The 70354-nt window shown below is 32.7% G+C and overlaps 10 protein-coding genes across 12 annotated transcripts; 4 read left to right on the plus strand and 6 right to left on the minus strand.

Moving 5' to 3' along the window:
- The first annotated feature begins 5397 nt into the window (after positions 1-5397).
- On the plus strand, positions 5398-10933 carry LOC106776348 (protein phosphatase 2C 29-like). The gene is made up of 4 exons (XM_014663776.2): positions 5398-7476; positions 8049-8162; positions 8759-9023; positions 10304-10933. The coding sequence occupies exons 1-4, from the start codon at positions 5689-5691 to the stop codon at positions 10426-10428; spliced, it is 2292 nt and encodes a 763-aa protein (XP_014519262.1). The 5' UTR covers positions 5398-5688; the 3' UTR covers positions 10429-10933.
- Positions 10934-12286: 1353 nt separating this feature from the next.
- On the minus strand, positions 12287-14405 carry LOC106776392 (protein ABCI7, chloroplastic). The gene is made up of 3 exons (XM_014663839.2): positions 13532-14405; positions 13172-13431; positions 12287-12841 (listed from the first exon to the last, which is right to left on the minus strand). The coding sequence occupies exons 1-3, from the start codon at positions 14351-14353 to the stop codon at positions 12532-12534; spliced, it is 1392 nt and encodes a 463-aa protein (XP_014519325.1). The 5' UTR covers positions 14354-14405; the 3' UTR covers positions 12287-12531.
- A 1049-nt stretch (positions 14406-15454) lies between these two features.
- Positions 15455-18631, minus strand: LOC106777713 (aluminum-activated malate transporter 12). The gene is made up of 6 exons (XM_014665426.2): positions 18127-18631; positions 17848-17988; positions 17366-17638; positions 16556-16677; positions 16314-16457; positions 15455-16210 (listed from the first exon to the last, which is right to left on the minus strand). Exons 1-6 carry the CDS (start codon positions 18434-18436, stop codon positions 15596-15598), a joined length of 1605 nt encoding a protein of 534 aa, XP_014520912.1. The 5' UTR covers positions 18437-18631; the 3' UTR covers positions 15455-15595.
- A 1606-nt stretch (positions 18632-20237) lies between these two features.
- LOC106777712 (MND1-interacting protein 1) lies at positions 20238-23869 on the minus strand. Of its 2 annotated transcripts, none has more exons than XM_014665425.2 (3): positions 23702-23869; positions 22085-23594; positions 20238-21088 (listed from the first exon to the last, which is right to left on the minus strand). In XM_014665425.2, exons 1-3 carry the CDS (start codon positions 23737-23739, stop codon positions 20585-20587), a joined length of 2052 nt encoding a protein of 683 aa, XP_014520911.1. In that variant the 5' UTR covers positions 23740-23869; the 3' UTR covers positions 20238-20584. The 2 variants fall into 2 exon arrangements, with proteins under 2 accessions (XP_014520911.1, XP_014520910.1); XM_014665424.2 differs by having other exon boundaries at positions 22085-23615.
- An 872-nt stretch (positions 23870-24741) lies between these two features.
- LOC106777714 (protein LOL1) lies at positions 24742-26830 on the plus strand. Of its 2 annotated transcripts, none has more exons than XM_022787499.1 (6): positions 24742-25131; positions 25225-25337; positions 25731-25844; positions 25970-26077; positions 26193-26302; positions 26463-26830. In XM_022787499.1, exons 2-6 carry the CDS (start codon positions 25262-25264, stop codon positions 26499-26501), a joined length of 447 nt encoding a protein of 148 aa, XP_022643220.1. In that variant the 5' UTR covers positions 24742-25131; positions 25225-25261; the 3' UTR covers positions 26502-26830. The 2 variants fall into 2 exon arrangements, with proteins under 2 accessions (XP_022643220.1, XP_014520915.1); XM_014665429.2 differs by having other exon boundaries at positions 24743-25131; positions 26457-26830.
- Positions 26831-28925: 2095 nt separating this feature from the next.
- On the minus strand, positions 28926-31351 carry LOC106776539. Its single transcript, XM_014664019.2, has 2 exons — positions 30931-31351; positions 28926-29293 (listed from the first exon to the last, which is right to left on the minus strand). The coding sequence occupies exons 1-2, from the start codon at positions 31159-31161 to the stop codon at positions 29063-29065; spliced, it is 462 nt and encodes a 153-aa protein (XP_014519505.1). The 5' UTR covers positions 31162-31351; the 3' UTR covers positions 28926-29062.
- A 397-nt stretch (positions 31352-31748) lies between these two features.
- LOC106777962 (AP-2 complex subunit mu) lies at positions 31749-37917 on the minus strand. The gene is made up of 13 exons (XM_014665806.2): positions 37603-37917; positions 37080-37257; positions 36756-36846; positions 35583-35677; positions 35121-35210; positions 34998-35046; positions 34786-34924; positions 34414-34530; positions 33467-33557; positions 33239-33381; positions 32841-32955; positions 32361-32405; positions 31749-32252 (listed from the first exon to the last, which is right to left on the minus strand). The coding sequence occupies exons 1-13, from the start codon at positions 37683-37685 to the stop codon at positions 32172-32174; spliced, it is 1317 nt and encodes a 438-aa protein (XP_014521292.1). The 5' UTR covers positions 37686-37917; the 3' UTR covers positions 31749-32171.
- A 4859-nt stretch (positions 37918-42776) lies between these two features.
- LOC106777064 (AT-hook motif nuclear-localized protein 8) lies at positions 42777-46449 on the plus strand. Its single transcript, XM_014664573.2, has 5 exons — positions 42777-43170; positions 43249-43301; positions 43389-43532; positions 45403-45561; positions 45727-46449. The coding sequence occupies exons 1-5, from the start codon at positions 42777-42779 to the stop codon at positions 46009-46011; spliced, it is 1035 nt and encodes a 344-aa protein (XP_014520059.1). The 3' UTR covers positions 46012-46449.
- A 5475-nt stretch (positions 46450-51924) lies between these two features.
- LOC106777316 lies at positions 51925-52626 on the plus strand. The gene has a single exon (XM_014664888.2). It carries the CDS (start codon positions 52016-52018, stop codon positions 52403-52405), a length of 390 nt encoding a protein of 129 aa, XP_014520374.1. The 5' UTR covers positions 51925-52015; the 3' UTR covers positions 52406-52626.
- A 5002-nt stretch (positions 52627-57628) lies between these two features.
- LOC106777249 (AT-hook motif nuclear-localized protein 23-like) lies at positions 57629-59200 on the minus strand. The gene has a single exon (XM_014664812.2). It carries the CDS (start codon positions 58756-58758, stop codon positions 57946-57948), a length of 813 nt encoding a protein of 270 aa, XP_014520298.1. The 5' UTR covers positions 58759-59200; the 3' UTR covers positions 57629-57945.
- Between the last annotated feature and the right edge of the window lie 11154 nt (positions 59201-70354).

Here is a 70354-nt window from a genome sequence, read left to right on the forward strand (position 1 = left end):
TATGCTCTTATAATATTCCATATTCAAATTTTCTACCCAGTTTTTCTTCATAAATTAAGTAAAAAAAATGTAATTGTCAACTGAAAATTGGTTATTTATAAATTTTAGTGACGAGTAGAAAATCTTTAAAATTTGTCCCATCAAAATTTTTAAAATTCAATATGGATAATTGTTAACAAATCTTGATCAGTGCTAAATATTACAATTTATTTTCCTTCTCACTCTATTGTTATCACCGTTGTTATTATTGTTCTGTTTTCTCTGTTTATGTTATTATCACATTTCTGATTCTCATTATCATCTTTCTCATTGTCATTGTTAATAGTGTTGCTTTTATTTTTCTTTTCTTCTTCTTTTTATCTATTTTCAATTAATTCATATTTCATAACAAAATTCATATTCATTTTATAAGTATCGATCGATCTTACTCGTCATATTAATTAATTAAATGAATTAATGAGAAGACTAGAAAATGTTACAGATTGCTTCTCAGATGTGCCCAAAGTCATAAAAATTGTCAAAGTAAAGTGACATTCATTTTTTATTATTTTTGTATTCATGAATAAATTATAATAGATTTATTTTATATATAATTTAGATCTAGATAATAAGTAGAATATGTTCAATTAGTTATGATATTATTTTAAAAATTACTTAAATTACTTTTTTTATTGATATAGGAGATTATAATAATATTTTGTATATTACACACAAAACCCGACAAGGATGACGTCAAAGTCGAAAATGGTGGACCTAAGTTTCAGCAACTCTGTCAAAGGTCGTTGACCAACTGATACATGTCCTGGACCCATGTCTCCAAATAAATCACCATGTTCACATTTTTTTAATTTCTGCACTTTAAATGCTTAGAAATGATATAAATTTATTAAAAAGTGATATATAATAAGATAATTATATTATTTTTAAACACTAAAAAATAATTTTAAATATTGGTGTCAAAAATATTTTCATATTAAAAATTATTACTCTCACAATAATTTCTTAAAACTTATGTATAAATCTAAGAAGAGAATTTATTAAATCATTTAATTGGTATGAACTATTTTATTGGCTAAAGAAGAATCACGCTCAGAGTAGTTGACATCATTGTCCACGAGTTCTTAAATCCATTGAAAATTCTCACAAACAATGAGAAACTATACGAATTTTGTAACGTGTCAATCGCTAACATCCTCAACCATTCTAAGTTGAGACCCAGATGTACATGAAAGATTAGAAATCTCACACGACAAAATAATTAAAATATAAATATAATATACATAGTGTGGTTACTGTAGCAAATGAGGATCAAGAATTTTCAACGAACGTGACATATGATATCATATTCGGTATCACGTTGACATATATGGTTTCTCATACATTTTAAAATTAATTATTATATTTATATAAGAAAGTCTTATAATATAAAAGATGGTAAAAGTATAAGTTTTAGAGGTAAACAGAGGGATTATGGATTTTATTTTAGCATAAGAAAAATAATAAAAATAATAAAAATAAAAAAAGGTAAAAAAGTTCATAACAGTGGCGTGACTTTGAATCATGCTTCTCGTCGTTTAGCTTCATGCGTCCCTCCAACCAACAAACTCTTTGACTTGCAGAGATGAGAAAGAGACAGATCTTGATATTATATGACAACATGTTTATTTAGGACTGTGTAAAATATGTTTTTGATATTTATATGTGTTAATTTGTACATAAATTTTACAATTGTTTTTTTTTTCATATTTTAAAAGATATTATCCAGGAAATTAAATTTAATAAATTTAAAAAAAAAATATTTAAGTGGGTGTGACATAAATGGGTGAATCTTACACTTTTTGTGTGAATCTTGGTTAGAAAAGCATAATGTAAAGTAGTAAAATGAGGGCACTGGGACTTTGATTGAGACTTTGGAAGGTAGATTCTGGAATTCAAACTTCAAAGTACTCATTCTGTCATGCATACTTACTAACTGCTCCCAATAACATTTCACATGCTACTAAACTTTATTAATATATGCTGTGTGAGATTCCTGTGCATATTACTATAATGTAATTAAGGTATTTTGTTAAATATAAAACTGCTCTACACTGAAAATTAATTAAATATTCATTCAAATTCAAATAATAAATAAAAAATACTGTTATTTTATCTTATACAATATGTACTAATATACAATGCAATACTCTCATTTTATATATAAGTTTCAGTAGTTGTGTTTCAGTTTAATTATATTTTAAATTTTAAAATTATATTACTTGGTTACTTATAGTTGAAATTAAATTACTCGTGTCTACTATAATCTGGCATACTGTTGCTTTTCTAATTATGTTTTTCTTGAAGACTTTTAAAACATATAACAATAAGAACTAAATAATAATGAAATAATTTCATAATCGGGAAATAAAATAGTACAATAAAGTAAGCTTTAAAAAAATATAATACATTCAAGTTTCTTTGTTGAGTAAATAGTATGCATATTAATAGTATGAAGAAATTATATATTGTTATTTAGTTATAAATTATGAAAGTTTATTATTTTCATAATAATTTTTTAAAAATTAAACTGAGAATATAATTTGCATGGTTTAAGGGTGTAAGATGACATGAATTATCCTAAACAATAATTGATAATAATCATTACTTAATATTTAGATTATTTTCTTAATGAAAAAAGTTGAAGTAAAAGTAATTACATCTCGTATAAAAGAATTACCTAAGATTGATTAATGTGAAAATTATCTGTTTTAAATTGACAGTGTAGGATTGAATTTAAAACAATTTTTCTTTGTCATTTACTTTTTCAATATTTTTCTTTCTATTTGAATAATTTGTTTTCGATAGTAAGTTTAGATTAATCAAGGTAATAATAAATGTATAATAAAAAGTCTCAACATTTTTATTTTTGTATTTATAGTTCTCTTCATAAATTTTTGATTGAGATTAATTTAATCACCATCTAAATTCGTTCATTAAACTGTTTAGATTAATCAGATTATTAGTAGATTTTGATTGTAACTAATTGATCATCTATATATTTTAAAACTGTTTATTACAATCAGTACTTATCTGTCCATATATATAATATATTATGAATATTTAAATCATGAAATAAATATTTAAACCTAAACGGAAAAATTATATGAAATCATATTAATACCGATTTGGGAGTGGACCTTTGTTGTATTGTAACAAGCCTGGACCCCAAAAGTTTTACACATTATTCATTAAAATATAATAATATACTTATATTATTTTAAAATATGAGTATTAAAAAATTTAGCTTTTTTAAAGACAAAACTTAAACTACTACTAAATTTGACAACATGGTATCATTGATTATAACTTTTTTACTTGCTCATTAAGTCGTTAATATCATATTTAAGAAAAAACTAGTTTAAAATTTCAACTTCACTCTTTTACTGTGAATGTTTTTAATCATCCAAATTTGAATAATTTATCAATAAATTTGAGTTACGTAATTTTTTTTATAAGAATAGGAAGTACATTTTAGTTGAATAGATTTTTATTTTTGTAATGATTTATCAAAACAACATTACAAAATAAAACAATGAAAGATAAATTTCTTACACATAATATATTATTTTGGTTCTCATAAAATTAATCTTTTGCACTCTGAACAAAATCAAGCAAATCAAAAAATAAATCAGAGACACAAATCAAGAAATATGTCAGAAGACATGAAGGAAGTAACACAAACTCAGCACATGAAAAACAAAAACTAACAAAGACAAAAATAGAACTACACAATTCTCAAGGAATCTTGACAGAGAAAAGAAGTAGATAACATCCAACACAGAACAGAATCAGATAAAACAGATACTCATGAAGTCATCAAAACAATTTCAAACATGACAAAATGATCAGTCAGCTCAAGAAGTGAATCAAAAGTAACAAAACCTCACAGATGCATTATCGGTGTTTCTCTCAAGTGTCCAGGAGATCCATTAAGGTCTTAGTAAAACTTTTATTAAATTAACTTTGTTAAATTTTTATATTTTTTAAGTACTTATTTTGTATAAAATATATCAACATATAATGGTTTTAACTCACAATAACTATTATAAAAATTTGTTTTCTTGTATAAATATATGTGAAACAAATAAATAGTTAGGATTGCTAATACATTAATTCAATAAATTTAATTATATTAGAGTTTTATCGTTGTGAATTATGAAAAGTTTAGTAGGTATTATTATATTTTCATTTGACTAAGTTAATTTTAAATGATTCGAGATTTATTTTAATAAACGGTGATGGGTGATAAGAAAAATAATCATCATAACTAATGTTTAAATATTTTATCTTCTCAATATAAATTTATTATGAATAGGGTAAATAGTTAGTAACATAATATATAAATCAATTGAACAATTATCATGACTTAATTATATACACATATATAGTAATATTATAATTAATATTTAAATTAAATTTCTATGGAAAAAGTTATTGTAAATTGAATAAATAGTGAGTTACATAATTCAAAAAGTCATTAAATTTGGTTACATCTAACAATTTATTGATGTGAATTAACGTAAAGTTTAACTTTAGGTATGTTTCTTTGATCTGATAAGATCATTCATTTAAATATGATAAAAAATTGATTGTTGAGTTTGACGGTTTTATTTGAGTATGTGAAGATGGACCATCTGTCCTATTATACTGAATGTTATAAAATAATAAAATGTTCAAATTTCAATATACGTTTCTAATTTGAAGATAAATATGCATGAAAAATAATTAATGGACCACAGTTTATTTTTGTTTTTAATTATAAAAAAGTCGATTAAAAAACCAACCGCTATCACATGAATTGTCTAAATTATGGCTTAACTTATGTAAGTTTCTATTAAAAATTATTTTAGAAATTTAGACGTGATGTTATTTTAATTTTTTTTTTTGATTTAAAGAAGTGAACAAAGAACATGAACATTTACTACTGCTATTATATGAAGCTTTAAAAATGCCTTTTGTTTTTCTTCTTTTTCTTTATACAATATTGCACACTTTATTCTGCTCTGACACTTGTAAAAAATGTCAAAGGACAGATACTTGTTTTAAAATAAAGTTTCATACCGTCTTCTTAAACCGCGTACGTCCGCTGAATAAAACAGAAAATAATTTTATCATAAAAAAATAATTAAGAAAATAAAAATAAGATTTAAAATATTGTAAAAAGGAGTTACTTAAAAGTGAATGGTGAGATGAAAAATAATTAAAGTGTAATTAAAGTGTGATTAATGTTTGAATTAAGTTTAATGAAAGTATGATTAATAACAGAAATAGCAATAAATAAGGTATAAAAGAATTGATGAAGGGTGAGCTGTGGAAGAGGCGTTTGAAAGAAATAGAAAAGAAAAATGGAAGAAAAAGAGTAATTGAAGAGATGCCAGCTCATATAACCGTCAAACTCGGACAGTGCCAACAAAGGGCACAGAAGACAACAAAAATTTTGATTTGAAAAAAAGAAAACGGAAAAATGATAGAATATTATTTAAGTTAAGTGAGTGAGTTTGTATTGTATGGTGGTTCTGAGTATAGTTGTTGTTGTTGTTGTATTATGTGTGTTGGTTTTTGAATATATTTAATAGTGTTGTGGAGAGAAGGTGAATTAGTAGAGTGAGTTGAAGTTGGGTGGGGTTTGGTTGGGGGAACTCAAATGTGATGGGAAGCAATGGACTCTGCAATCTCTTTTCATGCTTCAAGGCATCTTCCAATCATGGCCATGGTGGTCATGGTGGCCATGGTGGCCATGGCCATAACCATAACCAGAGCCAGTTGGTTTTTGCGGAGACAGAGCCATTGGACGAAACCCTAGGCCACTCTTTCTGCTACGTCAGATCCTCCGCGCGCTTTCTCTCTCCCTCTCATTCCGATCGCATCCTCTCACCCTCCAACTCTCTCCGCTTCTCCCCTTCTCATCGCTCCGATTTTCCCGAAACGGCATTCAAGGCCATTTCCGGAGCCTCGGTCAGCGCCAACAGCTCCGTGCCCAAAACCGTGCTCCAGTCCCAGGATGACGACACCAACGTCAATGGCTTCAGAGGAACGGCTTCCTTCAGCGCTCTCCCTCTGCAGCCCGCTCCCAGAGGAGGAGAAACTGCTCCCTCTGAGAGAGAGCGGAGGGCGTTCTTTCTCTCGGGGCCAATTGAGAGCGGCGCGCTCTCGGGACCCCTCGACGACGCCGTTTCTAGCTCTGGGGGAGTGCCCTTCTCTGCTCCGCTCGGTGGTGGAGTGTATGTGAAGAAGAAGCGGAAGAAGAGCATTGCCGGGTTGAGAAAGGCCTTCCAGCGGAGTCTCTCCGAGAAGAAGCGGCCTTGGGTGGTGCCTGTGGGGCGGAAGGGGAAGACGGAAGCGACGAGTGAGACGGAGAACGAGAGCAATGTGCAGTGGGCGCTGGGAAAAGCGGGGGAGGATCGTGTGCATGTCGTTGTATCGGAAGAACAGGGTTGGTTGTTCGTAGGGATATACGACGGTTTCAATGGCCCTGATGCGCCAGAGTTTCTCATGGGTAATCTTTACCGTGCCCTTCACAAGGAGCTCCAGGGTTTGTTTTGGGAACTTGAAGAACCGCAGTCGCAGGTGCAGGGAACTAACCCTGCACCTGAGCTGGAGGATAATGAAGCTGAACCCCGGAATGAGGTGGAGGTGGAGGTGGAGGAAGACTCCAGTTCTCTCCGAGGATCGGTTAAGAGAGTGACGTTTCAAGCGGAGGGGACTGAGAGTAGGAGGAGAAGGCTGTGGGAGTTTTTGGCTGAGGAGGATGATGCGGAGAACGGGCTCGATCTTTCCGGGTCTGATAGGTTTGCGTTTTCGGTTGATGATGCGCTCAGTGCTAGCAAGGAGGGCTCGGGAGGTAGTAGACGGTGGTTAATTTTGTCTAAGTTGAAGCATGGGTTGTCGAGGCATAAAGAGGGTCACGGGAGGAGGTTGTTGCCGTGGAGCTTGGGCGTGGGGGAGGAGAAGGAGAAGGTTGAAGTGGAAAATCCAACGACGGCAGAGGAGGAGGAGGAGGAGGAGAAGGGTCACGGTGGGAGGAAGCGAAAAGAGGGGCCAGTGGATCATGAGTTGGTTTTGGGAGCGTTGTCTAGGGCGCTTGAGATGACTGAGCTTGCATATTTGGATATGACGGATAAGCTAATTGATACCAATCCGGAGCTTGCTCTGATGGGGTCGTGTCTGTTGGCTGTGTTGATGAGGGATGAGGATGTTTATGTTATGAACGTGGGGGATAGCCGCGCCATTGTGGCACATTATGAGTGTGAGGAGGTTCACGCTACTAGTAAGGAAACGGGAAATGGTGGAGGCATTGGGTCAAGCGGGGAGTGCATAGTGGAGGAGTCTTCGGCTCCAGACGAAGGTGGTGTCGTGTTAGGGAATGAGGGTCCTGCTAGGGAACGGAGGTTGGTTGCATTGCAGCTGTCCACTGATCACAGCACCAGCATTGAAGAGGCAAGTTTCTAATTGGGCCGCACTCCCTGTTTTCATTCGGACTGTCACATTGCAATACTTCTTGTCTTGTTTTTGTCTGTACTTATTCATCCTTCGTCTGATGATATATTTTCTACATTCTAACACATGGGTTCAAGATTTCATGGTTAATTATAAGGCTTCAGTATCCTTCAATTGTTCTGTATTTCCTTTGGTAGCTTTCTGGAATATCATACTGTATTCATATATTGCTAATGATGCTGCATTTTCCCTTTAGGTTTTATTACTGCTCTCTTCGTGTGATGTGTGTGCTTGTCTTAGCATATCCCAAAGACCAGGGATGAGATTTTCTCTTGAAGATTTGATCCAAATTCGGCATTTTTTTTTTAATGTGGCATTTGTTTTTCACTTTGTAGCTTTCATTTACGAGTCATGTGAGTGTTATATTGAATTTAGATTTTTTTCATTGTGCTTATTTGCGGTGTCCTTAATTATAGAAGTTCTGCCACTGTTAGTTTTATTTCCTTTTCATCCAATCATGTTCTGATCAATTCGTATTGCGTGTCTGAAAGTTGAAGCTCAATATTTTGCAGGAAGTTGTTAGAATTAAGAATGAGCATCCTGATGATAGCCATTGTATTGTGAATGATAGAGTGAAAGGCCGTCTTAAGGTTACTAGAGCTTTTGGTGCTGGATTTTTGAAACAGGTATGGTGCCTTCAAATATTTAAAATACTTTCTTGTACTAATATTTCATTCTTGTTTACTTTTGACTGTCAGATACGAGAAGATTATTGACTCTGATATCCACTATTATGTAATAGGAGCGTTGATTGTCATTCTTGGGCACTGTATAATCTATTTACAATGTATCTGGTCTCTATAAAAAATTTCTTTGGATAGAACAGGCTAGGACTTAATGTCAACAAGAAAAGCTTACATGAAGTTTAAATTATTTTGGATAACCTGCAGAAAATTGTTTTTAATTTTAGACTTGGAGAACTAGTGCATAGTTTTTATGTGTATTCAGCTTTTGTGATGGTGTTTAGATGTGTGGTTGGGTCATCCTAGCTTTAAGACTTGGTTTTAGAGTAAGCCTATCTTCCTACTCTTGCTATGGAGAGACATTACATTTCATGCTACCTGACTTTTTTTAGTGCCTTCGGCACTACTGCACATGCCCATTCTCATTCACACAAAATGGAATCTTGCTTGTTTATCATCCTCTTGTTCAAGGAAGCAATTCTTAGTCTTAAATATTGTAAGAAAATTATGCTGACTTGATATTTTCCGTGTTTCTGCAGCCAAAGTGGAATGATGTGGTGCTAGAAATGTTTCGTAATGAATATATTGGCACTGCTCCATATATATCCTGCTTCCCTTCATTACGTCACCATAGATTATGCCCTAGAGATCAGTTCTTGATCCTCTCATCTGATGGTTTGTATCAATACCTAAGCAATCAAGAAGTGGTTTCTCAGGTCGAGAGCTTTATGGAAAAGTTTCCGGATGGAGATCCTGCCCAGCATTTAATAGAGGAGCTGCTCCTACGTGCTGCCAAGAAGGCTGGTAAAAAGATCTTCTTCTCACATGAATCTTTCTTAGATCTTTGCATATGCTCATGTGAACATGTTAAATTTGTCTTACGACAGAAATGGAGGAAATGACAATTAATTTATAAATTTGAATTGATACTCTATTTATATATTTAGTAAAAGCATGTCTTCTCCCAATGTTTGTTCGAAAATAGTCGAACATTAAAACTTCTTGGTTAAAGTGTAGCTTTGGTCCCCTTTTAATTTGTACTATGTCATTTTGGCTGTTTCCCTTTTTTCTCCCGTGATTTTAGTCAAGATTTGCAATTTCGGTTTATTTCTCAATTGTGCACACGTGGTTATTTTTTCTTTTATTTTGGTCTAATTGAATCTTAGATCTAAAATAATTAACGTTTTCAAAAGTGAAAATTGGATCAAAATTGTGATTTTTTAAAAAATTGCTGGGACTAAAATTGCTGAAGAAGATCGTAAGGACCAAAATTACATATCAAGAATTAATAGTGAACTAAAATAGTAATTTAGTCAAACTTTTTTATTGGTTGACTTGGGGACCTATGCATATACTATATTTATGGCCAGAACCAGTCATTACGTATGTGATGTGACTCTTCCTTTTGACATCGAGGATATGTTTATTTTAACTGGATTTTGGCTGAAGAACAAAGTAATGGATATTTTAAGTTGTTTACACAAAAGTTGCAGTGTATATATTTTGGAAACTTGAATGAAATGTATCCCCCTTATATCTCGAGCAGTGATTTAATATATGGTTCTCTTTTGTCTTTAACTGCTGTTTCGCGTCGTATTTTTGAGACATTTTTCTTTTTGAAAAACTTGTTTCAATAATGTGTTGTCTTAGTAGTATTGTGTTATTCATTGGGTGCTGCTATAATAGTATGTTTAATATCTTGACTTTCTGGGGCACTGCTGTACGTGTTTGTGAGCACTGAGCACCTATTATACAATATTTTATTCTTTAGAAGTTATCTGACTTTACATATCCACATTTTTTTATATCTATATTATCCGTCTTATGGACGGATCTTAGAGGGTTTGCTTTTCTATGTGCATAGAATTGGTTGGTTCTAGCAGAGAAAAGGTTTGATGCCAGTGGTCAGTTTGTATTTTACAACCCGAACCTATGGTGGTGGTTAAGTTAGCTAACACAAGGAAATATGATAGAACAAGAAAATTATTAATGCAATATTGGAATTAAGTTTTTGCTCAAATGATTGGGCTTGTCAACTACTGCTTATAGATTTAGAGTGGTGATTTTAAACTCAATGGTTGCAGGAATGGATTTCCATGAGTTGCTGGATATACCTCAAGGAGATCGGAGGAAGTATCATGATGATGTGACTGTAATGGTGATATCACTTGAAGGAAGAATCTGGAAGTCATCAGGGAAGTATCCATGAGAACTTGCTCAACTCAAAGTCGACCCATTTTCGATGTTCATTCTGGTCTTGCAACATAAGTTGTGAATAGGAGAACCGTACATGTCATTGGCAAGAAGCCGCCGGTATAGCTCTATTCAGAATTGGGAGATGCAAAACGATGAGCTTAGGAATGGGCATTGTGAACCAATTTTGGGAAGTCTGTTTAGGAGAAAGAACCATGTAAAGCCTTTTTAAACTGTTCTCTTTTTTGTTCCGTCATCGTAGTCAATTTCTTTTCCCATCTATTATCCAGGTTTATAGAAATGAAAAATGATAGAAATTTTTAGTAGCGGAGGCCCTTTCCATTCTTTCTTTTTTGCTCCTTTTCTTTCTCTGGTTCGAGCCAAGAGATGTGGGTGTATATTGGTGGGGATACAAATGTACTGACTGAGCTTAGAGCAGTCACTAGTCAGAGAAGAAAATATGTAATTGAAGTTGGATTCCAACCATTGCAGATTAACATGATTCTGAATTACAGCCTCAATCTAATCATTGCATTTAAGTTTTTGAAAGAAATATTCCCTGCCGAAAACTAATATCTTGTTTGGTTTTGAGGAAAGCAATAAAGAGGATAGGATTAATGAAGAAAGAAATAAAATTAAACTTCTAATTTATGAAAAAATAAAATGAAGGAATTTTAAAAAGTTGTATAATTTGATTGACTTGATAGAAATTAAAGAGAGATACAAAGAGAAAAAGAAATAAAACAGTGAGTTTCAATCAGTAACGCCAGAAGTTTATTTTAATCTTTAGTATACTCATCTTTTTAGGTTAAAGAATTTGAATTTTTCAGGAACGTGTTACAGTACCAAAGCAACGGATTCAAAGGATGCAGGTAACCTAACCTTAATAAATAAATGAAAGTTTAAATGTATTACTAATAATCAACGAATTTGAATTTCAATTTTATTAACAAAAAGGTTTTCGTGTCAAAAAGTTTAAATTTTATTTGTAGTATTTAAAATACTCATATTTAAGTCAAGAAAAAACAAAGGTACCTAGAAGCTATATAAAAACGTTTTATAACAAACCAAGGGCAGGAATAACCAATAAAATACATGAACATTTTATTACTAATGGATAACTAATCCATCTCATATTGGGTGTGTATGCTTTACCTGCAATATTTGCCAGACCCTCATTTTTTGGCAAGCCATATATGACATGTTTTGACCCAGTAATATGCCTTCATTTATGGGAATCGCATACATATGCTTGCAACTGTTAATTCTTAAAAGAAGTATTATATAACCGTCATCATCATCGATGTGCAAATAACTACAAACTTAACTTGTTAGATTTCGTTATCGCTATGAACTCCATGTAAGTTTTGGATTACCAAATTTAAGTTAGAACCAAATTGGCTTTACAGAACTGATTATTTCGATTTTGTTGTTTGAAGCAGGAAAATTGTGTTTGAAACAGAGTAAATCAAATAAGGCAGCTGAAAGCACCAAAACTAGTCAAATCAGAGGCCAACACAACATATTCTATTTGCATCTTAGGATTTCAGTAAAGGAGAAACGTCAGCAACATATTCTATTAACATTCTTCTTTTGACATACCTATTGAGTGAATCTTACATGAATTCTATTAAATTCATTGGATTTTTAACCCACAAAAACAAAATGTGCTGAAACAAATAAAAAGTCTCAGAAGAATATATGACCAACATTCCATGTGACTTGATGGAAAAACCCTGGCCATGGATTGCTAGCTGAATGCACTAAGAGCAATACAGTATTGGATGGATGAATCAGATTCAACATCCAAATTCTGAACAAGCTGGTTGGCAAGATTTCATGATTTCACCGATAATCTCATGGTTCTCAATAAATTTCAGGGAATTAGAGATGTTTACTTTTAGTAAATACCATAAGGATTGTAAATTCCTACAAACAAATACATTTTGCACTAAAAAAACACATCCACAGATCAGTCATACACAGCGAAGCATCAAAAGCTACATACAGTGCAATATTACTCACTTCAATGTTGTCGAACAAATGAATTCTGATGAAAAGAATTTCATTTTTATTTCAAAATGTCATTCTACATTTAGCAAACGCCTAATATAGATGATCAATTAGAGGATGGATCCAACAAATTTTTAATATGACTTCGTACTCTGTCTCTAACGGAAGAACAAGGAAACTTATCTATCACCTCTCCTCCAAAGGCAAAAATTAGAACTCTTCTAGCAGTGTTTGGGTCGATGCCACGTGCCTGGAAATAGAGGAGCTGACTTTCTTCCAGATCACTTATTGCAGCTCCATGGGAACACTTGACATCATCCGCCACAATTTGGAGATTTGGTTTAACATTCACAGTCGCACGAGGTTCAAGCAGAAGACTTCTTGTTAACTGACCTGCATCAGTCTGCTGAGCATACCTGCACCACAATAGTACATTGCTCGTATAGAGAATGGCTTATACATATTGAAATTGAAGACACGTGCCTCTGCTTTATTTAGCTCGATCAATGAATGAAGGAGATCTGTTTGTTTCCTTTTCAACATTTTTTAGTTTTAGAAAACATTTTGTGAAACAATTTCACACTATTTACTAATCACTTTCTCATCTAAAACTTTGAAAACCAAAAACTGGGAAATACTTTCTCATTTCTCTTTCCATTGTAGAAATCAACCAGAACCTTAGTCTCTAATTAGATTGTACGGAATGCATTTCATTCACATATTGCAGCACAAGTGCATATACATACCTGTTAACCTTAATGTTTCCGTCAAAAACTGCCTGTCCCTGTGAATGAGCAACAATGCACTTGTGAAGTTGTCGAGAATAGCCCCGTGGATGGTCCAATACAAGAGTACTATGAAGGTCCTGCGTTTGTTCACCAACAGACAAGTGCAGAGAGGATAACTCGGTGACAGTATCAGGACCCAATTGCTGAATACGAAGATTGTGCCTCCCCAGTTTTCCTCCCGCGCTTACCTCTGTGAGTTCATAAGCACTAAACGAATCCTGCAAGGAAACAATTGACACAGAAGTTACAATCTCAAAACCCGATCTAGCAAAGTCCATGAATATAAAGGCAACGGCTTGAAGAATCGAAGGTTGTGACCTGGCGAACGGAGGTCCATTTGGTGTGAGCGGCACGGAAAGACTGTGTCTGGATGTAAGAATGAGAAAGCTTGGCATCTTCTCCGATGACCGCCTCAAAAGCAGCGTTACTCCAATAACGGTCGTTGTCGTTCCCCTGCTCGGCGGAGAAGTCTTCAGTTATATGGGCACGTGCGCCTTTCTCGAGCACGACGAGGACCCTGGGATTGGAAAGGTACATGGTGTCGGAAGGGTGGATGGTGGGGGGCTGTGGCGGAGTGTACTGGAAGTGGATGGGGTCTTCTAGGTGGCAGTTCTCCGGGACGTAGACGAGGGTTAAATCGGGAGCGGCGATTCCGTTGATGGACCAGAAGAGATCGGCGCCGGGGAAGGTGTGAGGGAGGTATTGGGAGACCGTGTGGAGGAGAGAGGAGGAGGAGAGGGCGGAGAGGGGACCGACGTAGACGGCGGGAGGGAGGTGGGAAGTGAGGATTTTGACGGGAGAGGGATGGGAGAGGGGGAGGATGCGGGATTGACGGATGAAGGAGAGGTCGGTGAAGCGGAAGGGCTCGTCCCGGCGGGAAGGCCATGGAGTAGAGAGGAGGGATTGGGAGGAAGCGTTTCGGAGGTTGTGGAGAGGAAGAGGGGTGGAGGATGTGGAAGGGATGCTCTCTTCAAGGGTTTCCGCCAGTTCCAGAACGTAGGGGTCTGAGGTGAAGGCCCTGTTCAGGGCTTTGGGTCTCACCAATTTCTTCTGAGAAACCCAAGAACAAGAAGAAGAAGATGATGATGAAAAAGGGATCAAAGAACTCCATGCCGCCGGAGAGAATCCTACACCATTCATCGTTTCTTCCTCTTACTATCCTCTGCTCAAGCTTTCAACATTCATATTAACTATAAAGTATTATATATATATATATATATTTTAACCCATGAATCAACGAGTGTATTTTCAAAGTACCTCATTTCACCAAACTTTATTTTAACCCATTTGATCAACTTTCTCAACGATAGATAATTGACAGAAGATAAATGGAGTTTAGTATTTTAATATTTGTTAAATACTTTTAATTTAGCATGAAATGAACTCTTTAATGAATTTGAATTTCAGAAGTGTTAGATGTTCATGTAAAATAAAAAGGAAGATTTCAACCTTAAAGGAAGAAAACAAAAGGTGAAAAATATGCAAAAAGTAAACCAATCTATGTAATCAAATAAAAATTAGTTTGTTATTTGGGTGATTCATTTATGATATAACTTGAATTTAGTTTTAAAATACAATTGAGGAGTATTTTATCTATAGGATAAAAAAATGTCTTTAATTTCTTTTATTCTAGAAAACTCAAGATAAATAGATGAATAAAAACTAGAATTAAATACGAGAAACCTATGATACACTTAAAAATTAAATTAAGTAATTAGGATTTTTTTTTCAATCTTGTTTTCTTTCATCTTAGTCATATCTTTTTAAATAAGTAAATATCCATATTAAAATCAGATAATATCTAAATATTTAGTAACTAAATTATTAAAATTGAATATACATATTATGCACATACAGAGTTTCAATAAACAGTGTATTTCTACTGAAATCATTATATTAAACTACGTGTATCATTGCTGAACAAGACATAGTCTGTTCTAGAAAATTACTTTTAATAATAAACAATATTTATATATTTTCAAAAAGAAAAATAATAAGATGTATTTATGAGATAAAAAAAACTAAGTAATGTGTAGTTGATGAGTCACAACATGTAAAAAATGAAAACTAAAAATGTTGGTTGTATGAATTGGATGCTTAGATTGAAAAGAGAAATGCATAAAAACAAAAATGAAGTGAACTGATGAGAACGTACGTAACATTGTTAGAATGATTAAAAAGTTTTCTGTAATCACCAAAATCATGCAAGCATTTTTATAACCTGAAATATATCATCGTGCTGATAAATATTCCTACATATGTATAAGAAATCTAAAACATACTGAAATATATTATTATTTATATTAATATTCATGATCATCATTCATGAAATGACAGATTATGTGAATAATTAATGCATTATGAAAGGTTTGTCTCTCTGAGTTAGTCCACTCCATGAGATGGTAAATGGTTCTGAAACACGTCAATTCGAGGCTCGTCACAAGTGACAACAAATTCATCACCAGGTATGAACTCTTTGAAGCATGCGAGTCTCCCCAGTTCTTCAACTTCCTCTATAACAAGATCCAGTTTTGCAACTGTTTCCACAAGCAAAGATGCAAAGGCAGCAAAAGGAAGAGCCTCAGAGAACTCAAGGCTAGTGATTGCAATTTTACTCAGTTGGGGCCTCAGAGACTTTCGTTCTGATTCCTTTGTCTGTTCAGTGGTAACCCTTTTGTTTTTCCACTCCAGCAATGCTGAAGAATCGGTTTTAACACTTGAAAGAGAGGTCTTTCCATGCCCAACTTGTTCAGCAGCTATTTTGAACATGTTGCTTGCTTGGTTGTGCCTGTGTTTCGGGCCCAAGAAGAGCCGAGGTTGAGATTTTATGGCAGTGTTCAGGTCCTGCAGGGCTTCGTGCAGATGATCGGAGAGTATTTCTGGAGAGCAATGCCGGCGATTCCTTATGCTGTTGGAAAGTTCTATCAGTACTTTCGATACCTCTGCTGCAAGCCGAATGCAAGGGTCCTTGAACATGGCTCTCACAGATCGTGGTGTCTAAAACAAGTGATATCAGTTTACGAAAATAACTTTCAATTATCTTTTTCAATTAACGGCATTTACAAATATCAAATTTTGATTAAACTTTATTAGGGGATACCTGAATTTCTGTTCTCAAACAGCCGTGAAGGGCCACAACAGTATAACCAAATTGACGCAGAACAGCTCCAACTTTCACATATTGCTGCCATGGAAATCTGTGACAGTACCTAGAGTGCCTTGGCTCCCAACTTGCATGCAATGCCTGCACAATTCAAAATAGAACTGACTGATTCACTGCATTCAAAGATAATGAATGTATTTGAATGAACTAATTAATACATGACTCTCTCACTGCCTTACCAGTGTTTCATCAATGGATTTTGAATCCAAAACAGCCTTATAACCTTTGTATATTGGATCCTCAGACAATTTTATATCTCCAGATCCTTCTAGCTCTCCATAAAAGTATTCATTAACACAAGCTGCAACATTTTAATTACCTTCAATGTCTTAATTTCACAAGAAATGGTAAAGAAAATAAGTATCACTGTCTTTTACTACTTTTGCACCCGAATAAACTTTCCCTTTTAGTTTCTATATACTTCGAAGTAATTTATTTTAATCTATGCAATTTTAGATGATAAAAACTAAAACTGATATGTATATCTATGGACTAAAAATTATTAAAATGATATAAATAATTCTTCAGAGTAGAAATCTAAAGGAAAAGTTTATAAAACTACAAATAGTTAAGCCAGAAGTTAATATTACTATAGGTAAAAGACACAGGGAGATTAAAATTAACATGACTGCAAATACACAAAATGTACATCATGCGCATACACTTTTACAGAAGAAATTACTGCATAATCTGAAATTTACATGATTTCAAGAATCTCTGTGTTAACTGTTTTTTCACACATTCAAACACACTTACTCACAACACACATGCAAACATACATCAGCCATACACATAATTTATATAAATAAAGTAATAATCTTAAATTATGAAAGAGAAGATGTGTGTATTCAAAACTAGTGCAGATACTGCAAAAATTGTGAAATTCAGAAACTGGATATGTGTCCAACAAATATATATAACATGGGATGAGATTACTTTTCTAAAGTGGAAATGCCTTCTATAGATTTGAATATTAGAAGTTTGTGTACCTTCTATAGATTTCGCAAGGCCTTCTAGCTTGTAAACAGTGGAATTATGGAGGTCTTCTCCTGACCAATTTGGAAATACCAGTAGACTCATGAGAAGGCAAACAGCACAGCCTATGGCAATGGTGTATACACGCTCATGTGCAATCTTCAACACATTATCAACCCGGTAGCTTGACACAGCAATAAGGTTGAAAGTCAAGAGAAATATAACTATACCATAGTCATAATTCTTCTTGATATAGGGAATAAACCTGATATAAGTAGCTAGAGCTCCTGCAATAAGAGTATTAATTTTTAGTCATCATCACAGGCTCACTTTATGCTAATGATCATTTTGCTCTCTCCATTGAGAAAAACCAAGAATGAAGTGAATTAATCAGAATGTTAACACTGGTAGAATCATTAAAAGACAGCCCCTTTTGATCAGGAGCATCAATTTCAAGTCTTGATTTCTCATAAAGTTGTAAAGCAAATCTATCCACCTATAACAAAAACTGCAGCTCCGATGATGATAGCTTGAGAGACTCTGCCAGATGCATCTGCAACATACCCAACAATAAATGCCAATAATCCTGCTAACAGTGTTCCCAATCCTCTGTTGAGTCCTTTGCACAAAGTTGCCCCTGGAACCAGATAAAGATGTTAAGGTCATCCAAAACATTTCATGCAGCAAGGGCCTTTTATTGTACATAAGAAAGTATCAAGTAATGAAAGTAGTTAATTTTGATCACAAAAATTTGTCATTTAAGAGAATTACTTGCCTGCTGTGAATTCCAACACAACCACCACAGTCATGACAGCCCAAATAGCACTCTGTCCAATGCTCTTGTAAAATGGCTCCAACAAGTACAACAGAGAAACCAGAGTGAGGGACAAACCAACTTTGAATGCATGGATCAACCTTCTTGGATCTTCACGTCCCACCCTCCATGTAGTTTGCCAAGCCTTAGTAGGAATTCTCCTCACCCTCTCACCAAAAACATGCACACGTTTCTTCCAGTTACCATTCATTATGCAACTATCATTCTCAACCATGGCCATTTCCTGGCCAGCATAAACTTTGGGAACCATTATCAAGGTACAAGTTATAACGTGAGACGACACTATAGTAGAGACCGTGACAACGTAGAAATGCAACAAGTTAATAGGCTTCTCAGGAGATGTTTCATATTTCAGTAGCCATAACACAGGAAATAGTTTTATAAAACGGAAAAGGAACCGATATTTTTGTCATTTTGTGGGTTAATGGGGAGTCTAGATGCATGAAAGAGAACCCCAATTTTGTCCATGAAGCAAGTGTGAAACTTTATAAGGAGGGTGAAAGGTGGAAGCTGGCAATGTCATTTCTACCTTCACGTGTATTCCATTAAAGCGGCAGTGCTTTAAACTGAGTATCTCTCTCAAGTCTTAAAAAGTTGAAAAAGAGAAGGGAACTTCAATTACACAGGTACTATTTTTTGTGGTGACTAGTTCCCTGTTACCTTGATGATTATGTTGTCAGTGTATTTTTTATGGAGGTCAGTATTATGAGGGAACATGTAAGCCATTAAAATTCGGCAAAGAATGCTTCAAATTTTCTCCACCACATCATGTAAATTATATGTAGAAATACTTGAATTTGATGCTGAATATGGTGAAGGTGACAAGTTGCACCGACCAAGTTACGTACATAAAAGTACAATGCGAACTTAAGTGCTTTGCAAATCCCAGTTTAAACTGTCTGGTTCTGGTTGACCTAACTCTTAACTCATTGAGGATGTTACAGAGTCACATTTCATTTGCAAAGCAAGGTGCTGGTAGTGCATGTAATTCTTCATTGAATCATTTAAAATCACATAGTTAGATGCTGTTAATTTTTTTCTTTCTCGTAAATTTGAAACCAGAACTCACGTATAGATTGATCAAGACTATAAGCACGTTAAAGATCTTGAATTACCTAATAATTGATAGTTTCATTTCATTGGCATTAAAGAGTGCTGCTGCCAGCTGCAATATGGCACTGTGCAAATGATAGAGTGATCGTAGCATTCAAAGGTGTTGTTGACTACTTGGGCTTCACGGGAATACAACCAATAATAGCCATAATATGGTATGAACATATTTGATATTTAAGGTAGCTTTTTTGAATCTAAATGTAGTCCTCAAACAGCTGGGGTTACTTGATCTTGTTTCTTTTTCTTTTGTTTTGTTATATTAGTAAGCGGTTCTCTCGTGCATTTCCAACTTCTCCATGACTCCATCCGTTTGAAGCTTGAGATTTCAACATCTGCCTCCACAAACCAATTGACATCTGTACTCTTCAATTTTCTCCAACATGTTAGGAGAGGGATAGGTCCGATTCTTTCAATTTGGTGTGGAAAAAAAATTATCCAAAATGAGATCATCCTTGCGCACTACTTGCATAACTCAACAAAACAAAAATAATTTAAGCCTCACTTAATCCCATCTAATTAATGCTGTCAGACCTGAGATCAAAGATGTACACTATCAAAATAAAGAGGTCAAAGTAAAATTACGTTCTACTGTTTTTATGTCATCTTCAAATGGGTTTGCATCTTAGAGAAAAAGTACAAAGATGAATAGGTTAACCATGCCTTATCGTATTAGAACCTGCATAAATACAGTTGACTTAATCATCCTATAATCAAACACTTCTCGATTCATTTATTTTTTAAAAATGGCCTTTAAAACTCTCAAACGTTTAAGTAAAACATCAAATTCTATCAAGTTTATTTTACTGAAGTACTATTTTGTTTTAGTCTTATTAATCACAAATATGCCATTTTATTTAATTTTGCACAAATTTTAAGGAGATTTAGGATACAGCAAATAAAAGAGCGTGGTCTGAGAAAAATAAACTAGAGAGGTAAAATACTGTGCACCCTAGGTATATTTTCTAAATTTATAAGATCTAACCAACGCAGACACTGCAGCTGCTTATTTCTTAGTCTAGTGGCCAGGAACCATGCAATAAAAGAATAGTATTTGGTACCGAATTAACATTTGTTGCGTTAATTCAAAAGTCTTTGCTCATATTCAATTCTTTATATGTTATAATCCTTGACTAGTGCCTTCAAAACACTTCTTTTCCTATTTTCCTATTTCTTATTTTCTAGCTAATAACAGATATTCAGACCTTCAAAACGTTGAGTTGAGGTCACAACAAAGCCTTTATGTAAATAAACTATTCTTGATCATGTTCACGCCCCACCCCAAAGACTACGAACTTCCCCCAAATGTACGAATTCTCTGTTCGATTGGAACCCAGCAGCATGGACAAACAGCCTTGCCATTTCTCCCATACTCTTCACTGCAACTGGCACACATAACTTGGTGTGCACATGGCAAGAAAACTACGGAAACTTCATCTTTTCCACATATAACGCATTCTCTATAAGTATTACCGGTGGCTTCTTTTCCAAAAAAATCCGGCACGTTATCTAATTCTTGCAGAAGCTTAGCAATTATCTCTGTGTGGGGCTCTGCTTCCTCAGACTCACATGTAGGCAAAGTAGCAGACTGTGCAGATGCTTTAAGACGCGAAATTTCCTGCTCCAGTCTTAAAAGATCATCTTTGCGACGCTGGAAATCTATCTCCATCTTCAGGCTTAAAGCCTTAAGATTTCTTTTTCTATTAGCCTTAGCTGCTTCCATAGAACGGCGTTCCTCTTCAATCAGTGCTAAGGCGTCCTCCTTAGCCTTTAACTCTTCACCCCTCATTACCTGTCATAAGTAGTCATTAAGCAGAATAAAGGATTCAAGACAAGCATATGTTCTGATACACAGATAGTTTAATTATAAAGTTCGGGAAAAAAGGACTACCGAGCAGAAAATTAAGAAAGCACCAGAGAAAAACTGCCATTTTCATGGAAAAGAGGTTGAATGGTGAGAAAGTTGCATTGAGTGCATTCAATGCGGACAAAATTGTATCTATACTAATCGATCAGAATGCAATGAACTGAACAAAATTTAGGTATATCCATGACAAATATTCATATGATTCACTTTCTAGATTACGAATAAGAAGACACCAAGAAATTCAACGCCAGTATTTAGGATCGTCATGGACTAAAAGACATGAATTCTTCACATATCCGTCAACAGGCATATATGCAAATATACACACTGCTATACCTGATAATTTGGAGCAATTTTCTAATTAACGTGAGCAATTCCAGAATATTAGTATAATTGATGAATTCATTCAAGAGAAATCACTTCAATTTTAGCTGATTTCAAATAAAAATAACAGACGAAGCATATAATCCAAAAAAACACCATGCGTGTGTATTTATATTTATACACATGCCAAGAAGCATATAGACACGCAATGGACGAGAGGAATTCAAAGCACCCTGTTGAGATTGTAGGTGCCATTCTGTGCCTTGCTCAAGTATCCAAGTCAGATACGTGTCTGATTGAACAAAGCTCCTCTTTTTTGCTTTCCATGATTCACAGTGCACATACACTGTCCTGTTACAAGCACAGACATCCTAATGTAACAAATAAAAAAGAAGAAACGACAATTTTATCCAAGTCCCTGATGGTAAATACTACACCAAACCAGCAATATACAAACCCAAACTCAATAAACATTAGACAAGTGTCAAAATCACTCGACAGACTCCAAATTCAGGTTAGATACATTCAATGGTTCATCTGAATATAGTTCAAAGCCATTATGCAGAAAATGTAGATTTCAAAATGATATGAGCAAACCTCAGCTTCTTTTGCACGTTGTTTAATCTGAGCTAACTCTTCTTGTATCTCCAAAATCTTCTGCTTTTCATCTGAAATATCCTGTTTTATCTTCGCTTCCTGTTTTTCCCAAGCCATAAGCTTCTTTAAGCACTTTTTCTCCCTTTTTGCAATTTGCAAGCAGCTTGCGACATACTCTGATGCACTTAATTTACAAGCTTCTAACTCTGCTTTGATTTCAGCTTTCTCCGTCTCAAGTTTCCCAACTCCTGCAGTTGCAAGATCCGTTTGACCACAAACCTTTCTCGAGGCCTCCTCCAATTCTAAGAGTCTCACCATGGTAGGGTCCTCAAGATCCTCATTTGCCTCTTTCCCCTTCTTCAGTCTTTGATTCTCCTCTCTTTCTATCCTGAATGTTTTCAGCTCAATTAGATAGCTGTTTAGCTTTCTTGCAGCTTGGATTGCCTTCTCATGTGCCCAATCTTTCCGCTCCTTTACCTGTTTCTCAAGATCCTTTATCTGATGCACTAGAGTGACTATCACCGAATCCTTCTCATCTTCTGCCACAAACTCCAAGTTCTCATCTATATTTAGATGATGAAATTTACTCAGCACAGACTTCAAGTCATCCTGGTTATTCATATTGTGAGAATCACCAGGCAGATCACCAAGGATTGTAGCCAAAGAAGCAGATGAAGAATCCAATTTCGAAACAGTGCTAATCCCAGGAAATTTTCCTTCATTTGACTGCACCTGTTTTGAGTTGGCCTTGTATCCGTCAGCAATCGCTGCAACATTGCTTTTCAACGAACAAATCATGGCAGGAGTAAGATCAAATTTTTTCGGGAATTCAATGTCTCTCTGTAAACGTACAGTCATCTCATTACCACAAAAGAACCCTTTCAAAGGAATATCTGAGCCTCCCTCTTTTCTAAATCCCCGTTCCTCGTTCTCAAGCTCGGTTAAAGGAGGAGGAAACATGCTTAAAACAGGAACATGGATGGTAATTGCCTTTAACACATTGTAATCGCTCATGAGGAGACACCACATAGCATCACCCACGCCTAACTCGAGCCTCACTTCTTGCAACAAAGACACAAGATTCATCAGAGTGTGCTCCTCAAGCTTCTTCAAATCAGAGAACACAGGCTTGAACTCATACATGTCCATGCTCCCCTTTTCTAAACAAGTCAAGGTGTTGTGCAGCAGGTCTGTAGTCAAATCGTTGGCGCCATAACAATGAACATTGAGCAAAATCGCTTTCACGGCAATATCCTCATTGTGCCCCAAAGCAACAAGCTTTGACACAGTGTCTTTGTATATAATTTCCATACGTTTCAACGAAATGTCTTTCAATTGAACCTCATTACAAAAAACCCAACTGGATGAGTCAACATTAGGGTTTGAATCAGAAATAGGACCCTTGACAGAATAGTATTTATAAGGCACCATCCATCCATTGTCCGAATTGGAAGATGACTCTTTCATCCAAAGTGCTTTGCAATTAGCTTGATCGTTTGCGTTCTTCACACTGAAACCCATGTTATCATCCCTATAATTTTGTGAATGTGAAGTAATTCAACACAAAGAGATAAAAACGAAATGAAAAGGAAAAGGAATTAGAATAGTGAAACTCACAGAGGGCTATCGGAGAGAATATTATCACTGTAATTCATTGCCCTCTTCTATGTTTCGTTCAAGATACAAGAGAGCAATGAAAATCTGAGTGCCGAGTTCAGCTTGTATCAGTTCTTTCACTCAAGTTCAGTGAAGCTCAGTGCCATCTCAAATTTTCCTTTCGGGTTTGGTCAATTTATAGCTTTCTCTATGCGGGCCCTCACCCTCAAAAATGTTTGGGCAATCCTCGACTTTTGCTTTTAGCACCTCCGTAATTGTTTTCCACACTTTCCTGTCCCACTGAATGACGAAAATATTATTAATGTATTAAAAATGAAATTACATATTTTAGAAAATATTGACAAATATATATTACAATAAGATCATAATTAAAAATAATGTTAATTTTATAATAACTTGAGCGGGTGATTATATGGTTTATAAACATGAGGTAACAATGATGCTAAGAGACAGGACAATGACATAATAAAGAATATTTGCACAGAAGGATAAACATATTTCACCTCTCCTGGATGAAATTGAACATAAAGAAAGTAAATTTCTCAAACTGTACAAATATTTCAATTTATAGATATAGAAAAATTGTTTTCCTTCCAAAAAGAACTTAAAAGTTATTGGGAAATGTGATAATAATTCCGATTCTTCCCTGTGTTTTCTGTCTTCCTACTGTTTTTGCGCAAAGGAAAATGTTAAAAGTGGTCCTTCAATCCTGCTTCACTAATTATACACTCTCACAACTCATAGTGCATACTGAACACTTTTGTTACAAGTTTATTTTTTATCAGTATATAAATTTATAAATTTGACTTAAATTTAAAACTCATATAACTTGAATTCAATTTACTATCATTTTCTTTAAATTAAAAGTCTGAACACATTAAATTTATAAGTAGTTTCTTTTATATGCATATGTTGTTGAACTTTATAATTTCTATCCATTTAAACTGACATTTGTATTGTTTATTATCCAAACTTTTTCAAATTCTAAAACTTTTAACCAAACAATTAAAACTTTGGAATATGATAAAGTGAATTCAGCATCGTTGAAATCTTAAAAGAGGAATCTAAAGAGTGTTCGATATTATTTAGGTGGAGTTGACAGGAGGATCAAAACTTCTGAATACTCTAAATTAATTTCTGTCGTATCGAACATGTTTTCTTGGCCATTGTGTTTTTTCAAATGTCCTCTTACGAATGTAAGAACACACTCTCTCTCTCCACTTCAGCAGTAACAGTTGACAAGGGCGTGTGATTGCTCCCACTGGGAGCACACTCTTCTATTTAATCTCTTTTTTTTTTCTGGGAGTGTGTTAACTCTTTTCTTTTCTTCTTCTTGTTATTCTTTCTTTCTCCCTTTCCGTTGTTGTTTCATGCATGGCTCCCTAAGAGAAAGAGAACTTCGTTTGTTACTGCAAATTTAGTTGTAAAAGGTTTTTCTCTTCCTCTGATTCTGCTGCTATTAATGCCAAATCATAGTTCATTTTCCATGTTATTTTATGCCATCGTCATCTTTCATGTTTCAGTTCTTTTCCAGGACTTGTTCAATGGTATTTTGAGATAATGCCGGTTCCACTTGCCCCCTACCCTCCACCACCTCCACCACCTCGGCCACCTCCATATACGCCTCCACCAAATGGTACCTTTTTGCTTACTCTACTCTTTCTTTCTTTATTTGCTCATTCATGTTGGTGGTAGAATGATAACGCAATCATTATTTCCATAAAAATCAAAAGTCCGGTTGTTTTGAAGACCGACTACCTTACAAAGATTGGCAGATATAAAATAGAAATGTTCGATTCACTCAAAGGAGGAAACGGAGAATGAAACTTCGTTTCCCAGATGGAAGATTGAACAAGAAGGCCTGTTTAGTACAGTTCTGTATTTTCCATTTTGAAAAATTGACCTGTATTAATGAAACAATGAATGCTAGAACATTTATAGCCATGACATCAAAGAGAAAGGGGTAAAAAATAAATGGTCATTTATTTGATACATGCAAATAACTTATGTCAAAACCTTCCTTAAACAGGTCCGCAGAACCAACTTGTCTGTTCTGGGTGTAGAAACCTCCTGCTTTATCCGGTTGGAGCCACCTCTGTGTGCTGTGCTGTTTGCCATGCAGTCACAACTGTGCCACCTCCTGGTACAGTACACTTTCTCTCTCTGATTCTCGTTATTTAGGAAGTTCAACTTGTTACCTATTCCAATTTTTCGAATCAACCAAATACAAGTATTATGAAATCATAAGCATCTGTTGCATATGCACAGAAATGGCCCAGTTAGTATGTGGAGGCTGTCACATTCTCCTCATGTACATCCGTGGAGCCACAAGTGTGCAATGCTCTTGTTGTCACACAGTCAATCTGGCTTTGGAAGGTATTAAACCACAAACGGCCTGTGATGAAATTTCGATTCTCTGCTAAATTTTTCTTTAGTATGCTAAATTGTTATTATTTGAGTCATTATTTTGTATGTATGAACATTGTAACAGCAAATCAAGTGGCACATGTCAACTGTGGGAACTGTAAGATGCTACTGAGGTACCCATATGGAGCAAGATCCGTGAAATGTGCCGTTTGCAGTTTTGTAACATTAGTTGGGGTTAGTACAATCTCTTCTTTGGTTAATACTTTACAGTGTGTCACAGATTCAAAAGTACTCTTTTTTATTAGAGCAAACGTTTGCTTGGCAACTTAGTAAGATAGTTTGAACTGCATTCTTATATGCATCTTGCTTACATTGCTGTTACTGAAAGATGCAGGCCTCAACAAGTACCACTGAGCAGAAATTCAGCACCTAAATGGCTGAATCTTTCTCTAAAATTCGTCGCAGACACCACGACCTTGGTTTTAATTGTTACATCTCATCACCCTTGAGGAGTAACTAGCGAATATGTTATATCAGAGAAAATTCCCCTCAAATGTATGAACTACTTTTCCCTTTACTGAAATAATTAAATACTTTTGGTGTTATTGGTGTACCGTGTACTGCTTTGTTTGTAAGCAGTGTAAGCCTCTTAAGGAATCGATGTCGCCCCAACAGTGTCAATGTCAGTGCAGTTTTATATAGTTCTCCAATATCAAAGGCAGTGTCTTCCTAAAAGCTACTTGGAATAACTATTTGTGATAAGATTATTGATTCTTAGTGCTTTAGAAAATTGGCATCTTTAGATAAGGTTTATCTTCCCTTGCTGATACTTGTTTTATGAAGCTGGAAGCAGAATCAAACACATGGTTTATTTCTTTCATATAGGATTTTAGTGCCTCTTGAATCAATCAAAGGTCCTCTAGAAAAAGAGTAAAATTTCATCAGGATGGGATTGTAAAGAACAAAAAGATGCCAACAAATTTATATAAAAAGAGAGGTTAAAAAGGAAACAAAAGATCCCATTTTTATCTCTGAATCGCAACATAGTCACCTTTTTGGTAGATTAACTCATGAAACGTGTTTTTCGGTATTCAAGTTGAAGCTTATGAGTAGCAAAAACTGATGAATGTGAATGCCGATATGGACATCTCTTTTTACGTTAGTGGTTTCTTTGATATTGCCCCGTGTTCTCCAAAAGCGTTGAATATGTCACTGCTCACTCGGTTTAATATTTGTGTTCCACTCATTTTAAAATGTCACATTCGATGGAAATTAGTCTTTGGTAAGTATAAGACATGCATCATGAGGTTAAGACTTGAGGTAGTCGTTATCTCTTCACTATTTCTCGTGTGTTGCTACATACTATTATAGTCGTATAACAAGTGCTTGTGACTGTGGCTGCAAAGCAGTATCTTCTGAATTGAATTGGATTTGGTTTAGATCAGATATGAGAGTTCGTTCAGCTCTATTATCATTGATGAAAAAATCATTTTTTTTTCAAACTGAAAGGTAGAAATCTCGTGCCATTAGTCTGTTTAATCGAAGCGTAGGTATCTCTGAGTTTCAAAACTCATTGAGACATATATTCTATATGGTTAACTTTCATTAGTATAAAAATTATATTTTATGACGTATAAAAACGAGTTATGACGTACAAAGTTTTGTACGTTATAATAGGTCTACATATTTTATGACGTAGCAAAAATTTACGTTATTTGAACATATTATGACACTGTTTCTAAAATCAGTCCATTTTTTTATATGAATATTGGAGAAAATTGTTTCGAATTGATATTGAGTAAAATTATCTATGTTCACATCGAGTTATTTCTTTTTTTATAGACTTCTTAAATGAACATAGATAATTTTACTCAATATCAATTCAAAACAATTTTCTCCAATATTCATATTAAAAAAAATGGACAAAACTATTATAACGTACAAAACTATGTATGTCATAGTTCGTTTTTGTATGTCATAAAATATGATTTTTGTACTAGTGTTTGTACACAGACAAGTTAATATTGATTGTCATTCTCTTTCAAAAGAAGCAATACACCACGCTAGACTCAAAGTATTCTTCTAGTCCATTTTAATACCATTGTAATATTTAATGCAGGTTAATTCATCTCAATAATTTCATGTGTGGATACATTGTTAAAAATAAAATAATTCCTCAAGTTATAACTGCATTTTTAAATCATGGAATTCTAGACTTTTTAAGTAAGAATTTCACATGATAAATCACTTGAAACAACAAATTTTTCAGTAACCATACTTAATGGTAGCAATTTAACTCCATATGAAATACCACCTTGAACGACCTTCATCTATCATCCTTCACGTGTGTAGCAGAAACTAACATTCCTTTACCCATAGGACTATGTTAGTTGATTGACGTCATTTCCTATTCTTACCAATTTTTAAACAGAATATATAATTTCTGTCGTATATTAGTAAAGGTCGAGAACCTTGCGTTCAAACAAGATGCCCTCCTTGAGCAGAAGTGCTGAACAACAAACAGAAAACTCAGTATTCTTTAAACATTCAGATGGATCTCGTTCGATTAATTTAATAAGCATAGCAACAATTTAAGCATTAGCTAATAGTATCCAGGTACAAACTGTCAAAGTTGGTTAGAAGAATAGTACGTCTAAGATTTCAGTACTTAATGGAGACTCATAATTCACAACGAACTACACTTAAATCCACTTGTTAAAGTTTAGAGCTTCTTTATATATCTCACACGTGGTCCTCTCAGCCAAGTTACCCATCTGACAGCCACTGTAATGTAGCTTGTACATTTAACTCCCACACGTTTTCATCAAGTGTAGCAATTCTCAAGCATATTCGAATCTAGTGAAAGACAGCTAAAATGCAAAAAGGAACCATGAAGTAAAGCCCAGTTAAAATGTTAGTGTTTAACTACAGATTCCACAGTATGCACAACTAAACAGAAAAAGCCGAATGAACCAATATCCAAACCAATGTTTACTACAATCTGCCCTGGTGTTCCACACAATGAAGAATAATTTTCCCATCTAATAGGATCTGTTTGTTCACTCTGACTTCCTTGGTCCCCTTCTTCGATTTAAACCTTGCTTGTGTTTTATGATGATCTTCTCCAAGTCCTTCTGGCGTCACTGACAATACCTCTTCAAGGAATTCATCTGCCACGTCTCCATCTTCGTCCATCGTAAGATGCTTAGCATACCAACCCAGACCCTGATGAAGCGAAACACAACAGCCCAAAAACATTAAACACCTGCTGGCAGTAAATTACAAGACAAAGGAAAATTTATCTGACCATGATACTCCCAGACTTAATTACTAGGCAATAGAGACAAAAGAAAATGTAAAAGGCACAAGCGTAAGGTCATGAATGCCCCACAATCCCTAGTTTGAAACTATATTTCCCCTCCCCTCTTTCATCTATCAATGATTGGAGTCTTTTGTCTTAAATTCAAGCTGTTTATTTTTTCCTGACTCGTACATAGTACGTCTAAATGTTGTAACTGTAATAATAGAAGCTATCTGCCAAATAGTTGGGCATAAAAAAAGCTGCAATGACAATTCCCAATCATGAAACAAGGATAAGATCCACTGATCATGAGCAGAACAGATCTCATAGCTACTTTTGAAACAAGATATGGTACAAAGCGAACTGTCTAAGAATTTTCCATTACCAATTCAAGTTTTAAATAATCCCCTCCCAATACTCGTCTTTTTGTTTGGGTTGAGGAATGTTAAGTACATCCATTCATGTAATCGGGGAACATTGACGGAAGATTTAAACTCCAACACTATACATAGATGAACAAATTCCAGTGGAATATGACAAGAATCACCCCTCCGCCAATGGTAGGACACCTCCAACCTAATTTTGCTATGATAAAGTACAAATAAAAGCCAAATGCTGTCAATTTCATTCTTATGCTTACAAAAGTGCTTAGCTTCCCCTATCAGCTAGAAAAAAAGAGTGATCCTCATTAACAACCCAAAGTAAGAAAATAAAGACAAAGGCAGTTATCCACAATGGCACTGCAACATTACAAAGTCATGCCAATATACTCTTTCACTGATGAAATCAGATAATCATAACATCCTCACAAGATAACTGAAATAAAATGATACAACATCTAGAACTTGAATTTCAGCTTCGGAGGTAGGAAGTCCAAGAGAAAACAAAGGGCTGCATTATCTTACCCAAACACAAACATTATAAGATACTCCTTTTTAATCTCATATATAAGAGAAAAAAAAAGTTGAGAGATGAATTTAAGTGTAAGCAAATTCGAACTAACTTTACCTATCTGTCTTCCGTCTAATTGAGATTTTATTCCAATGATTCCCTTATTTATATGCAGTTTAGAAAAAATGTCTATGTTTCAAATGAAGAACAATTAAACTAAACTGACCAATTTTTATTTTTTGGTATTCAAGACCCTAGGAAGTACCATTATAAAAAAATTGTTCATTGGAGTTCCAATCGGAAAAAGGGATCCATTTGTCGCGTACGAACATACACAAATACTCAACACAGGAACTATAGACTCGGGTTATTTACAATCTTATTAATAGAATTTGAAACAAGGATGAAAAGATATTATTATTAGCCTCTGCATAGTCCCAACAATTCACAAGAGCCTTGATATCTCATACACAAAAGTAAGCACACAAGTTTGCTATTTTCCTTTATGTGTATAGTTAAATTGTGTAGAAAAAAGGTAAAAAATTACAAATGAGGTATAAGATCCAAGCAATAATTGTGCAGCTAACATGACATGAATTTTTAGGTTTCCCAAAATTTAAATGCATGGTTATAAAACCCAACCGAATTGGAATGATGAGAAAGGAAGGACCTGAAGTCCGCCGTCGCCAGACGTAGAGGGAGTGAGAACGGGTGGGAGGTGGTGGCGATCGACAACGACCTTGGCAGGGACGCTAAAGCCTTTACGAGGACGACCGGTTTCTCTGACTCGATACGGTGTCGTACCAGGATGGACATCGTGTTCATCGGCGGCGGCATCCTTGGAATCGTGATCGTGGTTTCCAATCCCTAGAAATCCAGCAATCCTTCTGAACAGTCCCATGAATCAAAAGAGGGTGTAGGGAAAAGGCGTGGTGTTCGTTGCAGCGAGCCAAGGATCCCTCTGCACTGCACGTGTTTGCTTGAACTTTGCAGCTGCTGTCGTTGAAGGAAAGATGAGATACCATGGGACACTATATACACCCAACCAAACTAATCCTTCACCTCCACTTTCTACACAATCTGTATCCCTCCATCTTCCTTTTCTATTTCCTTTTCATTTTTTATTATTCTATTTTTCAATTAAATTTTATTTTTTCTTAAATAATATATAATGATATTTAATATTTTTTATGATATAAATTATTAAATTAAAACTCTAACACGTTGTATCTAAATTTCGATTTCAATAAACATTAATTTTACATTTTAATTAACTTCTTATGATTATATTTTTTTCATTATTTTTTCCAATTTTTTTATTATTATTGTCTCAAGATTATTCGCACTAGCTTATAATCTAAAATTATTTAACCATTATATTATATTCAAATAAAATATTATTTGAATATATATAAAATGTTATTCCTTCAATATAAAAGTAGTTGTAATTCATCAACAACATCTTCCTTGTAGAAACGAAAATAGGAATATACTAACCCCTGCCCTTCCTTGTTATGTGATAACTAGATTTCTTATCTTACAGATGACTTCTTCCCTTGAAGCAACGAATCATGGTATACTTACAAGTAAACTCCCTCCCATATTTATCTTTTCAGAGAGGAGCTTCAGTAGATCAATGCCTACATTTAGGGCCAAAAAAACAACTACTGAACGTGCGATTCATCATTAAAATAAAATACAATGTGGACAAGGAAGATGGAATCAATTTAGAGTTTACATGAACAAACTGGCATTGACTCATTTTTCACAACCACAATCATTTGACGGAACTCTATGTGATGATGCTAAGAAGAAACTCAGCTATAACTGGTAACTGCATAGAAGAGTGCTTTTAACTATTTGGTTTGCTTCCATCTCCATCCATTAATCTGACGTTTTCCCATGTGACGGCTAGCACCTTACCTCGTAAGATCCTGCTTTTGTAATATACCGAACCCACTCAACAGTGTTGTATCCACTCTTTTCCCACACCTTCACAGAGTAAATTACAAAAACCACTGAGTTCTAAGAAAAACATGAGGCCTCCACATATCAATGTTAAAAACAGAAAAGCCTCGTAAATCAAATTGGATACCTTACCTTTAGAAAACGGACACGTAAACCAGATGCGGTGAACATGGGAACCTGCATTATGAAATATAAGACTTGTACGTCAAGCTACTATATAGGAAGCAAGTGTTTCTTTCGAGACTGATTCTCAACAAGAGAATGTGAAATATTAGATCAAATGTCATCCCCGCAGCGGAGGGCCAATGTCCACTAAGCTTACCCAAAAAAAAAATGAAAGTTTAAAAAAATTATATTTTGTCCAGAGAGAGAAAAGGAAAGACCATTTTATTTCACCTAGATCGACGAATGCATTGAATATATATTAATATAGTAATGAATATACAGGTCCCAAGCCCTGATTACTAATTTCCGTAATTGACATGTATATAATAAAACTGGATTAATTACACATCCAACCATTTTCATGAATAAGCTTTCACAGATACTTCTAAGACAATCAGGACGTTCCAGCTATTTTCATGGAATTTGTAAAAACAACATATAACAAACCTGAAACTCCATCTGAATTGGCGGTCTAGTCCCAGATTTCTTTTCTGTCATCGTGGAAATAAGTTCAACTTCTGCACTCAATGTCGGCTCAGTTTGCCCAGGAAATTTTCTTAGTCTACAAATTAAGAATAGAATAGGATGTTAATACCGAAAACCACATTAAATAGTACCCCTGACAAGTTAAATTAGAAAATAAATCTGGAACCCTATCCTATCACACTATGTAAAACAAAATATTTCAAACATGATTAGTAACATATTCAAACATGATTTCTAAAACATAAAATTACTAAGTAACAGCACACATTTAGGTTACTCAAGATGCTGAGTTAGGGTCGGAAAACCGCTTTCAATAACTTTCATTTCACATAGTAATTATAACAAAGTGAGACTCTTACTTCCAAACCAAACAATCAATAGCTGCATTATATTTTGCTCGACCAGATGTGACTGTGAAACTCGTTTTTGCTGTTTGTTTCGGCACAGGAATTTTGACAACAACCCCTAGTGCAAACATCTTTGCACCAAAGACACTCTTTACCTGAAAAACATGTTAATAACAGGTAAAACGAATGGGGGTAGATGACATTCAATATATTTGACCTTCAACGTTAAAAATTTCAAACCTTAACATTTACTTCCATCCTTGTTCGACCAAGTTCCTTGATGGTGGGCAATACTTTGAAGGGAAGATTAACACCCTCGGTGATACGATATCTATCAATTTAAAATAATCTTAGAAGATATCAGACAAGACCAATGCCACTTCTGGCACCGTTAAGAATTCACCTGATCCTAAATCACTTGTGAGTTTATAAACCAAGTGATGCAAAATGGTAAAATATACTTCTTGGAGCTACTAAATATCCTTTAAATTTCATGATGAAGCTAATGCTGTGCAAAAATAAGAATCACTTCGATGCTACAAACATTATGAAAGGAAGAAAGTAATCCAACAACTGAGGAAGTATAACCATCATTCTAAATAAGTGAAACTAGGATGATAATAGACTGTGAACGGCATGAGCACCTGATACATTTCCATTGCAATATTAGGTAGTAGCAAACAAGCTAAATCTGTAGGAAAGGCAAGGAAAACCTAATAAACTCAAGAAATGGATGTTTGTACGAAAGATTTCAGATGCACCCCTTGACTTAGCTCCTTGGTATAAGAGAGCTGGATTTATGAAAATTGGGCAGTTGTAACCAATATGAACCAAAGAAAAATTAGTTTTCAATGTTGCTGTTGGTGGTCTATTGAGGTGTCATAGAAGGAATAGAACACTTCCTTAGAAGCTTAAATCATATCATAGAGATGACAGTAATCCATTGTGGTATTTTAAGTTTGGTGATGAAGATCGAGGAAGAAATACATTATCAAGTGCCTTGCAGAAAAACCAACAGAGTTATTTTAAAATAGTTAATCAAGAAGAGTAACAGCAAGGAAAGGAATCATAAATCCATTTATCCACCTGCCCCTTTTTTTCCCACCAGAGCATGCTTGTAAGAAGTTTGTTGTAGGTCCACAAAATTTTATAAATTATGAGGATTTAAAGAGAAGGTAAAAGCTTACTTCATTAGTTCAAATTCACCATCAGGTGGCACAAAACTAACTGTCTTCTCTGAGTTGAACCTTGTCAGATTTACACATTGATGGAAAGTTACATCATCAAGCTCAATAGTTTTACCACTGCAAAATGGATTTTGTTGACAGCAGAAAACAATATTACTATTATAGTTGAGTAAATAAAACATAAGGATGAATTGTCCTCCTAGTACGACACACAAGATGGACTACGTTTTAGAAGAAAAAAGGTAAACACACAATTCTCTACTGTAATATAACAGGACAAACACGTCTTTCAAATGATAATGAAAAAAATAATAATAATAATAATAATAAAAATAAAATAAAAATTCGGAATCATGTTCAAATGAAAACTACCTTTTAGTAGGACGAGATTTAATTTCTGACTCTTTCTCTAGGCCAATCTTGTCATTCAAACCCAACTTCAAATCGGGCATTCCAGAAAGAAAGCACTTCATAAGAATCTTTCCCGTAACATCACAGCGTAGAACAACACCTATATTCATCACAATTAGCACACAATCAAGCAAGCATCAATGTTGTGGAGACAAGGAAAATTCATGACCTACCCTTTGAAGACATAAGAAGATTCACGCTCTCCACAATATCCAAGAAGACCTGCAATGGATAAATGACGTAATTTGCAACAGAAGGGCACTAATGATAAAGAATGGAAGATATACACAACTTGCCTCGTTCTTTTTATATACAAGGCCTTCTCTCCGCCAACCAACAGCACCAGTAACTTGTAAAGTTGCATTTGGGACAGGTCTATCTACAGGCTGTATCACCCAAGCATTGCGCACAGCACAGGATGAATTATAGTAGGATTTAGTGAGTTATTTAAACAATACATCGCATTAAGAAGGGTAAACTCAAACAACAAACAAGTGGACAGATAGATAACGCATGCACCCACAGAGCCAGTAACATGTGAAATCACATTTTGCATAGGTATATCTGTGGTGAGGTGTTTCCCGCTGTTCCCTCCAACAAAATGATATTTGGTATTTTCATATATTCATGCAACTATAGATATTCTATTCTCCAAGGTTCTAATTTTTTTCATCTCAATGTAATTCATGCTAGTTCTATCAAGTCCACACCCGAGTAATTCAATGTGTTTGTTTACACATTAGCGTGGGCAGACTAACCTTGGATGAAAATGGGGAACGCACTCCTTCCTGAGTAATATAAAGCTTTAAGATTTCCGGAGAAAGATTTTGAGGATAACCAAAATCCATGATTTCTGCAGATATATGTAAAATATTTATAATAAACTCATTTGAATTCAAATGATAAATATTTTTTTCATGAGAACTCTATTTAGTATTTTATTATTACACCAAGTTTGAATGAGAAAAACATTTTATTCTGGTGTTTGAAATCCTGGATAGCAAACATGTAGCAATTAGCCCCAAGAACATTATAGAAAGATAACCACTGTTTAAAAAAAATATATACTATATACAAGGAATTTACAAAAGTGACAAAAGAATTACTCAATTAATGACATTCAGAATCAATAAAAAAAAAATTAATAGGCGTGTCTCTAAACAAAGCATGCAGTAAATAACAACTAAATTCAAATACAAGTTTCCTAGATAGGAATCATAGTAAACCACCATTTCTTAAATTCAAGTCTTCTTTATCTTCTTCACTACTATTACAGCAGTAGACTTCAGCATTGTAAATGGAAACCCCAAAAAAGCCCTAATGTCATTTTTCAAAGAAATTTCAAGAATCAGCACATAGAATAGTGCTGCAACAGCCACTAATGAGCGTGTAATTTGATTCGCTGCGGCAGCGCCTATAGCAGGCTGGGGCTGCTCCACACTGCTACACTTCTATAGCAAAATTACACCGCACTATTCACAAATGCAATCATATAAAACTAGCCCCTTCTGTTACATTTCACTAGTAAAGCCCTATTCACTATAGTGCCCCTGTGGCCACTATTTGGTCTGCTTTAGCCAATACGGAAGCCCCTATAGAGGGCGGGGCCACTATGCTGCTATAGGGCAGCTATTTAAGCCTCTGGTTTTGTTTCAATCCGTTGACAAAACAGATAGACCCAGTTACATTAACTTGTGTGTCTATATGAAATATTTCAAGAAAATTCAAATCATATAGAAACTTCTTGCATCTACCTCTTCAGTGTAACCACTCGCTTAAACTTTGAACAGAAAAATAAGAACTTATCCAGAAAATATTCTTCAAACAAATGACAGATTTTGAAATTATTGGAACTAAAACCCTTCAACTGACTTTCAGCATTGCGACATAAAATTTCAAAGAATTTAATTCATCACCACATGATTACATACCATCTAGGAGCTCATAAATAAGTACAAAATTATTGCGAATTGCATCTTCGTCAAAGGCACCGCCAAAATATGATTTAAATAGTGCAACTGCCTGCAACGAGGACATATATCAATCGTGTAATCATTTATATAACTATAAGTTAATGATGATCAAATTTCTAGATCGAAAGACAGAAATCAATGTCTGAGCAACATAGACAGCAAAGCTTTCATCTCAAAGTTGAGGAAGGATGCAATGAAAAAGGTCCACGTCATGAATCGTACTTTAACTGATCAAGCCAGACATCATCCGATAAGTTACAGAGATAGCAAGAAGTTAAATACCTCAACAACAAACTTGAAAGCGCAAGCTACATTAGCATTGCTGCTGACAACAATCACGATGTAAACATTGCTGATCCTCATGTAAAAGAAAGAGCAACCACCAATCTGCCTCACAGGACAAGTACCAAGTTCTTTTGTTTGCATTATATGTGTCCGAAAAGCATCAACCATATTTCCCCTGCAATGTAATTCAATAAGTTAGAAGACGTGATACTGTTCCCGACGAAATAAAAAATAAACTTCCAACAAGCGCAATCACCAAGTTCCAGGGTTCCAAGAAGGGCATTCCAAAAGCAAAAGTTCCTTAATACTTATCGCTATTCACTGGTCCTAGCTACATTACAGGGTAATCAGAACGAACAATTACAGCAGGACTTATATTTTAGAATAGAGTTCTCCAAACACAAAAGATGTTGAAAACTGAAATCCTATAACATTTAAGAGAACAAACAACAGAAATGATTCGCTTTGACTTCACTGAGAGATGAGTAGGCGAAAGAAGGAGAAAAGGAATAGATATTACCCAACATCGTCTCGGTAGAGGCGATTGATGAGAACGTCGCCGCGGAGGTTCAAGAAGTATATAGCGGAAGCAGCCACCGGCATCTCCAATCCGGTGTATCAGCTTCCAAATTCTCTGACGAAAAGCTTTCGAAGAAGAGTGACAATCAGATACCGCCGCTCAGCGGCAGATCTGAGGCTAGCAGCAGCAGAAAAAACAATAACAAGAACAACAAAAAGTGGTGGACTGCGAGAAGGAAAGAAGGAAAGCAACAAAATGTTTTACGAGTCAGCGTTTCTTTGCACGGCAACACTTCTACTCTGTTCAGCAATGTTCTTGTACAACACGTGGGCTATCCAGTGAGTTTATTTAGTGAACTGATTTTTTTTAATTATAAATAAAATACAACATGCTATAAATTTTGCCAGAGTGCTATTCTTGAAAAATCTATGTAGTTCATGTAAAAAAAACGTACCAGTCATCTTCTATTTGGTAAAAACTTAATTAAATTATTTAATTTTGTTTGTTTAATTCAAGTTCTTTGTTGTTAAAATTTTGAATTTGGTGAATTTTTTAAATTACTCCAGCTTATTTTTTTATCTTGACAAAATTAACATTGTTAATAAATATAAATTGAATGTAAATCGAATGCATGTGAAATTTCTGAGACCCTGTTCATTTTAGTGAATTTAGAAAAGAATAATTGAGTGGATTTGAGAAGATTTAAAAATAAATCTTTTTGTTGTTTAGTTGACTAGATTTGAAGGTAAAGTAAGTGAAAGTGAATTGGAAAGTAAATTTTTTTTAATTTATTACATAAATTAAATTTTACACTAATTCTCACAAACTTTAATTCTAAATATACTCTCATTTATTTTCAAATTTACTCAAATAAATAACCAAAAAAGAATTACCTCCAAATCCACTCAATTACTCTCCCTTAAATTCACTCAAATGAACAAGACCTGAATCTGGATAAAAAGTTTTTCAACTCCTTCCTAATTTTTTTTTCTTTCATAAAACTCATACAAAAAAAATATCACTTTTTATTTCCTTTCTCTTATCAACAATCATCTACCTCACACACGCTTCATTGATTGCCTCAATTTCCTTCATCCATTCCATTTTTCATATTCACAACAAACTCAGTTATCGTCATTGTTTTCCACCATTACCAATTTTATTGTTCTTCATTCAATATCATTTTTCACAATAAACTAAAAGTCTTTCTCTTTAAAGTTTCTAATGGTGGGGGAAGGCGTCTCTAACATCCATATATTCATGAAACTCTAATGTTTATAAAAAATAAATAAGAGAAAAATTATGTCACAACGCATGTCTTAGATAAAATATCACCACATCATAAGAATTGTCCATTTTGTATATTATTTAAACACTATCATGAAAATTAAATTAAATTAAATTAACAGAAACCTAATTCAACCCAAACAAAAAATAATAATGAAGGTAATATCTGATTCTTTGATTTATATATAGCCAGTAAAAAATGTTTCGTGTGACATTTGTAGTTAAAAAAACCACTTTTTGATAATATTATAATTAAATGAATATAAAAAGAAGAAGTATTCTTTAAAAAATATATTTTAATGATGTGTAAAAAATAAAAATTAAATGATCTTACAGAAAAACTAGTAGTTGTTATATAGGACGTATTGAAAAAAGAAATAAAAAAATAAGCTTATTTGTAAGAGAGAAAAATGTTACCATGTTTTTAGTTATTATATACTAAAAAATAAAAGTTAAATAAAGAGGTAGTGGGAAAGTTAATTGTTATTATGTAAACAACAGTTATATACTTCCGTGTAATTTAAGAAAAAAGAAATTATGTGCCACAAATAATAAATTTTTAATATATGTATATATCTATATATATTAAAAATTTATGTTAAAACTTATGTTTTCATATTTTAAAAAAATTTATGCATCATTATTGAATATTATAATTAAAAAATTATTAAAAAAGGTTTTTTCATATCATATTTTGATTTTTTTTTTGTTTTATCTATGTGTTAAGAAATAAAAGTTGAATAAAACGTTATGTTACACAGTTACATAATGGGTGCATGACTTCATAGCTATTCAACTTAATACATAAATATTTTGAAATTGAATCTAGATCGTATTTGAATTAATATGTTGTTTAAACATATAAATGCTTAATTTTTGACTAATTTACTCTTGTGTCTTCATTGTGTTGTTGTTTGTCTATAAGTAAATATTATATATTATATGTGAATAAATGACGATATATATGAAAAAGATAACAACAACGAAAAATTTGTAGGAATTTTTGTAAAAATAACCACAACATTTTTTAATTTAAAAAAAAATTAAATACATTATATATGTTTATATGTTTTTTTTAATATATAATGTAGAGTTGTCAAAATGGATCATAACCCGCGAGCCAATCCTGTTCGTCACGGGTTTGGGACAGGTTGGTTTTGAAAAATACAACCCACTCGTATGCGGGTCAGATTTTAACCTGGCTCATTTAGACCCGGCTCATGCGGGTTGAACCCGTGGTGAGCCGGATTGGCCGACCAACCCACCTACCTAATTTTATTTTTTAAATTTATTATTTTATTTATGAAACCCTAAAAAATAAAATATTTTATATCAAAAAAGTAACTTCTACCCTCACTTCACTCAAATAATTCAAGGATCACTTCACTCAAATCATTCAAGGAGCAGGTAAAATATCTTTCCTTTTTTTCTTCACTTTTCTCCACATTTTTGTTTCCTCACTTTTTTTTTTTTTTCAAGAATCCTATAATGGCAAAAATAGGGGTTTGCGAATTTGTTTTTTGTTCTGGGGGATTTGAAGACATGAAATGATTTTTTCATGTTGTGACATGCTTGTATCAGATTTTGTTCATTTTATTTAAATAATTTGAGTATACATTATTTGAACAAGCTCTTTTTGATATCTTTGAATTTGGAAATTGTGTTACAGATTAAACTATTAATTTTTTGTTGATGTTGTTGGATATTGTTTCTCTTTCTTTTTACTAATATTTTTTATTAATTGTCGGAATTGTTCTGATATTAGAAAAATCTTTATTAGTGAATTTGGAGACAACAAGAACAAGAGTTAAGGGTTACAACAAGAACAAAAAATGATGAATATAAGAAACTTATTTGTATGCTTTTTGTGTTTGTTTTTTAATGACATTTGGATTATATTGTACTTTTTATTATTATTTGAATTGTCTTTAACATGATTTTTTGGGAGTGAAAATTGTTTAAATTTAAATTACAGAAAGTTTGTATTTTTTTTTATTTAAAAAAAAGTAATTAAATGGGCTAGTGAACCAATCCGTTTACCCACCAACCCGTGGTAGGTCGGGTTGGATTCAAGTTTTTCTGACTCGCTAATAAATGAGTCGAGTTGGGTTGGCTCAATAAGTGACCAACCCGTGATGGATCGGACCGGATGGAACCGGGTTACCCGTTTTTGACAACTCTAATATAATGTATAATGTCTTAGTGAGTAGTGTAACCCACTAAAATTGAGTGTTAAGGGGAGTCAATCGTAATAAATATATATTTATATGTTACAATGGATTAAATGATGAGAACATATATTATTTTTATCTTATGATGAAGATTTACCACATCTGTTAACCAATTATACCGGGCAACTTAAAATATTGTATAAAAGTAGATAAATTATATTTAATTAATATAATTTTAAAATAAAAATCTGTATTTTTCAAACACGATTTGATGCTACTAAAAGATAATGGTATTAAATCTTGATTTTCAACATTTTATATTATTAAAAGAATAAAAACCAACTAATCAAATTATTAAAAACCAATTAAGAATAAAAAATATAAGTTTATATAAATCTTTTAAAAACCGTAAAAAGAAATTTGTTAACTACATTACTCCAAGAATGAAATAAAACAAATAAAATAAAAGAAACGGAAAAATAAAATATAAAAATTATTTAGAATGATATAAAAAGTTTAAAATAGTAATTAGAATTACATTTTTTTTAATTGTATAAAATTGTGTTTAGAAAATACAATTTTTATTTTATTTTAAAGTTATCTTTTCGTAAACACAATTTATCTATTTTCGTGAATTTTTAAAAATCCATCTATATAAAATCGCACTACTTTAGCAAATGATAGGTATTACCCATGCTTTAATTTCGTAGATATTTGGGATAAAGATCTCTCAACCAAGATATTACCATAACCGAGTTTCACATTATGAATAAAATTTAAAAACGACTGACATATTAGAATAATAGTTTGTTAAATAAAACTCCATCACTATATTTAATCAAATTTATTCTGACGGGTAATCATCCATGACTCGGTCTTCTACGTATACTATATAAAGAAATATATATATTTTTATATACTTATATAAATAATTATTAGCATTAAATGCTATACTAGTATGTCAGGTATAAGTTTACATAATAAAAGAATATTTATCAACAACATTAAATACTATATGATTTTTATTATCTATATATTAAGTATGATGAGAACTGAACTTTTACCATCTTTTATAATTCACCTAGATATAACAAAGATTAACCATCAAACAAGTAAAAGAAAACTACTTTAAATGATGTTATTTTTGTTCATAAACTTGTCTGTGATGTAATTAGTAACATTTATGAACATGATTAATTAAATAAAGAGAAAATGGTTTTAATATATTATAATTATGATTTTTTTTTTTTAAATAAAGTTAGGGGAAATAGGAGGATGGAAAGCGAAGGATGAAATTGACAGGAAGCGGCAAATGGGTAACTATCAGATCATATCCAAATGGAAATCTTGTGAAAGTGTGAGGAAAGTAAGAATAATAAATTGGGAAAAGGGAGGGAATAAAAACAAAATCTAAAAGTAAAACCCTAAATTAATACTATCAGCCCAAAGCCCGCTTCGGGTGTTCCCTCTCTACCCTTCTTATTCTCTTCCTTATATATAAATATATATTTATATATATTCTTCTCCCTTTTCTGTTTTTCTCTTCGTCTTCTTCTCCTTCTTCTTCTCATTCTTCAACTCCCACGCATCTCCTTCGCCAATCGCTGCGTTCCTTTTCGATCAAATCCAATCTCTGTTTTCCCCCACGCATTCCGGTCCCACCACCGCTCTGCGATCCGCATTTTGCTTTCCTCTTCTGTTCTCTGTTCACCCGTCATGGATTCTCGGGAACCGCACCAGCAACCGCAATTGCCAAACATGATGGTGGGACCCACCACCTACCCTTCCATGTTGGCCCCCGCCACCGCCCGATTTCCTTTCATCAGCAACAACCACCATCACCACCACAACCCTCCTCCTCCTCCACCTCCTCCCGAACCTCTCAACGACAACCATTCCTGCGAGGCTGCGCTGAAGCCGTGCGCGCTCGGAGTGGGTTCATCGGAGTCCTCTAAGAAGAAAAGGGGCCGGCCCAGAAAATATTCTCCAGATGGCAACATTGCCTTGGGCCTGGTCCCAAATTATCCCGCCGCTTCTTCTGCCGAATCTCCCGCCAAGAAGCACCGCGGACGTCCTCCTGGTTCCGGAAAAAAACAGATGGACGCTCTTGGTATTTATCTTTCTATCTTTTTCGCTTTTTCGCTACCTTTGCTTTTTACGTGGTTTGATCCTGTATTTTTTTCTTAAGGAATCTCTGGAACTGGCTTTACTCCACATGTAATATCAGCGGAAGCTGGCGAGGTATACCTATGATCGCTCACTCATTTATCACAATCACAATGTTTTGTTTTGTTGCAAATTTTTCTTACTGGATGTCTTTGTTTCCAGGACATTGCTGCAAAAATTATGGCCTTTTGTGAGCAAGGGCCACGGTCAGTTTGTATTCTCTCTGCCATCGGTCCTATTCGTAATGTCACTATTCGACAGCCGCCTTCTGTTTCATCCCTATCTGGTCCTGATGTGTCGTATGAGGTATTTTTACATTCTCCTACATCACTATCCTTTAGATAACCATTTTCAACTGTCAAGGTTGGTTGTGATCCTTGGTTTTGGAAGTTCTGGCCAATGAGGCCACAATTTTGTTTGGTGTGCTTGTGTGCATATTAGCTCTTCTTTGTCAAGGTAGAATTTGAAGAAATACACATATTATCACCCTGTGCACGTGCTTAATTACATTTTTTTTTTTGACTTTTGACGACGGAGTTTATTTAGGTTTTAAGTACAAAATCTACCAGAAACGTTTCCTTTTTATTTCTCGTAATTTCATTTTTTCCCTTTAATTTCTTGTTATATGTTTTTTGGGATACAATTTTGAATCTGTTAGTGCAACTATTGCGATTTAAGAATTGTTATGGAAAGAAATATATACTGAATGAATTGTTCTTAAGTTCACTTAAATTCTTCCACACAATCCTGATTCAACTCTCTGAATGAATAGATGTAAAGCTAAATAAGACAATTGGAGGCTATCTGATTTATGAAACGAGTAAATTCTCCAATGGTTTCATTTTTGTTTTAAAATACTTAATTTGTTCAGAAAAAATGTGCCATGGAAATTATATTTCTATGGTTTTGGGTGGTACTCAATGGTTTAATAGCGTGCTATCCTCTATGGGATTCATCTCCTGTATTGTTGACTTATATCTGTATTAAACGCACTGTAAAGAAGACAGAAATTTATTAGGCAATACAAATGAGTTAAATATATCTGTATGCATCTTGTAGAATAATATAATCTTCTAGGCGTTGAAAGAACAGGAAATATATTGCTTATGTATGCCTTCTGATTACTGGAAGCTGCAGTCATGGGAACCAGCTGGGAATCTTCGATGTGGAGTTTATTAAATATGGGTTTTATCCAGTGTAATATGTATTGGGAAGGTAACTGTTGGAATTGGATTAATTTGGGGATGGTGAAGATGGGTTAAGTACATTTCTGGAGGCAGGTCTTCCGTCCTGGTCTCTTGGTTATAAGAATTAGTATTTATTTATATTTTGATGTTCCATAATATCCTAATTATTGTAGATGTTATTGACCTTCCTCAAACCAATTTCTACTTTGAGACACAGAAAAAGAGCTGACATTTTGCATTAGTTTACAGACTTTAAGCTAATAAAGCTTTGACGCATCATATCTTTAATTGATTGAACAATTACGTAAAGCTGTGTAACAGACCTACCATGTTAAAAATGGCAATGCGAATAATTTATCAGCTCAGTTTATATAAACTTATATTAACCATGTACAAAAGTTCAGACTGCGTGTCTTTCCTATGCAATAAAAAGAATGTTTCTAGCAATCTATAATTTTAATACAATATTTTTTCTGATTTGATATTTACCATTATGTTTTCCTTTTTTTATTAGGACCACAGGTAACCTTAGTAAAATATCTCTTTAATTGTCTTGATGTTATCCAAAACATTTTTTGTGAAGGGTGTATCTTATTACTAGGTCCTGGTTATACCTTTTCCAAATACAATGTTCAAATTTGTGATTTGTGTGTTAATGTAATGTGTTAATGTCGCCTGTGAAACGTACAGTTTTTATTTATTTATTTATTTATTTATTTGAGGCTACTTCCCATCCTCCATGCACTGTCCTCATTAGTAAAGTTATACTATGCAGTGATTTAATGTAGTAATTGGGTTTAAACAGATAATACTCTTATTTTTCTGGAATTCTACCAAATTTATACGCTTCTTTAGTTCTTATGTTTAATTTTTACATAATCTCATTGTCACAATGTCATTATTTTTACGCTGTTGATTGTGTCATTATTTTTACTCTGATATAACACGTTTGTATTTAAAGTTTAATTCACATGTTTTTTTCATTACAGGGTGAATTTGAGATCATATCACTTACAGGTTTTACTCAACAATCTGAAAATAATAGTCATAATGGAATGCGTTCCTTGAATGTAAGTTTAGCAGGTCCTGATGGACGAGTATTGGGTGGCGAAGTTGCTGGAGCTCTTACTGCAGCATCGGCAGTGCAGGTATAGCTCTCAAATGGTGGAAAATTTATGTCAAATTGTCAAATGGTCGAAAATATATTGGAATTTTTCTTCTGCTTTGATAAAAAAACATTGTGTATATAAGTTTTTGGCTATTGTAGTCTTTTTCTACAAAAGGATTGATCTAACTACGATGCATGTCAACAGGTCGTTGTGGGTAGCTTTATTGCAGATGGAAAAAAGTCTAGCTCAAATAACATGAAATCTGGACGTTCTACGACGCCATCATCCCAATTGTTAACTTTTGGTGCTCCTACGACTCCGACCACTCCTACTTCTCAGGGGCCTTCAACCGAGTCATCTGAGGATAATGAAAATAGTAATTTTATTAAGGGCCCGGGAGGCCCGGGACTCTCTAACAATGTTAGTCAGCCTATTCATAACCTGCAGATGTACCATCATCAACTGTGGGCTGGCCATACTCAGCAGTGAAGATGCGTTTTTAGTTTCAACACTGCAGAAGCAGGACATTCGCTTAATGATTCTTCATGGTAGTGGCTAGAGGTCAAATTCCAAAATCTAACATGCATTATTGGTTTTGGGACTGTTTTTAGTAGAGTCTATCTTAAAGTCTAAATATATTTATCTTCATTGTTTATGTTGACTAGGATTTTTGTCATTTAAAAATGTTAGCAATGATAGCTTTTAATTATTTGAGCTTGTTACAGAGTTGGATCTGTGTGTTCACTAGATATACTATATGCGAGCTGTTTTTCTTGCACCCCTATAATTTAACAAAAGACCATTGTCCTCGTCTTTTGCGTGTTAGATTTTGAATTAGACTTTTTTTTGGAAGGGTTAAATCAACCTTTGGGATGGGATGATCTGGAGAGAAAAATTGTGGACTGTATAATACTGTTTATTTTATAAGGTCGACAACTCTATATTAGTATTTTAGGAAAAAGTGCATTTTTGTTGTAGATTTTGGATGAAATGATCTGGATTATTTTTTTATTTATTTCGAAAGACTTCATCTGAATTTATTGTTCTAGTTTGAAAGAGTTGATCTGGATTTTGAAATATTGTGTTCTGGAAGAGTTTGAGTGTTTTGTTGTAAGTTTTACTAATTGATTGACTACATCTCGTGTGTTGATGCTGTCAAGGGATATGATTGCAGCACTGAAACTCAAACTATTCTGGATCAACTCTTTTGGAATAAAAATAAATACTGGATGAAGTCTTCTAGAATTGAAAAGAAGAATTGAGATAAGCTTATTCGAAATTTATGACATTGATACCTTTCATTAGGATAGTTGAAATAACACAAAAAAGAAGAAGGAAGTTTTATAGTTCTTTTTTAATGGTGGTGCTACTTAGACTTAGGAAGATGGAAGAAGAAATAGCCTAATATGAGTTCTGCTCCTTTTATATATGACAAGCTCTTTCCTTTTTATATGTTTAATTAATGTATTTTTTCTAGTAAGTACCTCAAATCATGATTGCTTTCGTTATAATTAATACTGAGAGAGATTGTGTACCTTCATAGGAAATAACATGTGGATCAGTAGTTTAGTTTATGAAGACTCTGGTATTCTCATTTTGTTGGAACCATTACTAGACAAATTGTCACATGAGACAAATTCGTAACATGTCAAACTATGTGAATGTTGACACCCAATAACGTCGTATAATACAAGCCCTGCTAACGAAGAAACAACTAACTTTAATTTTGGCCATATGATAATTTAATTAATTATAAATATTGTAGTTAGAATCCCTTGCAAAAACATAGGCTAAAACAAATACTATTTATCATCTTACGTATTATTTGAGATACGAGTATTATATAGTCTTTCAAATATAAATAAAGTTAGTATTATAATGTTTAATATAACAAATCTGATAATAAAGTTCTCATCTATTTATAAAGAGTAGAAATTAAAGCTTAAATATAATTTTTTTAATGATCATTTAAGTTAAAAATGTTTAGTATAACAAAATTCAATTATCATCTAATTTGTTATTAATAGTGAGAGATACAATTATATAAGAGATATTATTTCGAACTTAAACTTTTACTCTCATTATTTATTGAAAACTAACTTCTAAAAAAGTAATTCAATTTTCTTATATGAGTATGGAGTTTATTCACCCACCACTTAAAGTTGCATGTGAGATTCCGATAAAAATGTAATCAAATTAATTTCATTATTAATCAAATATTAGATAAATAAGATATTTAAATTTTTTTATCGTATGTAATCCATAAATTAAGAGATAAATAATAAAATATTTATGGTTACATTTTTTCTTAGGATGATGATGATTCTATCAAACAGATAATATGTCACATTATGGAATAATTATATCTTCTAAGAATACAAATAGAAAATATTGATAAATAGACATCTTTTTGTACAGGAGAAATATTAATATATAAAATAGATAAATAGCCAATGTAGTATAGTAAATATTAATTATGTTTTATTTTTAGTGTAATAAAAAGAACTTAATATCTATGTGTGTTTATTAAAAAATTGGCATTAATATGTAATTAATTTTGAAAGAGACACATAAAATTTTAACTTTGTAAAATTAAAAGTAAAAGGTAGTTTTTTTTTTTCTAGGTTAATTATATATTAACATTAATTTTTTTAATAAATAAACATGTCAACAATTATTAAAGATCAAAAACATGTTCAATTCTTTAACCATTGAGAAATTAAAACAAAATTAATCAAACTAAAATTCTGTACCAAAATTATATTTATTTTCTTTATACAATAGAAATGAAATATACAATTAATAAAACTAGTATTTAACCAAAAAAAATTACTCTAACAAGCTTATAGAAAATAAGAAGATACGGAGCACCAAGAGATTAAAAAAATGTTAAAACACGATTACCCATTTCTAATTATAACAATTTGGATTTATCTTTTAGTAAAATTCATAAAATAATAATTTTACAACGTTTTCAATAATTTAAAATCTTGAAAACTGTCGTTTTATTTTTGTTTTAAGCTTGAATACATTATTTGGTCCTTTTTTTTGAGTTTGTTTCAAAATATTTTACTTTTGAAAAAAGTTCACTAAAATCTCATACTTCATTAAAAAATATTCAATAAGGTCCTTTTCGCTGACACTATTATGAGTTGTTTCGTTGGATGATTACGCAGCATGTGAAATGAGTTGGTGGAAATGTTTAAAGTTGAGGTTATTATGTCTAATAAAAGGGATGGTCAGGGTTCGTTCAAGTTGTTGACTTTTTTTAGTACAACGGATGTGGGTAGATAGAAATGGCTTCTTTTCAAGGTTATTCTTCTTGTTCCAAAACAGGGTGGGAAAGAAATTCGCAATCCATAAATGATGGTGGTTGGAGGGGAGGTGGGATAATCTCTCGTTGCAAGTGTGGTGATTATGCTGTGAGCAAAGTGACGAGAACTCCACAGAATGCTGGCAGACAATTTTGGGGATGTCGTCATTACAAGTTTTTTTGAATTCTCGTCATCTTATCTGGAGTATACTTGTTATAGATTGATGAGTTAGAATCAATTTTGGTGGCTTATTTGGTGCGTAACATGGTGGATCTTCAAGAGGCATGTGCTATAAATTTTCAAATGGTGTAATGAAGAAAATAATGAGGAAAAAGATGATGAAATTGTCTGGCAAAGGAGGAGGATTTGTGATATGGAAATTTTAGTTCAAAAGTTGCAGAAAAGGATAAACAACAAAATCAAATTAAACCCTAAACCCCAAATTTATACCTCCAAATTCAACAGAAAATATTTAAACAACAAATTTATATTCTCAAAATCATTGTCAATTGAACAAAATACGTATATTTAACCCAATCAAATTAAACCCTAATCTCCAAATTTATACTCCCAAATTCAATAGAAAATATTTAAACCAACAAATTTATACTCCCAAAATCATCATCATTCATACAAAATATGTATATTTAACACAAAATCAAATTAAACCCTAACCCCCAAATAAAACAACAAGAACATCAACTAATTAGGCTTAGATTATGACCACTTACCTCACGTATGTACGATGTTCCAATTACACCTTCAAGGAATCAACAACCAACACTGATTACAACACCACTTTCCGAACAATGTTGAATCCAGAAATAACGAAATCACTCTTAGATAAGGGTATTTTTCTTTAACCTAGACTTAACCTACCACTTATCTTACGCCATTTTATTTTTTTCTTAAATATTTATACATTACAATCACTTCACAGTGCCATATAATCATCCAACTAAATAGCTCACTTAGATTTCACCACATTAGCATCTGCACCGTTATGATTTTAACAGCGTCAACGAAAAAGATCTTATTGAACATTTTTTAATAAAATATGAAAACTTAATAAACTTTATTGAAAAATAGAATTATTTTGAATCAAACTTCCAAAAAGAGACCAAATTTAATAAAAGTAAAGTAAAGAAGTCACTACTCCAATGTGAACAGGTCAAAATTCAAAGAAAACATAAATTGAAGTTGAACCACCCATTGAGCAGGCGTTTGTGCACGTTAATACGCGGAATTGACATTTCCAAATTTTTAGCACCAGACAACCTAAATGCTAACTGCACTCTAAAACGCGTTTACCTAATTTCATATCTGTTCCAACTATAATCACTTCAAATCATCGTTTTCATCCGTTAGTTAATACTACCATGACATGATTATGTAACAAAAATTGCACATGCCTATGTTTTGTAACTTCAAATCTAGTCTAATATGGTAATAGTAATCTCACTCATTATACCTTTAACAATAGGAACAATCATATGCATAACCATCAACTACCAAAATAGAACAATATTTGACCTATAAATACCTAACTATAACATTAACACGAATTATTAGCCTACCCTGCTTTTTGTTTCGCTTTTAAATACATAACCTGTGAATTAATTCTTACAATAAATGTGTCTGATAATCACTTAATTATTCTGTGCGCATAGAATTATATTTATTCATACATCAGTGAGACTCATTACGTTATGATTAAGAGTTGTGTGAGATTACATGACAATGAGCTCGAATTAACCTTTTATAACTTTGGATTTAATGGTAAAAAAAATTAATGTTATTATTTACATTATTGGGATATATTAACGTTTACTTATCATAAATAACACTTGTCACGGTGCAAAAGAAAAGCCGCCTACTACCGATGCTAACACATCAGTTCATATGTATAATCTAATGTCGTGTAGTGTTCACCAAAGTCGGCAATCCAAACTTCACCCACGCGCCACTAATTCCTCATCCAATGAAAGAAAATTTGATTTATTAAAATACTAATAAAATTTAAATAAATAAATAACAACATTAACATGTTTTATTTTTTATATTAGTAAAAAAAATTAACTTATAATCGGACGAGTGTCAAAAAAATCACCAATTATACCATACAAATCGTTACTCTTCAATAATGTTTAAACATTATTATCAATTAATGATTAGAGAATTATTTATCCAAAATTTATAAATACAAATTTAAAATAAAAAATAAATAATTCACATTTATTATATATTAACCGGTGAATTTGTCCCATTAATATCAAAATATCTTTGTTGAATAACCCTTTCAATCTCATCAAAGAATTTAAAAGACGAAAAAGTACCAAAAACAAGTATAACACAAAATATAAAATAAAATAACATCTACCCAAAAATCGGTTTTATTTTTATAATATTAAAAGTAAAATAGGTCTAATAAACGGAAGTGAAGCTTGTAGTAAAATTAAGGTTTAGTTGTTTTTTTTGTGTCCAGTATGGTTGAAGTGTGTCAAATTTGTCTCCATTTTAAATAAATATCAATTTCGTCCCCATATAGAAAAAATTTGTGTCAATCTAGTCATTTGCGTTAAATACAAATTAATGGTGTTAAAAACTTAAAGTGAATTTTGAATAATAACCACTTCATGGTCCGATCCCTGATATTGTAGTGGATAAAGTGAGTTTTGAAAGCAATAATTTTTAACGGAGACGACTTGATTGACACAAATTTTTTCTATATGGAAACAAAATTGACATTTTTGTAAAAGGAGAACGAATTTGACACACTTCAACCAAACTGGAAAAAAAAAAGCAATTAAACCTAAAATTAAGTTAAAATTGCACGTGCCCACGCGCTTGGTGACGAGCCTAGGGTACCCGCGTCCTCTTGCAGTCCAAGGGATCCTTTCTCCAACGGCTACTTCCCATTTGCAGAAGTCATCACACAAAGTATACATCCAAAGTAACCCTTTCTTTTCTCTCTGGTCACCTAAATATTAATATAATAATTATTATTAAAATCCCGAAGCTATTATTTAATATTTAACATGGTGTAATTATTATTATTATTATATACTTATATAAACTCGTTGGCAGGTTCTAGAGCCAGAAGAGATCATCCACTTTTTTTCTTCTCCTTCTTCTTCCCCTTTTCAGCCGGAACATCGTATCTTGCTTCTGTTGCATCCATGGATTGTTTGGTGATGCCAGTTTCATTGATCCGGCGTCGTTCCACTGGTTCTCGTTTGCGTTACATGGCGCTTCCTAAAGAGGGGTTGGAGGAAGAATCGGAGAAGAGCGTGACGGTGGTGGTGGGAAAAGAGAAGAGGGTGTTCATGGTGGACCCTTTCATATTGCAAGAGAGCCCCTTTCGCGTTTTGATGGACATATCCATGAAGAAGAACCCTGCAGCGGAAAAGAAACACTTCCATTTCACATCCACTCCAACAAGAGTAATCTTTGTCGACGTCGATGACATCTTGTTCGAGCACATGTTGTGGCTCATGCACAACGATGCCTCTTCTTTGTTCCAGCTCAATTTGAAGGAGATTATTGACTTCTATACTCACGATGTCTGAATCTCTGTCTTTCATCTCACCACAGCTACTACTCTGTTTTGTAAATTTCAGATACGGAAAAAATACAGTTTCTAATACATACTATGTGGTTGATACGGGATCAGATTTAGATTGTAAAAGTTTGGTTTAATGGTTGATTTGTCCCACCTCGTTATCTGTGTTGATTCAGACAAAAAAATATTCCTTTTACACTCATACAGAAGAAGAGGTTCGTTCGTGAATGTGGGAGAAGGTTTTCTTCAAAGTTTCGTGGCTTCTGATATTTGTTGGTTGGAGTGTGTCTGTCGATATCCTGAACTTGCTTACATGTTTAATTTAAGCTTAATTAATGTATTTATTAATTAATTTCAATTTAAATTGCTGACTTTCGAAGGCTTGTTTCTCAAATGCAAAGAAGCAACGGATTAGGATGCTGGAATATCTTCTTCGGTTCGTGATTATTACATGTGTTCTGCAGTCACGTTACACCTCTGATGAAAGGTGCATTTCCTCTCAATTTACGACCTGTAATGTGAGTGTTCATCACTTTGAGAAAAAAAAAAAATCAGTGTCTAAAATGGATTGAGAAGAAATGAATCCTTCGTTAAAATTTCTCTGCCTAAAGATGTTTCAACTGGTGTCTGCAAATGCATCAGACAGTAGCTGATGTTTCTGTCGTGTTCAGAGACACTTGAAAAGCATCTAAAAATGTAGGTCAGAAGTCAATAGTACTTGCCTTCAAAAGAACCTCTATTTATTTTATTTTATCTTTTACTTTTTCCTACAAAGGCTACAATTTTTTTTTTTTTTTCTGGTGTGACGGTGGTTGTTTTTACATGGCTACCATTGAAAGAGGGAAAGAAAAGAAGTGTATACTTTTTATACACACTTTTGAATGATTTTTTAATGGTTAAAATTTATGTGAGAGAAGAATTAAATATGATGTCTTCACATTTTTTTTTATTTAAAAATAAATAAAACTAAAAAGACAGTAATAGAAAAGGAATATGCTTCTCAGCATTCCTCAAATTCTCAATAAAAAACAATGTAACTTTTATCGTGGACAATTTGAATTTTCTCCATATTCTACAAAGTTACTGAAAATAAACTATAGGGGTGCAGAAAGAAAAATCCTGAAAGTTAGTGGACAAGATATAGTCCAATTTATATGACAAAAGGCTTCGCTATTGGTCCATCGAAATATGGATTTGGGTCACTATACTCTTCGGGTTGCAGAGTTGCTTCCTGCACCTGCATAACTTTCTTTTTGCATTCTTATAATTTTTTCCCATTTCCTTTTAGATTTTTAGATTATACAATCTAGATGTTATTTTCATATTTGTATAATCAATTTATTATTTATACGTAATTTTCTTTTAATAAAATTTTGTAATGCTGATAATAATCGTCAAGTGTAAGTCTTAAAGTACACTTAAAGAAAACTGTGTTTGTATATCATAATACTTTTTATTAAAATTAACCCAGCATTCTCTTTTTTTTTAAGAAAAAAAGTTCTTAAATTTTGATAAATTATACATTTTTATACGAATATCCCAATATGTATACGAATTCTATTAAATTTTATACCTTGTCAAATAGTATAAAATAAAAAAATTCAAACAGTATTATTATAATGTATGAATCTACTCCTGTAATTAATCATAACACTTAAAAGAACTATCTATCTATAGTAGGTCCAAAGATAAAGTATGAAATCTTAGGTCCTAATAAACTATTTATCGAATCACATAAACAAATCAGCAGTATCAAGAATTTGTCTAAAATAACTTCATTTTTTTTACAAATCAATCTTCCTAAAACTTTGGGTTATTATATTATTATTTAGTATCTACTTATTACAACAATATTTTTGTGGATATTATAAACAAGTAAATAAACTCAACATCATTACCAAAACATTATAACATATAATGAAGTTTCAAGCTACACATAACAATGAACATAAACGTTCATCATAGCCTAAATTTAACATTAGAATCAAAGCCTTTTTAATTTGAAGTTTGATTAAAAGACTCTCAAAGCTACTTAGCAGTACTTTGACATCATTATCATTTTGGCCACTATGCCACAACACCATTTTTATATCAACAATACTCAAAACGTGGCTGTGTTTAATTACTATATATATAATTAAATTTCAAACAGAAAAGTAATATAAAATTCAAATGCTATAAAGTATTCTTTTATGGAAATATATAAAAGAAGTTGACAGCTTAGAAACAAATGGGTATGAGCATTTGGATGAAATATTATATTGTACCTTATACGACTGAGTCAACCTGATTCCTTTATCTAAACCTTATTATATATTTTATTAGTTAATGATTAACAACACTTGCACCAATTTGTTTATGTTAATTGACATGAAACAGGAATCTTTCTTCCCAACTACCCTTCAGGTGTCGTATACCTCTTATGTGTATTCTTGGATTCGTCGTTAAGCTTTATCATAGTATTATATAATTAAGATTTTCATAAAATTGGAACATGTTCTCTCAAGATAAGGCCATTAGTTTTTGTTCAATTAATTATTTCTGGATACTTATGCTGTTTAATATAACTTTCTCATATAATTTGTTTAAAAGAAAAATACAAGTCCGAATAGCCGCCACTGAAATAACTTTAAAATCTTAAAAAATATATATATATTCTTCAATGTGATTAATCTCACACTCTGAAAAATTAAAGATGGAGTCACACTTTATCCAGGAATAAAAAAAAATGGGAACATATATACTTTAGACCAGAAATAGTTTAGGTTTCTGACATGGATTTAACACATAATTGCCAGGTTATGTAATTTGAAATGTATTTTCTTTTTATGTATAGATAATATTTGTATATAGATTGAAAAATTCTAAGTTATTATGTATGATTTTTATTTCTGGATAAAAAATATAACACGCTCTGAAAAATAAGAAAAGTTTGACTTTTAAGAATTCCAGATCATATGCTAGCTTAATGGATGCTTAAAGTCAATGACTTTGCTTAAAGTCAAGATAGAGGTACAGTCAAATGTCTGCATTGCAAATTGCTTATGTTTTTCTGTGTGGAAGATATTTAAAACGACAAGGTAAAATATTAATTTTGATATTTTTTCAGAACCTAATTGGAAGTTTCCGCAGTAAAAATTGGAATATTTTAAGAGTAATATTTTTTACAAAATTAGTATAGTAGATAGTCTTTCAAAGTTACACGTTTTAAGTCTTACTTAGTGAAAAACAGCGAAAAAAATTTACATGGTGATATTTTTATAAATAATTAAAACTTATTTATTATGAATTATATGCAAAACTATTTTTGACTTAGGATTTTATAGACTTTTTTTTCTTCTCATAATTCTGTCCTTTTTCTCTTCTCGTTTCTTTCTTTGAAGTGAAAGGGAACGATAATGACAATAATGATCGTATGGATGTTTGAGGATGCTTTGGAAGTTATTTTTTGGTTTATATCCATGGTTGTGAGTATTTCATTGTGGTGAATTTTTTTTTGTTTTTTTTTTCAAATTATTTTAGAGTTTTATGGATCTAAGTGTGTTATTAAGGTAGATGATTATATCTCTAATGTATTATTAAAATTAAATTGTGGTTATTTTTGAAAATATCAATCACATTGTATTTTTAATTTATTATTGTTTAGACTGTTCTAAAATTCTAAAATTTCAAATTTGTGTGATTCTTACAACATTAGGTAACAAAAAATGCAAAAGATTACGTTGGACTTGTGAGATTTGATATATAGATTTTATGATGTGAGTTCAGAAATGAAAGAAAATTAGTGATATCTCGTAATTCATCCACACACATGATGCAAAACATGGCAAAAGCTGATATGGAAAATTTATAGGCTAAGACTATATATTAGTGTCTCTGGCTTAAAAATAGTTTTTAATCAAAGTTGTTTGATAAATACTATCAACGTGGAAGACAAATTTCTTTAATTGCAAATTGGGCTAACGAATTTTTCCACATGGTATCCAGTGATTTCAAGGGAGACCATCCCCATGGAAATAATTCACGCAACACATCACTTTGAATTATTTAACTCTTCAGCGCCGAAAACCTAGCCACCTTATCCAACCAACACTAATGATTTGCAGATCTATGGATAAATATATAATTAATTAGGTTAGACTTCTAATTAACCCCTTCAAGCTACTCAATAAATAAGGTCATATATGGTAAGATCTCAGAGTGATTCCGGCCTGGAAAAAGGGCTTAGAATACAATTAATAACACACTTTATAATATCTTCATAACTATAGCATATGCCTACTCCTTCCTAACCATTTAAGATTATCTTTAGTCAAATATGAATTAACCAAAATTAATCACGTGGAGGGCATAATATATATGTTGTAATTACCATCCCTCACACCAGTGTCTTTAGGAAGCTTTTTTACTATAATTTGATTTCACCACCATAAGATTGAATGCCCAACTTTTTAAGTTAGAGTGAAATGTTTTACGATTGAAATGTTTTAAAATACACTGATATCAATATATTAAAATGAACTTTAACATATTTTAAAAATATTAAAATTAGTTTATGTAAGTGTGTTTTAAAGAGTTATCAAATCATAATACTAAAATCTTTACAAAGAATTCAAATTCATGTTTTACCACGAGTAGTTTATTAGTTATCAGAAGCCAGAAGAAGCTGCTGTTTATCACATCTTCCATACTATAATCTGGATACGAAATTAAGGTTGATACATTTTGCAGGTTCAACTAATTCATTAGAGGAAATAAGGAACCAAAAGCGACTCAAACTTGGGGTATAAATAAACATAAATCAACATATTTATTTATGTATCTTCTCTAAACCTTATAACATTAAGGTTTAATGATTGAAAGTTCTTGTAATCTATAAGTTAGTCAAAGGAAGTCACATTGAAATCACTTTATAAGATTAATGGAAGGAAACCAATTTTGACTACTATAGTCACACAAAAAAATGACAGGGGATATGTTTGCATGCATAATAGTTATGAATTTGTGATTTCTAGCCACGATAAACATACGTTATAATTTTAAAGTAAGCTTTGTATATATCATTAAATCTTGTTATAACTAGAACCTAATTTTCATAAAATCCTAACTAATACATACAATGTTATGGTAACTGGTTAAACCGACGACATCTGAAACAGGAGGCTAGCAAGTGCATATGCTTGTTTCAAATCTGAATCCCTCAAATTAAAAGAAGAAAAAAACGGAACAATTAATCAAGACATTATATCAGTCATATATCATATACATATGGCTCCACAAAAGAGAAGGATCTCAGAGATAAAATGGAAAACAGGTTACACTAAAAAAATATAACAACTACAACAACACACATCCTTCGTAGCAGGAAAAAAACATCAACTGTGACACAGCATATAAATTTGTGTGAAGTACATGAAATGGCTGACCTGAATTGAACAACACATCTTCATCGATTGGCAGCATCTAATGATATATCAATTAATCTCACATTAGATTAAGATGTAAGAGACAGTAACAAAGGTTGAAAACGACTCCGTTTTGGAGCAATCAAAATGGTGAACGTGAACCTGAGTTTCCCGCCCAACCATCCACCGGGAACTGAACATTCATGGGCAAACTGAAGAAAGGGAGTCCCGAAGAAGGATCGGGAAAAGGGTTATTGTTAATAATATTATTACTATTATTTCCCACGCCGGCACCACCACCAGATATCTGAACCTGTTCCTCTTCTTCTTCTAACGGTAACCGTTCATAAGCCACGTTGGTGAACGACGCTGCGATCACGATCACCGGTCCCGCCGCTGTCAACTCTCCCACCACACTCCCACCCACCACCTGCCCTTGTCCTCCGGCAAGGTATACGCTCAGACTTGTCGCTCCCGGTGGCGCCGGCGGAGGAAGGAAAGATCCCGCCAGCGACAGTATTTCGAACCTCCCGTGAAGAGTCACCACCGCCCCCGACGCCGCCGGCTGCCGCAGGGTCACATTCGTCACGGTGCCGCTGCCGCTTAAAATACAGATCCCGCGTTGCCGCCGCCGCGCGTAACTAGCCACGCTGTCGAACACGTCGCAGCCGCTGCCCACCTCGAGGATGTGCGCACGTAGCGTGTTGGCGCTCTCCCTGGTGATGATCACCGGCGGCTTCGGCTTGTTCTTCGATCCCGGCGGCCGCCCTCGCGGCCGCCGCCCTACCACGTCGCCGGGGCTGGCTTGTTGCGCCCCATCTTCGGTCGAAAAAGGGTCTGACTGTTTGTCATCTTCCTCAGGTTCGTGCTGGTGGTGGTGTTGGTTGAAGTCGGGTCTTTGGAGACTTTGAACGAAGCGCGAAGCCGTGCCTAAATCCAAACCAGCCATAGACATAGACACATGAAAGGAAGAGAGAGGTATTGAATTTTTATTGAAAGAAAACAAACAAAAATAAAAAAATGGCAGTTTACTCTTTTGGGTTGTCGATAATAATAAATAGTAATACTAGGAGCGTGTGTTCTTTTTCACTTGCTTTTGTTTATGGTTTTTTTAAGGAAAGAAATAAGATAACGAAAAAGAGGACAGAGACGATGAGAGGAGGGAGAGGTAGCTTGTAGTAGAATTGATAAATACAGAAGAGAAAGAGAGAGTGAAGGGAGGATGGAGTGCAGGGAAAGAAAAGGAATAGAGGAAGAAGAAGAAGAGGAAGCAAGTGAAGGAAGAGAGAGGAGACAGAGACCTAAAACGCAGTCATTTGTTTGGACAACAAAAAGTTCAAGGAATGGACGTAAAATAATACTAATTATTGGGTGACAAATTCAATCTTCCTTATTCGAAAGGACGATGGTGGCGTAGGAAGAATAGGTTGTAAGTGATCGTCACTCCAATTCCCGGAGCGTGCGTGCTACGCGATCCTAAATTCATTATTGGATAAATTAGTGTCCTCATTATTGGATGAAAATCACCCTTAAAGTTTAATAACTACATTTTTCTTCTTATGTTAAATGTTTATTCATTGAATTCAATTATCTTAATTCATTTCATACTCGTTAGATATATTAGGAACTTTTTGGATGGTAGCATGCATTATAAAGTACTATAAAACGAAAATTATTGCTGTAACATTTATCACGGTCTTTATCACCTAAATTTCTTACTTCAAAATATATCCTAAAATGTTCAATTGTCTAAAATTAAATATCGCTTAGTCATCCACATTTTACATATTATATACGTCATTTTTAATTTTAAACTGGTCAAGTGTTATTCCAATATAATAACAAGTAATGTTGTCAAAGATTTATCATTTTTAATATGTTTTTGGTGATAATTTTGTAATATTCACAACAACATTGATATAGTTTTCTGTAGAAGATTTCCGTCACCATTAAAAAAAGTAGACATTTAGTGTCATTTTTTGACCCGTGCTAATAAGTAAAAATCAACATTAATTACCCAGTAGGTTTAACATTGAAGCTTAACTGATGCTAATTTACCATTAATTGTTAAATTAATTTTTTAATTAAAACAATTTAACAACAGTCAAGTTGTCCTTAATATCTTTTTATTTTAAAATTTATTTAGTTTAGTAGCAACAATACTCATATGATCTACTTTTACTTTTAGTATAATTTATTTTGTGTTGGTTTGTACAATATTGATGATACTAATTAAAAAAAAAAATCGTGTACAACACTTCTATCTTCAACAAAATCAAATAAAAACAAAAAATTATAATAAATGAAAAAGATAAACGTGAATGAAAGAGTGAAGTAAACCAAAAGAGTAGTGTAAATAAAAGATGTTTGTAAACGAAAGTAATGTGTTAGTGAAGCTGATGAGAGTAGGTGATGGGTGTTTGGAAATTAATATAAAAATTAAGAGAGAAAATTTATGACTTGAGATTTATTATCTTTAAATTTAAGTTTTTAAATTAAAAATATGCAATGGCTTTAGTCCATTGTCACAAAACCTCCCTAATTCAATGACATATACAAGTGTTGAGTGAGTAAATGATAATTTAAATAAATATAGATACAAAAATAAATAGTTGGTGTCATAATAAAATTAACAAAACAATGTTTTACATCAAACAAAATTCATTAATATAATCTAAATAGACACTAATTTAACGCTAAGACAAATATTTATTTACTAAAAAAGGTTTAAATATAATTTTATATCGTGTTAGAATTGGCTTAACCAATTATATTAAGCGATTTTTATAAACATTATAAACTAACATTAACACGTATATTTATTTGTTAAAAAAATTCAAAATATTTTTTTATCTTATCTTTAAAAATCAACTTTTTTATGTAATGTAGTGAGTACCATCAAGAAAACAAAATGTTTTTTTTTTAAATAATGTTATATTATTAAAAACATCTCAACATTTTATAAGAGTAAATAAAAATCATGTGAAGTGTTTTCAAACTATGCAACAGCTACTTCAAAAGTGTTATAAAAAAAATAATAGAAAGACAAAACATTTGTGCTTCACTAGTACCATTATTTAAAAATTAGTATATTGATGTTTTAATAATTCTTTTTAATAATTTTTTGACAATATATCACATATTATTTTATTGATAATATATTTGAAATAAATTAATCATAAATTATTACGAAACAATATTGTAAAAAAAAATTGTTAAAAAGAAACATTTTCCTAAAAAATACTGAACCTATTCGTTGTTGAAATTTCACTGAATCAAGTATTTAAACTCAATATATTTTACCTTTTTCACCATGTAACAAGATGCACATTATTATAATCACAAATGTCAAACCTTGAAACAATACAAGGATGATATCTAAAAAAAGTGGCTAATTAGTCAGAGACATATGTCTATCTTATCACAAACTTAATTCATCATGGAATTAAATCCAAATTAGTCATATGCTTAGTCAAAGAAAATGCATGCCGACATGTCACTTTATATATCTATATATACTATATCATTCGAGTATTTATCTCAAATACAAGATTCGTCGATTTAATATTACTATTATGTAATGGTAATGAGAAAAAGAAAATCCCATATGATATTAGTGTTACATTGTTTATTTGTACAATTTTAAAATGTAAACATGAAATTTGTTTTAATTTTTTTTCTCTTTTTTGATACAAGTTGATAAATTGATACATCTTGTTAGAAAAATAAATAAATGAAAAAGATAACATTAAAAAAATATAAATTCAGAATCTTCTTCTCATTTAGATTTTTACCAGAAATATAAATATAAATAAACTATTCAGAGTTAAAATTTATTAAACATCACAAGAAAGAGATTAAGACTGTGTTTGATTCGAAGATGAATTGAAGAGAGTGGATTTACGAGGAAAAATAATGTAAATGTTGGTTTGTTTGAATTGAAGAAAAAAAATGATAAAAAATAAAATGATTTGAGAAGAAAGTTAATCAAAATTAGTCAATGAAAATTAGTGAATGATATAACAAATTTGATAGATTAAAAAATATTTCAATTAAGAAAATAGAAAATTGTTATCATTTATATTATTTTATTATTATTCTTATTATTAAAATAAAAAATAACTATTTAAAAATAACATTATTTAACTTTGGTGGCAAATCACTTTTGTGTTGAAGAGAAAGTTAAAACCAAAAGAAAAAGTTTTGATTTCCGTGAGTTTTTACTTTCTGAATGATTTAAAAGTAGTAAACAAAATGCAGAGAAAAATAGAAAGAAAAATATTAGATGAATAGAATGTGTGGATGGGGTTAGCTGAGAACAGTTTTGCATGAATTTAGGGATCTTGTCTTTGGCAGGTTGACTTTACATGAACTAGGTTTATGTAATTTAAGTTGACCATGTTGGATTGATTGGATTTACTTGGAAACTTGAACCAAAGTTATTAACTCCACCACAAAATTCTAATTACAATTGTTAATTACTAATTAATTATTAAGAGAGAGGAGGTGTGATGTGATTGTCACTTCAACCTCCATAATTTAAGGAAAATGATATTTTAACACCACTTTTTGACATTATTTTGACACTGCACACGTGTCAAAATGTGATTGGACGATTTCAAATTAAAAAAGTTGAGACAGACGTATGTTTGGAAAAAAAAAACTAAAATTTGCTTTTTAATTTGAAATCGTCCAACCACATTTTGACACGTGTGCAGTGTCAAAAGAATGGTATTAAAATTTTATTTTTCCTAAATTTTGAAAAATAATTTTTAGATAAATTTAACATTTTTACATCCATTTAATATCTTTTTTTTTTCTTAAAAAAATACGAAATTTTACATATTTAATTCTCATATTTTGTGTTAAATAAATAGAAAAGTATATCATAATATTATTTGATCTTTAACTTCGTATTCTTCTAAAACAGAAATAATCAGAGACATACATGAAGGATATATTAATTTGGGTTGATTTGTGAATTAATAAAAAACTATATTTATGAGTTAATGGAAAAATTTATTTTACTCGTGTAACTAGTTTTTTTAAAACACACTGCTCACATCACTATTATTAAATGCCAGTAATTCCAACAGACTTTATTATAGCTCTTGGCATTTTATAACCCGAGCTTGAATTTAATTCAATTTCACATAAGGATTGACTTTTTACGTAGATAGTTAAAGATTTTTTATATAAAAGATGTTTTATGCACACTGTTTCTTTTTAGCACAATAATCGTATTTTTTAAATATAAAAAATAACAATTTTCATTTTACCACTTACATTAATAATGACTAGTATACAAATATGTATAATCTGAATATAATACTATATACTTGTATTTACAAAAAAAATAAAATTGTACCTGGTCCCACAATACGAGAGTAAATTGGTAATATTGTATTAATTAATTTTATCTATATACTCATATTTGCCCACTAATGACATTTTACTTATATATAAAGTCAATAATTATAAACATTACTATAAAATTTTACTCATATAATACTCAGACTTTTATAATTTTTTATTCATATTTTTCCTCTTGATAGCTTAAAAATAATAAAGTTATATAATTAAATATAAAATTAGCAAAATATAATAGCTATAAGGTATCATTAAATGAGTCAAACATCGTGTTTTGTAAAAGCATGGTTGTTAAAATATTAAAAACATTGTCACATAAGTTAGTTATATAAGAAAGTTTGTTTATAAAACACAAACATTTATTAAATAAAATAGGTTTAATAGGTTCGGAGGTCCCTACATTTGGGGTCGGTATCAATTGGGTCCTCCAATTTTAGAAGTGATCAACTAGGTCCCTAATTTGGTCAATTTAATTCAATAAAACCCTTTTCGTTAACTGCAGATAACGCCGTGAAATATTTTAACATGTGTGAAACTGAGATATCCAGGTGGCATAATTAGACTGTATAGGTGGATAATTTAATATGTTTAGCTTAAATATTATTAAACATATGTTTGTAAGTGGAAAAGAGTGGTGGGAAGAGGAAGTGGACATGGACGACAACTTACTTCCTCTGTCCGTCTCCGACGAGTTTTAAAGGCAGCTTATTCTACAATATCAACACTGACTCAGTTGAAGATTTCACGAAGAGAGGTTAGAATGGTTCTTTACTGAACAAGGATTTTGTGGGCGCTACTTGTTTGCCCATCTAATAATCTGTTTGGCACTTTACAGGGATCCTAGATCTTAAGTCTGGAAAGATTGTGACACCTTTACCCCCAAAAGCCACATTTCTTGATGACCCATTACGAGTTCTTCGAGCCGTTAGATTTGGTATTTTCTAATTTTCATGATCAATTTGTTTTTGTATATCCAGTGAATATTTTTTCCCTTACATTTTGGAATTAAGAACTTGTTCTCCTGTTATGTTATATTGAAGAGAAATTTTCATTATTTTTAGGTGCTAGATTTGAGTTCACCTTAGATGAAGATCTGAAATTAGCTGCTGCATGTGATGATGTGAAAGATGCTTTGGTCACTAAAATTAACAAAGAGCGCATTGGAACTGAGGTATGTTCTAACTCTTCTATTACTCTTGTGTATGTGCCTTAGAATGTTTGATGATGACGAAAGGGGCATTTGGAGTTTCTGGAGGTGGCGATGCTGCTCTTCCAAACCGACGACATCACCAGCGAAGGTCGCACCACCAACACTAGCCGGAACAACGAAACCTACGACTATTTGGGATCCTGCCATGGAAGCAGATTTTGTCTCTGACAGAAACTCATGGGTGTTATATTCTGAATAAAATCATCGAAATTGAGCTTCATCTGTCTATGAAGACCATAACTAAACCCAATAAAATGAACTCATATCCACAAATTTTCATCTTTTTTCTCTAAAATACAGAAATCAATTCAAAAGTGGGTGTGGGAGGGTGAGAAGAAGATTTTCTAGAGAGGGGAGAAGGTGCGGAAGAAGAAGGGGGTGAAGGTTTCCACGCGGAGAATATTTTATTGTGCCACGTGTGATTAAATGCCAAATCACCATGTTACAAGATAAAAAATTTAACACCGTCTACTAAAATTAATGGAAAGACTCTTATTGAATCAAATTGACAAAATTAGGGACCTAATTGATCACTTTCAAAATTGGAGGACCCAATTGAAATAAACCCCCAAATACAGAGACATACGAACCTATTAAACCAATAATATATTAACCATTCTACATATGATTGCATATAATAAATACGCTTGTGTCAGCATAAGCTTGATCTGTACTATTACAATAATTTTTATAATTATTTATGAAATTTGACCGGTGAAAATAAATTTATTAGTGAAACTAAAATGATCGATTGAGTAACAAATAATAAATTTTAATTATTGATAAAAATATTCATTAATAATGAATTTATTAGTAAAAAATTATTTTTAATATTAGTTAATAAATTAAATTTGTATTAATAACAAATATTTTAATTAATAATATATGCGTTGGTAATTTGTAATTATTATTACCAACAAAATTATTTTTATAAATTTTATTGGTTAAATAATGTCTAAATTTTTGTTTTGAGTTTTAATCAATTCTTGTAAAATCCATCAACAATTATATGTCTTAAAATTTGTGAGTAAAATTATATTAATTTCTACTTCTTATTATCAATGAATATTTTTGTCAATAAATCCATCACTTAAATTTAAAAATCGATTTTTCACTAAGTTTTATAAGACTGTTTTTTAATATAAATGGAGATAAGTGAGAAGAACAAGAGCAATAAAAGAGAGAGGAGAAGAAATGAAAACTAGTAGGAAACAAAATAATAACCCAATAATAATGTAGTACAAATAAGTGATGATGATCACAACAATGTTAGTCGAGAAAAGAAAGAGAAAAAAGACGAGAAAAAGGAAAAGGATAAGGAAGAAAAAAAAATAATCAAAAACAACAACACTATGTGAGAAAGAGGACGAGAGAAAAGAAGAGAAAGACCAAAAAGAAAAAAAAAATAAAAGAAATGATAAGAAGAAAAAACTCAGCCATAATATTTATCAAGAAATTTTACCAACAAGTAAAATTTGTTGATAAATTATTGATAACAAATTTAAATTATCAATAATTACAAACAAATTTTTAATTATCAATAATTATTAATGAGTTTTTCAATTTATTAATAAAATTTATTGAAGAACATTTTACTAATAAATTTTATGTAACGATAATTTGTCTATTATTTTAAATTGACGATAAATTAATAATTAATGATTTTATTTAATGTATTGAAGTCGGTGTTAAACACAAGTTACCCTTTGAATCTAGTGAGTGTATATAAAAGTATTTTGTTGCTCAAAATGTTAATGATATATGGAATTTCTTTAAGATGAAAATGGCAGCGAAATTTTGACTTTTATTAAGAAATGTAAGTTCTTAAGTCTATTAAAATTATAAAATTATTAGTGTAAAAACGTTGTTTAACGTCACCCCTTAGACGTAAGTTTCGTGAAAATTCGACGTCTATTACTGCACGATGACATTATCGTAAATAAATCGGAAAACTAGACGTCAGTTTCGATGTCAGGCAACGTCTATGACATCATAGACGTCGCACCTGCCGTAAATTGATGTCCAATTGCCTGAGGTATGTGATAAGACAATCCATTAACGTCGGTGTTCCAGGGGACCGACGTCTACTAGGTTGCACTTAATGTTGCCCATCAAATTCCCAGGAGCTTAGACGTCGGCTAGCAAGGGCACAGACGTCTACGTCACTGACAGGAAATCAAACGTCAACCGGTTCAGCTTTAGACGTCGAATAGACGTCGGATCCCGTGAAAAAGCAACGTCGATTGGGCTACAATTAATGCTATTCACCTAATGCCCCAGGCAATTAGATGTCACGTAGTCAAACGCCGACGTCTAAGGCCTGTCTAGAAGGCGGGAAGACAAAAGTTCTTCAATGTAGACATCAGTTCTGAGGGGCACCGACGTCTACGTTCCTGTATTTTCACCAAATTCGAGGGTTTTAGACGTTGGCTGTGAGGGGCACCGACGTGAACTACCCTGACAGGAAACCAAAACGTCAATCTTTTCAGCTTCCTAGACGTCGATTTTTGGAGCAACCGATGCCCCATTTCATTTTAAATAGACCGCAGACTCTTCTCGCCATTCAGTTTCTGATTGCGTCTTCATCTCTTCTCCTTTTTCTCTGTTTCTCCTCTTCTTTTACTCGTTTGCGCACCTATACTTTTTACCTCTTGCGGCATTGCATTGTTATTTCTCATAACGTCATTGTCTTCGTCCTCTCCTTTTTCTCTCTTGCATCCCAGGTGCGTGATTTTTTTTTATGCTTACCGTTTAAACTTTCTTTAGTTTTTTATCGATTATCTTGTCGTTCAACTAATTAAAATTTGCTTTCTTTGTGTTGTGTTTTAGTGCAGTTTTGATCTCTCTTTGGTAACATAGTGTAACATTTTCCCTTTGCTGGTTTCCTCATAAGAAGAGTGGCGATCTTTTGAGTTTTCTAGTTCTTCTGACCCAAAATAAAACTTGGGTCCTTGTCTACTTCTCGACACCGTAATTTTTTTCTGTTGCAGTTGAATAATGGGAAGTAGCCATGGACCCAGGTTCGGTTTTGGGTTGAAAGCACTAGAAGATTCAAAAGACGCAAGCTTTTTTTGTGGGAAAACTAGCGAGAGGAGAGTGTTACACAATGCTACTGAAAGCCTGGATCGAAACTACACTAAAACACAAAATTGTTGTTAGACGTCGGTTAAAGTCATGTTCGACGTCTATAACAACATAGACGTCAGTTAGTATCATTTTAAACCTCTTTATATATTCATGTTGATGTCAGTTTAATCATAGGTGGACGTCTATATAGAGTAATTAGACATCGGTGTGAGTATAAGCAGACCTCTATATAGACGTCGGTGGATATCGTTAACCGACGTTTATATGGACGTCGATTCTGAGGAATTGTGACGTCCCATAGACGTCACCCGTATAAACGTCGGATGTGAAAGTGACGTTAAAAACTCAAATCAACCGACGTTAAACAACGTTTTTCACTAGTAAATTATGTACATAATATATGATGATAATTACTATGCACTAAAAACACACATGGCTTTATTATCAAGTACGGTAAATCAGTAATAATTGGCCAAACGAGGCTTAGGACATGAAATATAGAGAGTAGATTTAAAAAGTGATTCTAACTTTCCTTCTCATTGTTGTCAAAAAGTGATTCTAACTTTCACATAATTGGCGTTTTCATTTCCTGAAACGACAATTTACCAACGAAGAAATTTCAGTATCAACCAATCCATATACATTCATCGGAATTGTTCAAACTGTTCTTCCACATTTTCTTAGCGTTATGATAAGGTGTCACGTATCATCCAAACCAGGTTTCTATCTATTTTCTTTCTCACGTAAAGATTGTCGGTCTCACATTATCAACTGTTGCTTAATTTACTTTTGCAGGTCTCTATAAAATTCAAAAACTTCAATATTGCTTCGTCTCAAATGGTAATGACTTAAAAATTTAAAATACGCTCATTCTTCAGAATGATTATAAACAAAAAAGTTGAATAATTTAAGAATTTGTCATTGTTGAAAAACTGAAACATTTTATTATAGAAAATGAACCTATCAATCCGATCATCAATAAATAATATAATAGTAAATTATATTGATCTAACCTGACTTCAGGCAGTAAGGTAGCATCGAAGGTGAGTGCTGGACTACTATGTTCTGTTTACATATTGGTTGTTAGTATTTAACTTTTTACACTTTTATTTTTGAGCCGAAGAAACTTTTTTACTTCTTTTCTTATATCAATTACATATAAAATGAATTTAAAGCAGTACAAAACTTATTTTATAAATTAATTTTAAAAGATTGAATTAAATTTCAAGACAATAATTACTTTACAAGATTTGTCATGATTTTTTATACTTTATTTTAATAAAATTTATTGTTTATTGAATGTATACAATATTATTTATTATCATTTTTTTATCAAATTATTTATTAATATTTAATTTTATTTTTAAGATGTATATAATTTGATGCGAAAAGAATAATGTAAAGGATTTAAAATATATAAGTAATGCAAAAGAATGTATAAATAAATTATTAGGAGTGAACAAAATTAATTGAATTATTAAATTAACTATATTATATACTATATAAAGAAAATATTTTTATATTAATGAATTGAATCATTGTTCTAAAAGACTGAAATCTCTAAAGTTTTAGTTTAGTTAACTATTCATTAATTTAAAATTACTTTGTTTTTATATTTTTTTACTTGTTTAAAAGTCTTTAAAGTCGCAGTTTGGTTACAGCTGACTCTACCAAACTTTGGCTAGAGTTGACTCAGTCCAATTCGGTCGATTTTTAATTAAAACTGACTCAATCAAATTTTGATTAAGACAAACACAACTTAGTTTCGATTGGAGTTGACTCAATCCAATTCGGTCGATTTTCAATCAAAGCTGACTCAATCAAATTTTGATTAAGACAAACATAACTTAGTTTTGATTGTGGTGACTCGTCGAATTCGACCTTCTTTCGGTCGAGACCAATTTTTGGTCAAGACCTATTTGACTGAATTTTGGTCGAGACAAACATGATTGAGTTTCAATCAGGGTCGACTAAGTCGAATTCGGTCAATTTTCAGTCAAGTCGGCTTGACTGAATTTCTATTGTGACTATTTCCATTAAATTCAACCGATTTTCTGATTGAAGCAGAATTTTACCATATTCGGTCAAGATCGACTCTATTGAGTTTCAGTTGTGATTGTCTCGCAAATTTGCTTGATTTTTAGTCAGACCCACTCAACCAAGTTTTGACTGTGGAAGTCCCGGTCGAATTCAACCGAATTTTGGTTCGGATCCATCTCAACATTTTAATAAAATGCAGTTTAATAGAAAACATAATTATTCAATTAAGTTCGTGAGGATTAATCTTTAATTCAAACAAATTACTTTTGGGTTATCTGTAAAAGGTGTTTGCATAACACAAGTTCAAGGCTTGTTTATGAAGATAAACAAAGATGAATAACGTAGAAAGAGGTGAATTCGAGGAATATATGAATCAGGAAAGGAAAGTTCCCTGAAATTTAGGCTTTCCTAAATTTTGATGCAGTCACGCTCAATTGTGACCTTCCAACAATGGAGGCAAAAAAGAGGACGAGGAAGAGATGAGGATTGTTTCCCTATCATAAAGTGTAAAAGAGATTAAGGAAATAAAAAGGAAAATGAAACAACCACCACCACTACCTTTGACATGATCATGATGATCGGACCGTTCTAATTCTAATCCATGCTTGGAAGGTCCACTGCCACCAAATCCCCTCACTCACCTCTTCCTACTTTGTCATATCAGCCATTGTCAAACCAATATACATATATGTACATGAATTGTTCACTTTACCAACATCATATTTAGACACTTTTTGAGGATAATGATGTTTCGGCTCTGTGATATATCCATACTCTCTATCTGAATAACAGCATCAATATTAATTGTGATCACAAGCTTAACCGTGAAGCATTCAAACCAGTA

The sequence above is a fragment of the Vigna radiata genome, chromosome 11 (assembly GCF_000741045.1).
Source record: "Vigna radiata var. radiata cultivar VC1973A chromosome 11, Vradiata_ver6, whole genome shotgun sequence".
NCBI classification, from domain to species: Eukaryota; Viridiplantae; Streptophyta; class Magnoliopsida; order Fabales; family Fabaceae; genus Vigna; species Vigna radiata.

Excerpts from the sequence above, each read along its gene's own strand:
- LOC106776539 (XM_014664019.2), bottom strand. The coding sequence starts at position 31,161 with ATGGGACTGTTCAGAAGGATTGCTGGATTTCTAGGGATTGGAAACCAC. Across the intron at positions 29,294-30,930 it reads CTGGCGACGGCGGACTTCAG|GGTCTGGGTTGGTATGCTAA; the intron begins GTCCTTCCTTTC and ends TCGCTTCATCAG.
- LOC106777316 (XM_014664888.2), top strand. The coding sequence starts at position 52,016 with ATGGATTGTTTGGTGATGCCAGTTTCATTGATCCGGCGTCGTTCCACT.
- LOC106777712 (XM_014665424.2), bottom strand. The coding sequence starts at position 23,739 with ATGAATTACAGTGATAATATTCTCTCCGATAGCCCTCT. Across the intron at positions 23,616-23,701 it reads ATTCTCTCCGATAGCCCTCT|GGATGATAACATGGGTTTCA; the intron begins GTGAGTTTCACT and ends ACAAAATTATAG. Across the intron at positions 21,089-22,084 it reads AACGTGCAAAAGAAGCTGAG|GTAATGAGGGGTGAAGAGTT; the intron begins GTTTGCTCATAT and ends TACTTATGACAG.
- LOC106777064 (XM_014664573.2), top strand. The coding sequence starts at position 42,777 with ATGGATTCTCGGGAACCGCACCAGCAACCGCAATTGCCAAACATGATG. Across the intron at positions 43,533-45,402 it reads GTCCTGATGTGTCGTATGAG|GGTGAATTTGAGATCATATC; the intron begins GTATTTTTACAT and ends TTTTCATTACAG. Across the intron at positions 45,562-45,726 it reads CTGCAGCATCGGCAGTGCAG|GTCGTTGTGGGTAGCTTTAT; the intron begins GTATAGCTCTCA and ends GCATGTCAACAG.
- LOC106776392 (XM_014663839.2), bottom strand. The coding sequence starts at position 14,353 with ATGAATGGTGTAGGATTCTCTCCGGCGGCATGGAGTTCTTTGATCCCT. Across the intron at positions 13,432-13,531 it reads AATGGACCTCCGTTCGCCAG|GATTCGTTTAGTGCTTATGA; the intron begins GTCACAACCTTC and ends GTTTCCTTGCAG. Across the intron at positions 12,842-13,171 it reads GGAAACATTAAGGTTAACAG|GTATGCTCAGCAGACTGATG; the intron begins GTATGTATATGC and ends ATTGTGGTGCAG.
- LOC106777713 (XM_014665426.2), bottom strand. The coding sequence starts at position 18,436 with ATGGTTCCCAAAGTTTATGCTGGCCAGGAAATGGCCATGGTTGAGAAT. Across the intron at positions 17,639-17,847 it reads AGCTGCAGTTTTTGTTATAG|GAGCTCTAGCTACTTATATC; the intron begins GTGGATAGATTT and ends CTCTTATTGCAG. Across the intron at positions 16,458-16,555 it reads AATCCATTGATGAAACACTG|GCATTGCATGCAAGTTGGGA; the intron begins GTAAGGCAGTGA and ends TGAATTGTGCAG.
- LOC106777249 (XM_014664812.2), bottom strand. The coding sequence starts at position 58,758 with ATGTCTATGGCTGGTTTGGATTTAGGCACGGCTTCGCGCTTCGTTCAA.
- LOC106776348 (XM_014663776.2), top strand. The coding sequence starts at position 5,689 with ATGGGAAGCAATGGACTCTGCAATCTCTTTTCATGCTTCAAGGCATCT. Across the intron at positions 7,477-8,048 it reads ACAGCACCAGCATTGAAGAG|GAAGTTGTTAGAATTAAGAA; the intron begins GCAAGTTTCTAA and ends AATATTTTGCAG. Across the intron at positions 9,024-10,303 it reads ACGTGCTGCCAAGAAGGCTG|GAATGGATTTCCATGAGTTG; the intron begins GTAAAAAGATCT and ends CAATGGTTGCAG.
- LOC106777962 (XM_014665806.2), bottom strand. The coding sequence starts at position 37,685 with ATGCCGGTGGCTGCTTCCGCTATATACTTCTTGAACCTCCGCGGCGAC. Across the intron at positions 36,847-37,079 it reads CTTTCAAGTTTGTTGTTGAG|GCAGTTGCACTATTTAAATC; the intron begins GTATTTAACTTC and ends TCCTCGTTGCAG. Across the intron at positions 33,558-34,413 it reads GGTGAATTTGAACTAATGAA|ATATCGTATCACCGAGGGTG; the intron begins GTAAGCTTTTAC and ends TTAAATTGATAG.
- LOC106777714 (XM_014665429.2), top strand. The coding sequence starts at position 25,262 with ATGCCGGTTCCACTTGCCCCCTACCCTCCACCACCTCCACCACCTCGG. Across the intron at positions 25,338-25,730 it reads ATATACGCCTCCACCAAATG|GTCCGCAGAACCAACTTGTC; the intron begins GTACCTTTTTGC and ends TTCCTTAAACAG. Across the intron at positions 25,845-25,969 it reads CACAACTGTGCCACCTCCTG|AAATGGCCCAGTTAGTATGT; the intron begins GTACAGTACACT and ends GCATATGCACAG.